Consider the following 72,089-nt stretch of genomic DNA (forward strand, 5'->3'; position numbering starts at 1 on the left):
TGTTCTCTTTGAAATATATAGGTACAGCAGTTACTTTAAAACAAACCAAAACCGCTGAGAGAATAAGCCAGGAGTTTGACGCTGCAAGTTTGATCTTTTATTATGAAACCAGCAAAGACAGACAATCTTGTGGTGATTTAAAAAAAACTAATTAAACCAAATTAACAATACAGCACTCAAATTAGTGATGCAACAATGTTAGTGGTTGAACTCATGTTTTTAAGCGAAGTTAACAATACAGTTAGCGTTCAAATAATGTCCCAATTCACATAATTAAGTGGTCAAGCTAAATTAGCAATTGAATAACAGTCAACCAAAAAAAAGAAATCATTCACAGAAATCATTGTACAGTTGTACAAGGCCTTGGTGAGACCACACCTGGAGTATTGTGTGCAGTTTTGGTCCCCTAATCTGAGGAAAGACATCCTTGCCATAGAGGGAGTACAAAGAAGGTTCACCAGATTGATTCCTGGGATGGCAGGACTTTCATATGAAGAAAGACTGGATGAACTAGGCTTGTACTCATTGGAATTTAGAAGATTGAGGGGGAATCTGATTGAAACGTATAAAATTCTAAAGGGATTGGACAGGCTAGATGCAGGAAGATTGTTCCCAATGTTGGGGAAGCCCAGAACGAGGGGTCACAGTTTGAGGATAAAGGGGAAGCCTTTTAGGACTGAGATGAGGAAAAACTTCTTCACACAGAGAGTGGTGAATCTGTGGAATTCTCTGCCACAGGAAACAGTTGAGGCCGGTTCATTGGCTATATTTAAGAGGGAGTTAGATATGGCCCTTGTGGCTACGGGGATCAGGGGGTATGGAGTGAAGGCTGGTGCAGGGATCTGAGTTGGATGATCAGCCATGATCATAATAAATGGCGGTGCAGGCTTGAAGGGCCGAATGGCCTACTCCTGCACCTATTTTCTATGTTTCTATTCTTTGTGACTCAACCTCTCTCCAGTAGACTAAACTAAACAACTAACTAACCTCAAATGTGAATACATAACTATAATAAATTACTTCTACCACACCCGACCCACTTGACAGATTACCAGAGTAAGTGTGCCACAAAATACAATACAAACAGAAAATTGGTACATGGCCCCAACAGACAGAAAAATAGATACATGGCTCCAAAATTCCAGCTCCTTAATTATTAGACTATAATAATTACAACTACATACTACTAAAATAGGAGACATGAATTCTTCAAGGGTATACATCCTAACATTTATAGAACTGTCCTCTTTCTTCTTTTTTCTTCCAGTTAATTCATATTATAGTCATCTAGGCCAGCTGTTACCAGCACATACTGTAACCCAGTACAGAGTGATTCTTGCCACCGCTCTCTCTCAAGTCAAAGTCATGAAGCTTCTAAAGCTGTAGCTCCTGTAGAAGACAGGTCTTGGTTGTAGGCCAGTCCAGACAACCTGTCATGGTCTTCATGCACACCTGCCACACAAATCCTCTTTTGTCTGGAGTGACTTGAATGACTTCCCACAACCCATGAGTTTCAAGGTGCTGTCTCCTGGGAGGAAATTGCGTTTTATACCTGACCACTTCTGACGTTCCTGCAACTGTGGTATATACTCTTAGGCCCACCATTTCCAAAACAAGATTGACATATATTTTTCTCCCCTCCCCCTTTTCTTTCTCCCTAGGCCTCCTGTCCCCTGATCCTCTCATAACCCTTTTGCCAATCAACTGTCTAGCTCTTGCCTGCATCCCTCCCTCTCCTGTCTTCTCCTATCATTTCAGATCTCCCCCTCCCCCTCCCCCTCTCAAATCTCTTACTAGCTCTTCTTTCAGTTAGTCCTGACAAAGGGTCTCAGCCCGAAACGTTGACTGTACGTCATCCTATAGATGCTGCCTGGCCTGCTGCATTCACCAGCAACTTTTATGTGTGTTGCTTGAAATTCCAGCATCTGCAGATTTCCTCATGTTGACATATATTGGATCTGTTTCCATCTACAATGAGCATAAATCTCTTCCTTCTGGAACTCTCCTGGTGGTAAGGATGGTAAAGTCAGATGGATGGGTGTTAATGCTTCCAAATCATTGGGAATGGAGGATGCTTTAGTAACTGGACAACCATTGATAACAAGCTCTACTTCACAAAGGACTGTGTGGAAAACCTCTGTCAAGATTCTGTGCTTTCATAATGGAATTGAGGATCTTTCTCACAGACCTGCTGTTCCTGTGCTGCTCCTCTAAGTATCATATGTAGCACACCATGTTTGTTGCTTATCCACCTTGTGAGTCAAAAGCTGTCTTTAGCACAAATGGATACAAGATCATGCCTTGAACTGCCATACAAAAGCTCATCCAAGTTCAAATCTGAGATCCTGCTGATCATCAAATCTGGCTGCGTGCTGTCTCTGCCATCACCATGGTCTCCTTTCAGTTGTCCATTCACAGTCCAACCCAACCGTGTTCGAATTGCACAGGGTCCATCATTAACACTGCGAATCTCTTGTAACGGCTCCAATGCTTTAGGCACATTTCTCCCTATCAGCAGCTCAGTTTCTGAATCCATCTCTGTCAAATGGACATGTTTAAGGTGAGACCAGCCCTGGAAATCCCTCTGTAGTGGGATGTTCCCTTTGTGGACAGGCATATTTTCCTGCATATAGACGTTAGGTAATTCACAATAGTTTTCACCATCTACGCTGGCCACTTCCAATCTTGAAACGAAGTAGCTACTCATGATCTTGATCCCCTTGTGCATAAGAGAACCTATGTACTTTTTCCTGCAAGGTTGAGTTCATTCATGAAGCCCACTGTACAGAACACTGCTGTACTTTCTTGATCTTTGAAATCACAAGTAAACACTGCCTTGTTGTTAGGCCTCACTGGTACTGGAACTATGGGAAGTTTACAATTATAATCGCCAGCCCCTGTAAGACCATTAGATACCAGAGCACCACTCACTGCTGTGTCTGATTCTTTCACAGCTTGTTTTGTTTCTGCTCCCTTTTTGTTAGAGCGAACATCAAGTATGCTGGAGTGCTTGCCACTGCATACTTTGCTGATCTGTCCTGTACACAAACAGCCAAAGCAGGCACCATTTTCTTTTAGGAAGTCAATCTTCTCACTGTGAGCCCTTTTCTCCAGCTGAGGGCACAAATCCAACGTATATTCACCTTTGCAGGACAGACAAGCCCTTATGGCTGACAAAACCATTTCTCTTCCATTAGTTCCAGGTTCAGTTTTAGCTTTACTTCTCACAGTGGCCCCGGTAGTGGCAAAGCTGCTTCCTTTAGCCTTGGATAAACTGTGACTTAGTTTTGTTTACACCTTTGTTTATTGAAGGTGGTGTGGCATCCTGTATATTCCCAAACACGGAGTGTGTAGTGATCATTACTTCCCTTTCAATAAAATTAACAATGTCCGTGAAAGTAATCTTCCAATTTTGCCTTCTTTGCAGTTCACAGACCACCATTCTCCATTTATCGCTAAGCATATAGGGCAATTTCTTTACAATTGTTGCACGGGGCGACTGAGGAGAACCCAAGTGCAGGACACCAGCATGTCGATTGAGTTGGGGATGCTGGCGTAGACGTGAACGTAGAACAGCAAACCGGGGGAATCTTGACAAGGAGACGGGATCTACAGGGACTATCTTGAAACTAGAGCAGAAATTGGAACTAAACTTAGAACTAATGGTTCTAAGCGGACGAGAGAACGAAGTATCACACAAGAATAAACCAACAAACTGGCAACCTGTGTAGTGACGCCATCGTACTTATTTCACAGTCTCTGGTGCAAACCAGGTGTACTGTAATTAAGTAAAATAGCAGCAATTGGAAATCTAATGGCTGAAATTAAGGCATAACCAGAGAGAAAGGAGCGTTAAAGGGGAACAACCAAATGGAACCATGACAACAATAATTTAGTCATACTAACAGGCATGTACAGCTCACGCATGTACTGCACTTCTTCCATGGCATTGTAATAGCCTCTAAGGGGAAGAGCTTCCATGTTTTCAGGTTTGATAGGTACCCAAGAAAGTCCCCTTTGCATGATTGCTGATGCAGTTTTTTGCTCTTTACTAGAATGTTCCTGTAGTAAAGCCTCAGCTTTTACATATCCTTTCTTAGCGTCAACATGCTGGCAACTTCTGACATTTTCTAGGGCGACCGCTAATGACTTTTCAAAGAAATAAAGGCTGTCACTATGGCTGTCAGTCTTGTCTTCAACACTGTTTTCAAAAGCCTTCATGAATACGTGATACTGCAATGGATCTCCAATGAAGATTTGAATCTCTTTTAGGCAAAGTTGAAATGCACTGTTGTTGTACCAAAAAGGGTGTTATTTCATTTTGCTTCCTCATAATAACAATAATACTGTTCTGACATTTATGGTCCAAAAAAAGAATGTTTCCATGCTGTAAGTAAATGTCTCCATGAGCCGTTCAAGCTGTTGGATATGACACATGTTCAGGGCACCTCCATAGTGCAGACAGAGAATAAACATCCTTAATGACTTCCTGAGGGACTTGTTCATGTTTCACAGACACTTGAGGAATGAATAAATCATCGTCGACATTAGGTGTTTTTGTATTTCTTTGTGCCTTTACAATATAGGAACTCACATCATAGAACTGTCCTGCTGGAACACCTAAACATTTGCTTCACTTGAAGCCCTTAACACATTAACTTTGGCCACGTGTGTCAGTTTCTTCCTTAAGCTGCACCTCCCTTTTCCACTGCTGTTCTTCTTGCTCTTCCAGCATATGTTTGTCCTTCAAAAATTGTTGCCATGTAAATAAGGCAGCCAAATCAGTTTCTGCTTCATGAGCCTTTAATTTTAATGCATGTAGAGGTTGTATCAGATACAGAGGAAACTCCTTCTGCAGCAGAACTTTGAGTACTGACATTAGTCACACTGTTGCTCAGGTCTACTTCATCCTGTGGGTGCTCTGCTATGCTATATGCATAGTCAAAATATGCCTTGGAATTTGAGAAACATTGATTGATGGAAAGTGAGACACATTTTCACTTGTAGCCACATGACCTTTAATGGAACTGGTCTTTCACATCCCCTATGAATGCACTACAATATCGATCAATATTTGAAAAACATCTTTTTTGTGTTTCCTGCTTGAGCTTGAGAAGTAATGAGATTAGCACGAGATATTGCTTAGCAACAGCTTCATGGAGATTAGTCAAGTCCTCAAGAAGAGACTGTACTTGTAAGGCATTTTCTTTAATTTTCATAAGATCATTAATTGATGGTATTAATTTTGCTCACATTTGTTTCGTACTCTTTTTGAAATCTTTTGTTTGGATTAGTCTTAACTTTAGCTTTAATTTCTCTTTTGTAAGCCCCAACTGCAGGGTCCTTGGCATCAGTTCCATACTTTGATACACTCATGTTACTTTCTCTAGTTACACAACTTGCAATTAGTTCTTTGATTGCCCGCAGCACCTGTGATATTCAATACAATAAACATACCGGCAGTCAACAAACAAACTCTCCACGCATCTACAGCATTTAAACCAGACCAAACAGTCTTCAATTTAAATGTTGGCAACCAGAATATTTCAGCACTTCACTAAAACAAAGTAACAAACCCTCAGACAAATGCCACATGATTAAGCAATGGCCGAGCAGGGGCTTGTGGACAGCCAATGTAATTCTTATCAGAAGAATTCTTTGACCAATTAACTTAATGTTGTAGGTGCAGAAGATAGTTGAATCTTTACTCATGTGTAAAAAGTAAAATATAGGGAAACAGAAAAATCTACAGAATAAGTCAACATTGATATTGTATCATCCTTGGAAACTTTTGAACAGTACTCTACAGCAAAAGAACAGACCTATTGCCCATGATGTTTGTGCTCATTTAAAACTGCATGCACATGGCCTCATCCTGCCAAACCTATGCCCTCTAGTATTTGACATTTTAACCTTGGGAAAAAGGCTGTGACTGTCCACTCTATCTACACTTCTAACAATTTTGTATGCTCTTATCGGGCTGCCCCTCAGCCTTTTATGATCCAGCGAAAACAATCCAAGTTTGTTGAAACTTTCCTTATTGCTAATACTCTCTATATCTTGGTGAATCTCTTCTGCTCCTTCTCCGTAATTTTTGTCAGTACCTTCAGTTGAACTGTCTTTTTGTGTGTTTCCCCCAGCTGTCATTCTGTGATTTTGTATTGCCATGTGCTCTTGTTTGTTTTCATGCCCCCTGTTCTCTTGTCCCCGCTTCTGCTCTACTCTGGCCCCTGTATTACTGAGTACTCCGCCTCGCATCTGTTTCTCATTATTACCTGTTTTTCTGCTTGCTCTATAAAGCTGTCTTCTTTTTAAACTCTTCTCACTGTTCTAACCGGCTGATGTCCACGCGCTTGCACAGTCGTGCTTCAATCAAACCGCTGAAGAATAACCGTCTGAGAAAATTAATGGTAGATAACCCAAACTGGAATTTAGCAGGATTGATCATCAATTTGTGTTGGCTTAAGCTCTTGAAAAGTGTTCGGACATGTGATACATGGTTGGATTTGGATGCACTGGCAACAAGTATGTCATCCAGGTAAACAAAAAGACCTCAGTCTTTTGATACAAAATCCAACAGCTGTTGGAATGTCTGTGCTGCTTTTTTCAGCCCACCTGGCATGTGCAGAAACTCAGAGGCCAAATGGGGTTATCACAGCCATTTTGGGAATGTCCTCTGAGCACACAGGCACCTGATGTTAGCCCCTAACTAAGTCAACTTGAGAAAAAAATTAACTTTATGGCTAAATGTGCCGAAAAGTCTTGGATGTGTGGGACTGGGTAATGATCGGATGTGGTGACCTCATTAAGGAAGGCATCAGTAATCACCACATAGGCAGCAATCATCATCAGACTTAGGGACCATACGGAGGAGTGAAGCCCAGGGGCTATTCGACCGGCGTACAATACCAAGCTTTTCCATGTTGGCAAACTCAGCCCTTATGGTTGCCAGTTTTCTGGGTCCAGTCTATGCATATGGGCATGGACCTGCGGGCCAGTTGTGGAAGTGAGGTGCTCGACCCCATGTTTTGCGACTGTAGTGGAGAATGTGGGCTTGGTGAGGTTTGGGAATTTAGGCTTGAGAGAGTCATTGTGGGGAACTTACTGGAGGAGCAGGATAACCATCCAAGGTCCTTGACATCCACAAGCCATTCTTAAGATCAACTAACAGTCCTTTGGTACATGGGAAATCTGCATTGAGCAGAAGTCTAGCCACTTTAGCTAGGACGAAATCCCCTGTGTAGCGTTGCCCACTGAAGTGGAGCACTGTAGTGTTCATGGACCTCTGATATCCCAATACGCTGTCATTGTCGAAGCTGCAAGGCAGTTGCCAATTGTACTAAAGTCAGTGTGGTAAAGGCACAGACTTGGAGTTGTCTGCTTTGCAGCCGTGGGATTACATGGGTTAAAAATGGCTGATCGAGCTTATTGAGGCCGGGAAAGGAGGAGGAGTTATGTATCTCTGCCTGGCTGAGTATAGATTCTCTGCCATTTAGCAAAGTTGCGATAGTCATTCACGGGTGTATTAGCGAGGGCTATGCAAACTTGCTCAGGCATTTGCTGCATAAAGGGTTCTTTAAAAATAAAACAAAGATGGTGATTTCCCAGGAGAGACAGCATGAGGTCCATTAGTTCTGAAGGCCTAGTATCCTCCAGGCCGGGCAAGGGGAGAAACTGTTTGTTGTGCTCAGGCTCCGATAGTCCAAAAGTCTGTAATGGGTGAGTTCTCAGCATGCTGTATTCATTGTGTTCAGGCGGGTGTTCTAGCAGAATCACCACTCTCACTGCCTGGAACTACTGGGTAATAATATCTGGTGTCGTCAGTGGAGATTTCTTACAGCACAAATTGGACCTCGGCTTGTACAAACCAAGCAATGGCATTTTGCTCCCAAAACTCCGGCAGTTTCAAAGTGACTGTATTGCCTGATATGCTGAATATCTCTAGAATTGTTCTAGAGCATCAGGGCCACCGATGTAGGTTTTCATAAATAAAATGGCAGAGGCACTTTAAGTTTAAGAGGAACCATAACAACTTTATTGTCAGCCAAACGTGGAACATAAAAATGCGGTAAAAAACTTCATGTCATTACATCATCATGTCAGCCCAGCCTCTCAGAGTGAACCACAACTCAATGTCACAGTCAGTCAGTCAGTCAGTCAGCCAGTCAGTGGGTGCCGTCCCGAATCCCAGGTTGGCGGCTATGCACCTCCACCTTCTTCGACCTTGCGCTCTTTTTCTGGCCTCAGCATAACTCAACCCAGTCCATTGCCTCACATTATCGTACCAAGTGGTTCGCTGTCTTCCTCTTTCCCTCTCTTCTCCTATCATTCCTTGCAATAACAATTTCTGCAGTCCACCACCTCTTACCAAGTGCCCAGCATATTCCAGCTTCCTTTTCTGCACATTCTTCAGCAACTCCTTTTCTCTCTTCGCTCTCTTCAACACTTCCATATTACTGACCTTCATCATCCATCTAATTTTCTGCATTCTCCTTAAACACCACATTTCAAATGCCTCCAGTCGTTGTTGTGCCTCCTTGCATAAGGTCCATGATTCGACTCCATACAACAGACTGCTCCAGACGTAGCATTTCCAAACTCTACAACGCAGCCCAAAGTCCAAACTCTTGCCACACAGCATGTCACTCAGGCTCAAGAACTTTGATCTTGCAATCTCAATTCTTCGTCTAACTTCTGTATCACATTTCCCATCCTCTGTGACCATCTGTCCCGGTACACAAACTTCTTGACTTGCTCTATGGCTACGCCATTAATTTTGATATTGATTTTGGAGACTTCTTTCTTCTGTGATACTACCATCATCTTCATCTTTGCAGTATTTATTTTCATTCCAAATCGTTCTCCTTCAGCATTTATCTTATCTACTATTCTGAGTAACTTGTCCTCAGTCTCGGCTAACAACACTGAATCGTCTGCATACCTTAAGTTGTTCACCGTCACTCCACCATTTTGGACACCAGTTTCATCGTTCAACACCCTGAAGATTACCTCTGAGTAAATATTAAATAATAAAGGTGAGATAATGCAGCCCTAGCGAACCACTTTTTAGATCTCAACTTCTGGTGAATTCCCACCACTAGTTCTTATTACTGCCTTCTGATGCCAGTACAGACGCGCAATCAGTCGAACATCTTGCCCATCCAGCCTCAATGAGTTCAGGCAATTGACCAGCTGTTCATGGTTGATTCAGTCAAAAGCTTTTTCGAATTCCAGGAAGCACATGTAAATGTCTTTTTTTTTTTCTAGACCTCGTTCTACAATCATTCGCAAATTGAAAATCCCTTCACCGGTACCCTTACCCAGTATAAATCCGCTCTGGCACTCATTAATTTCATTAAGAACTGTCCTTTTTATTCTGCTTAGAATTATTAATAACAAGATCTTGGAGGCATGACTTATAAGACTTATCGTTCTAAAGTCCGAGCATTTCGTGCTCTTACTTTTCTTTGGGATCATGACAAACTCTGACACCACAAAATCTGTTGGCCACTTTCCTGTTGAGTAGATTGTATTGCAAAGCCTCGTGATCTCCTCAACCTCCCAGTCACCAAGGCATTTCAACATTTCGGCTGTAATACCATCTAGCCCACAAGCTTTACCAGTTTTTAACTTTCCAATGGCTGCTCTTACTTCCACTACCAAAATTTCCGGACCTTCTGTGTTCTTCTCACTCACTTGATCATTTCTAGCATTGTAGTACAATTCCCTAATGTATTCCATCCATCTACTTTCCACCTTGTCATTCTGAAAGGGTATGTTTCTGTCCTTGTCTTGAATAATGCCAGTCCTTAATTGTTTCTTGTTCCTGTTGGTCATCTCTGCAATCTCCCTGTGCATATCCCTTGAATGATGCAACATGTCCATGGTCTTGATCTTTTCACACCGTTTGATAAACCATTGTTCTTTAGCTTTTGCACATTCCGCTCTTATTTGTTGGTCCAATTCCTTGTACTTAGATATGTCCTTCTTGTGCTTCCTTCTCTCTTTCATGAGCTTCAGAATGTGATCCATCATCCAGGCTTGTTTAGCTACACGCCTTCTTTTGGGGAGACATTCTTCAGCTGCCATTTGCATACAGTCCTTCAGGATTGACCACATGTTGTCTGGTGTCTGCTCCATGTCTTCTACTCTCAGTCCTTTAAACCTATTTTGTACCGCAGCAGAAAATCTTTCACTATACTCGCTCTTCTTCAGTAAGTCCATATCAATGTCACAAGCAAGAGAAAATCTGCAGATGCTGGAAATCTGAGCAACACCCACAAAATGCTGGAGGAACTCAGCAGGCCAGGCAGCATCTATGGAAAAATGCACAGTTGATGTTTCGGGCCAAAATGTCGACTGTGCTTTTCTCCATAGATGTTTTTCCACAGAAAAGTGACTTCCAGGTTTTTATACTCAACATCATAATTTATGAAGACAAGCGTGCCTATCTCTTTATCTCTTGCGTTGCCATTGTTGGTAACCTATGGACTTGGATCCTGATCCTTTTGTATATCAGTTCTCCTGCCACTTACTGTATATTGTCTGATTGCTTGTGATCTCCCAAAGTGCAACATCTCACCTTTATTAAATTCTCTGAAAAAGTAACAAAAAAGTAGTGCAAAAGTATAATTTCCAAAAGTCCTTTGATGACATGTCACATAGTTAAGTCATTATTAAGCTCAGAGCATCTGTAGTCAGTGGACAATAGAAACCTGGCCTTAAATCAAAAAAACAATGGATTATTGAAGTCAGCCTCCAGCATGATCAAATAATGTATGCACCATTGCCACTTGCATCACAAAAGTGCAAATTTCATATCTGTAGACAATATTAAATGGGACTTAGAGTTAAAACAAGAGGAAGAATGCAACAAATTGGGGGAAACAATATTAACATTTTATTGGCAAGTGAATTTCATTAAGGACAGATGTGAGACGATGCACTTGCATGGAAGCAAATCAGAAGGTCCCATTCTGTTTTGGGTAATAAATCTAAATATTGGACAATGGATCTAGGAACTCTGGCTTACCAGTCACTGAATGTAGCGACATTGGTAAATAAAATTTTTTAAAAAATAGCAAACCAGGCATTGTTTACAGAGAGACGAAGTTGAAAAAACAGGAAAGTGATGTACACTACAATTGATTGGTTAGACCAGGAGAAATTTGAACAATTCTGGTTTCATAGAACATAGAACATAGAAAATCTACAGCACATTACAGGCCATTCGGTCAACAATGTTTTGCTGACCATGTAACCTACTCTAGACACGCCCAGAATTTCCCTACTGCATAGCCCTCTATTTTTCTAAGCTCCATGTACCTATCTAAGAGTCTTTTAAAAGACCCTATTGTATCCGCCTCTACACTTCGCTGGCAGTGTATTCCATGCACCCACTACTCTCTGTGTGAGAAACTTACCTCTGACATCCACTTTGTACCTGCTTCCAAGAACCTTAAAACTATGCCCCCTTGTGTTAGCCATTTCAGCCCTGCGAAAAAGCCTCTGGCTGTCCATGCAATCAATGCCTCTCATGATCTTATACACCTCTATCAGGTCACTTCTCATCCTTTGTTGCACCAAGGAGAAAAGGCCAAGTTCACTCAACCTATTCTCATAAGTTATGCTCTCCGATCCAGACAACATCCTTGTAAATCTTTTCTGCATTCTCTCTATAGCATCCTAAAATGAGGTGACCAGAACCAAACACAGTACTCCAAGTGGGGTCTAACTAAGGTTTTATATAGCTGTAACGTTACCTTACTGCTCTTGAAGGCCAACACACTATAGGCCTTCTTAACAACACTGTCAACCTGCCCAGCAGCTTTGAGTGTCCTGTAGACACGGATCCCAAGATCCCTCTGATCCTTCACACTGCCAAGAGTCTTACCATTAATATCATATTCTGTCTTCAAACTGGACCTACCAAAATGAACCACTTCACACTTATCTGGGTTGATGACCATCTGCCACTTCTCAGCCCAGTTCTGCAGCCTATTGATGTCCTGCTGTAACCTCTGACAACCCTCCAGAGTATCCTCAACATCCCCGAATTTTGTGTCATCAGCATCCTTCTATTTCCTCATCCAGGTCGTTTATAAAAGAGGAGGGGTCCCAGAGCAGATCCCTGTGGAACACCAATGATCACAATTCTCTATGCAGAATACGGACCATCTGCAACCACCCTTTGCCTTCTATGGTCAAGCCAATTCTGGATCCACAAAGCAAGGTCTCCTTAGATCCCATGCCGCATTACTTTCTGAATGAGCCACGCATGGGGAGCATTATCAAATGCCTTACTGAAGTTCATATAGACTACATCCACGGCTCTACCTTCATCAATGTGTTTTGTTACATCCTCAAGGAATTCAACCAGGGTCATAAGGCATGACCTGCCCTTGACAAAGCCGTGCTGACTATTCCTAATCAGATTATGTCTCTCCAAATGCTCATAAATCCTGCCTGTCAGGATCTTCTGCAACAACCTGACCACCACTGAAGTAAGACTCAATGGTCTATAATGTCCTGGGTTATCTCCCTTTCCTGAACAAGGGAACAACGCTTGCAACCTTCCAATCTTCTGGTACTTCTCCTGTCCCTATTGATTATACAAAGATCATCGCCAGAGGTTCAGCAATCTCCTCCCTCACTTCCCACAATAGCCTGGGGTACATCTTGTCCGGTCCCGGCAACTTACTTAATACCTTTCAAATCTCCAGCACACCCTCTTTAATGTCTATACATTCAAGCATTTCAGTTCATTTTAAGTCATCCCCACAACTGCCAAGGTCTTTTTCACTGGTGAATATTGACTTAAAGTATTTATTAAGTACCTCTGCTACCTCCTCCAGCTCCATGCACATGTTTCTACTCTCACTCCGGATTGGTCCTATTCTCACACGGTTCATTCTCTTGCTCATCACATACTTGTAGAATCTCCTGGGGTTTTCCTTAATCCTGCTCACCAAGGCCTTTTCATGGCCCCTTCTAGCTCTCTTAATTTCATTCTTGAGCTCCTTCCTAGAAACCTTGTAATTTTCTAGAGCTCTAACAGTACCTAGTTCCTTGAACTTTTCGTAAGCTTTTATTTTCTTCTTACCTCAATTTTTTACATCCTTTGTACACCATGGTTCTTTTACCCAACCATCCTTTCCCTGGTTTGATGTTACATACCCATCCAGAATGCCATGCAAGTGTTCCCTGAACATTTGTCACATTTCTGCCATGCATTTCCCTGAGAACATCTGCTCCCAATTTATGTTTCCAAGTTCCTGTCTAATAGCATCATATTTCCCCCTACTCCAATTAAATGTTTTCCCAAATTTTCTGCTCCTATCCCTCTCCAGTGCTATGGTAAAGGAGATAGAGTTGTGATCATTACCTCCAAAATGCTCTCCCACTGAGAGATCTGACACCTGTCCAGGTTCATTTCCCAATACCAGATCAAGTACAGCCTCTCCTCCAGTTGGTTTATCTACATATTGCACCAGCAAACCTTCCTGAACACACCTAACAAACTCCACCTAAACCCCTCGCTCTAAGGAGATGCCAGTCAAATCAAGTCAAGTCATTGTCATTTCGACCATAACTGCTGGTACAATGCACAGTAAAAACGAGACAACGTTTTTCAGGACCATGGTGCTACATGAACAATACAAAAACTACACTGAACTATGTAAAAAACAACACAAAACTACTACTAGACTACAGACCTACCCAGGACTGCATAAAGTGCACAAAACAGTGCAGGCATTACAATAAATAGTAAACAAGACAATAGGCACAGTAGAGGGCAGTAGGTTGATGTCAGTCCAGGCTCTGGGTATTGAGGAGTCTGATGACTTGGGGAAAGAAACTGCTATATAGTCTGGTCGTGACAGCCTGCATACTTTGGTGCCTTTTGCCAGATGGCAGGAGGGAGAAGAGTTCGTATGAAGGGTGTGTGGGGTCCTTCATAATGCTGTTTGCTTTATGGATGCAGCGTGTGGTGTAAATGTCTCTAATGGCGGGAAGAGAGACCCTGATGATCTTCTCAGCTGACCTCACTATCAGCTGCAGGGTCTTGTGATCCAAGATGGTGCAATTTCCGAACCAGGCAGTGATGCAGCTGCTCAGGATGCTCTCAATACAACCTCTGTAGAATGTAGTGAGCATGGTGGGTGGGAGATAGACTTTTCTCAGCCTTCGCAGAAAGTAGAGATGCTGCTGGGCCTTCTTTGCTATGGAGCTGGTGTTGAGGGACCAGGTGAGATTCTCTGCCAGGTGAACACCAAGAAATTTGGTGCTCTTAACGATCTCTACAGAGGAGCCGTCGATGTTCAGTGGAGAGTGGTCATTGTGTGTCCTCCTGAAGTCAACAACCATCTCTTTTGTTTTGTTCACATTCAGAGACAGGTTGTTGGCTCTGCACCAGTCCGTTAGCCGCTGCACCTCCTCTCTGTATGCTGACTCATCGTTCTTGCTGATGAGACCCACCACGGTCGTGTCATCAGTGAACTTGATGATGTGGTTCGAGCTGTGTGTTGCAGCACAGTCGTGGGTCAGCAGAGTGAACAGCAGTGGACTGAGCACACAGCCCTGGGGGGCCCCCATGCTCAGTGTGATAGTGTTGGAGATGCTGCTTCCAATCCGGACTGACTGAGGTCGCCCAGTGAGGAAGTCTAGGATTCAGTTGCAGAGGGAGAAAGTTAAAACAAGCCATCACAGCAACTCTATTATTATTGCACCATTCCAGAATCTGCCTCTCTATCTGCTCCTCGATTTCCCTGTTGCTATTGGCGGGGGGCGGGGGGGGTGGATATATAAAAACACCTAGTGGAGGTATTGTCCCCTTCACATTTCTGACTTCCCTCTACAATGATTCAGAAGACAATCCTCCATGGCTTCCTTCTTTTCTGCAGCCGTGATACTATCCCTGATTAGCAGAGCCACTACCCCTCCTCTTTTGCCTCCCCCCCATCCTTCTTGAATCATCTAAAGCCCGGCACACTCAGCAGCCATTCCTGCCCCTGAGTCACCCAAGTCTCTGTAATGGCCACAGCATCATAGTTCCATGGATTGATCCACACTCTAAGTTCACCTGCCTTGCTCATGATACTCCTTGCATTAAAAAAGACACATCTCAAACCATCTGGCTGAGTGCTTCTTTGCTCTATCATCTGCCTATCCTTCCTCATAAACTCCCTACATGCTGTCTCTACTTGTGCACCATCTGCCCCATCCTCTGCCCCTTCACTTCGGTTCCCACCCCACTGCAAATCTAGTTTAATCCCTCCCCAACAGCATTTGCAAACCCCCCTCCCAGGATATTGGCTCCCATCCCGTTCAGGTGCAACCGGCCCATTTGTACAGGTCACCCCTTCCCCAGAAAAGGTTCCAATGATCTAAGAACTTGAAACATTGCTCTTGCACCATCTCCTCAGCCACTCATTCACCTGCGCGATCTTCCTATTCTGACCTTCACTTGCTCGTGGCACTGAGAGTAACCTGGAGATTACCATCTTAGAGGTCCTGCTCTTCAGCCTCCTTCCTAACTCCCTGAATTTACTGTGCAGGACCTCTACCCCTCTCCTGCCTATGTCATTGATACCAACATGTACCACAACCTCCAGCTGCTCACCCTCCCCTTCAAGAATATTCTGCAACCGCTCAGAGACATCCTGGACCCGGGCACCTGGGAGACAACACAATCTCCTGGCATCTCTTTTGCTGCCGCAGAATCTCCTATCTGTCCCCCTAACTATCGAGTCCCCTATAACTATTGCTCTGCCTGACTTCATCCCTTCTGAGGCTCAGGGCCGACCACAATGCTATTGGTCTGGTTGCTGCTGCCTTACCCAGATAGGTCATCCCACTCAGCAGTATCCAAAGGGGTATACCTGTTGCTGAGGGGAATGGCCACTGGGGGACCCTGTACTGACTTCTTTCTCCCTTTCTGTCTCTGGGTGTTTACCCATCTACTCCCTGAATTCTGCACTCTGAGTGTAACCACCTGTTCAGAGGTCATATTTATCAATTGCTCTGCCTCCCAGATGATCCTAAGTTCATCCAACTCCAGCTCCAGCTCCTTAATGCGGTCTTTCATGAGCTGGAGTTGGCTGTACATCCTGCTAATGTAGTCATCAGGGAGACTATCCGGTTCCACGAATTCCCACATCCTACAGGAGGAGCTTTCCACTGCCATGTCTGCTATCCTGCCTGCACTGTATAATGGGCAACCAAGACCAAATCTTCTGTTTCTTTGACCTCAGCCTCTTCTCATTGCTCTTGAGTCAATGTCTGATGCTCTACTTTCACTGCTGGCCTACTCCCAACAATGGCCGCCCCACTTACCTCTTCTGTACTGTTATTTAATTCGCAGTGCTCTGCTCCCAGTGCTGATTGGGCCTCTGGAATGTCCGAACGCCTGCGAAGATCTCCTGTTGTACAAGCTTTGCCAACCTGTGAGTAAACTCTTTGAAGTGCTCTGCTACCAATGCTGATTGTACCTCTGGAACTGTATTTCCTGCTAATCAGGAACCTTGACATTATTTCTCACACTGTCATGGTAAATTAACAATGTACTGAGACCAGTTAGAGAAGCTGCACATGCAAAAATTACACCTTTCTCTTTTTCATCTGCATCAGGGATGCAGGGACAGAGAAAGCAGAAATTCTGACCTCAGGCTTTCATTTATTTGGAACTTACACCAGTGACTGGAAACATGAAAATGTAGCAATCTTGTTGAAATAAGGGTCGCGAAATAAATGTGGTCATTCAAGAAAATGGTGGAAAAATGTACAAAGATCAATGGCAAGAATGCAATTAACTCTAACTTGGAGAAACATGGATGATAAAGGGGTATCCAATGCAGATTTGTTAAAGATAAAACATATCTGATGAATCAGATACAGATTTTGATAAAAGAAAGGGAGTACTAATGAAAATGGTACAGTAGATCCATAGAGGGAGCTTTTATAATGTATTCAGAAAATGAAGCAATTAAGTATTAAAGGGATGGTGGTCCCTTAAGTACAAAAGTGGCCAAAGATAGAGGGCTAAGAATAATGAAGGTTAGATGATTTTCTGATTACGAGATATATGCAAATGTAAGTTACCTGGTACTGGTTATAGAAAGCACATTTTCCAAGGTGGCATTGGTAAAAAAGTAAAAAGTAGGCAGGGTGTGAACAAACTTTAGAACATAGATCAGCAAGTGGACAGACACATAGAAAATGCGATTGCATATGTATTAAATAATGGACTTGGGGAGAAACTAAACAGAGAGGTAGTATGAAACAGAAATAGCAAATGTTAGGGCTATTTGACACATCATGCAGTGTACCAGCCTGAAGTAGTACGTTATGTTGGTGTGCTGAGGTCCTGGGAAACAAGCTGGGGTCTGAAGCCACCCCTGCAAGTGCTCAAAATGTGAAACCACAGTTTAGCTATTGCACACCAAGAGGGTGGAACCAGTATAAACTTGAGCTGAAAATATTAAATATGACATGTAACTGCGGTTTGCATTCTAAATGGAAAATGACATCCTGTAGTGCCATGTACTGCAATAAATCTAAATGATCTGTATTATACCTGTATTAGCTCTTTTTAATTATACTGAATCTTTACGCTTTTCTGAACAAAGTGTATTTTTGATTAAACTAATTAGGAAGGGGTTGCTTATATAGGTCAATTCTGTCAAGAAGTTGACTCTTGCATAATGCCTCGGGTGGCTTCCTTCTGTATTGTAAGGTAGCACTATTTTGGTTTGAATATAGTGTAGTAGAAAAAGGTAGAGGAATAGAATTGTATATGTGGCTGAAGAACTGTACTTTTGGAAAGCATTATATATATTAACTTTCACACATTGTCCATACAATTGTGTTTCAATATGTCTGCAAGTGACAATACCATGGCAGTGCGACACTAATCAGCTTGAGGCGTCAGAGTTCAGAGTTCAGTTCTGATGCTGTCTGTAAGGAGTTTGTACGTTCTCCTCGTGAATGCATAGGTTTCCTCCGGGTGCTACGGTTTCCCCCCACATTCCAAAGACATATGGCTCGGTAGATAAATTAGTCTTTGTAAATTGTCCTGCGTTTAGGTGAGGGCGAAATAGGTGAGTTGTTTTAATGTGCCACTTATTGGACTGGAAAGGCCTGTTCCGCAAACTGTCTCTAAATGAATACAATAGAGACTTCTTTAACAGGTTAAACAAGGTGACCTGACTGGGAAGCAGAAGTTGGAAAAGAACATGGTGCGATTGAATAGTATATACCACATGCTGTTTACAATCAAATTTAACAGTTGACTGACCAGTTGATATGCACTTCTGCAGTCAAACTATATTGTTCTCTGAAAGACGTTCTAGCGGAGCTATCACTGAATTATCAAATTTACAGATATAGTGATCTTTTCTCTACTCTGGCTATACACTTATTGTAGTTAATGTAATGTTGGTTGTGAACAATAATAGTTGCTTTACGATAAATATTTTAATAATTGTGTCAAAAGGGCCTCAGCATTATTTGCAAAAAGGCAAGCAACAAAGAGCTTTGAAATAAAAACAGGCTTTATTTTGAGCTTCTCGAGTTCAATGCGCATTTCATTTATCTGTACCCTTTGAAAGTGGACATTGTTAAATGCTGGAAATCGATTGTTAGTGATCCATTAGAGTGGAGATTCTCTCTTGTGAACTTTTAAATATTTAGACCAAGTCACTCCTTAAGAAGCAGACACGTAGCTGGATGTGAAGATGTTGTTAGCAGGATACATATTTTGAGACAGTTGCGTGTCGTTTCTTGGGAATCCACAGAGAATATAGGTTCCATCCACGTATACCACCTGATTATTAATAAGAAAAATTAGGGAAAGTAAAACAAAATATTACTGAAAAATTGCTTCTTTCTTTTTGGTAAGATTTCAGTGGGTATATTTTATAAATATGATTAACTCATTTACATTCATCTGTAGAACTGTATAATCAAAACAGATTATTTAAACTGCTCACAGAACATTAACCGGCACGGATCACTCCGCGCATGTAAACACGAAGGCTGGTGCAATCGCTGTCTTTCTTGCACAAAGCTGCTCCGATCACGCGGGATCCTGGCGCTTGAGGAGCTGCAGCTATCCAATTGGACAACACGGGAGTTTGGGAAGAACCAATTGGAAAGCGCTAAAAACAAGCGGCTTGTGGAAGTGCCCAATCAGAAGTGCAAAGTGTTACAGTGGCCGCGGAGATTGTTTTGTGTCAAAAGGAGGGTTCTGTGCTGAATCTTATACGCGGTCCCAATGGAAGACAGTCAGAAGCAAGTAATTAATTTTGCTGCTGGCCCTTCCAAGCTCCCACGACCGGTGAGTTGCTTTTTGTGTGCATATGTGTCTCCCTCTATACTTCCCGTGCGTTTGAAGCTGAAACGTAGTTTTTAAACGAATTGAAACAGGCAGTGGAAAACTGCGCTGGAAGTCGTGGAAATAAGAAGTTTTTGAATGGGGTGATGCGTCTGCACCAGTTTTCAACTGCACATTGAGGATTATGCTTTAAAATTGCATTTCGCTTCGTGACTATATTTACTACTATGGCCTCTTTGACCCTACTTGTTTAAGAGCTCTGGTCTATTTCCCCTATAGTAAAGGTATAGAGACTTCTGAATGGCTGCTAATTGGTTACGCTTTACACACTACTGTATGCTGCTGAGCGCATTAAGAATAAAGTTATGTAAGAATTCTCTAGTCTAATTTGCAAGGAGAATAATAATGAGACTGTCAATGCCCACCATACAATAGGGGTACTTATAACTAACTGCAATTCCTGAAGTTCTCACTAGTAGCTGAATAGTATAAATTGCTAATGGTTTCTCCAGCACCGGATGTTTGTTGTATGTAGTCTCCTCTGAATCAACTTTATGACTGTCTTATTTGATATGAGCTTCAAATTTTATGAGCTTTTTCTGCTATTATGAGCAATTGGACACGTTTTCTTAATTTTAAACTATTATCGTTGAGCAATGGCTTGGCTAATAATTGTTTTTTAATGATTATACTATATAACACAATTTCTCTGGCCTTTCTTTTAAAGATTGTTTCCTGATTTGATGTCTAATTGAACAATTCTGTCATATTTTCTCTCTGGATTTTTAAAAATTGCTGCAGATTGCTGGTCTGACCAGCAGCAAGGAGAAAAGCCATGCCACAGATCCAGCACAGGCTCTGTCATCTGGTGTCTTTTGAAATCAACTTTGGGTATATGACTAACTGAAGCTTTTGATATGTGTTTCCATTTTTTAAAATTAACTGGACAAAATTATCTGTAACTTCCTTTTGATGTAGGCTTATGCACATCTATTAAACAAGAGATCACTGGCCCCTTGAGCTGTGCCTGGCATTTGATATGATTGTAACTGATCTATGCTGACCTCAAAGCCTTTTCTGTGTCAGTTTCCTGTAACCCTCAATTAGAACACAAAACAGAACAGTACAGCACAGGAACTGGCCCTTTGGCTTACAATATTGTGCCAAACCAATTAAATTAGTAGTCTAATAGCAAATCCAACTAATCTCCTCTGCATACAAATGTTCATACACTTCCATTTTCCTCCCATTTGTGTGCCCATCTAAATGTCCCTCATGTATCTGTCTCTACCAGACCCCAGACAGTGCATTCCAGGCATCCACGATTCTGGTTTTAAATAAAACTTTGCTGCTCACCTTAAATGCATACCCTCTGGTACTAGACATTTCAATCTCGAGATGCCATCTGTCTGTGCCCCTCAGAATCTTGTAGCTCTCTATCAGATCTCCCCTCAGCCACATCTGTTCCAGAGAAGACAACCCAAATCTGTCCAACCACTCACTATAGCATACGCTCTGTAACCCAAATGGCATTCTGGTGAGCCTTTCCTGCACCCTCTTCAAAATCTCAACATACTACTTATAATGGGGCAACCAGAACTGTACTTAATATTTGAGTAATATGTAAATGTATTGTTTACATAATTCATTGTGGGTTGTGTGTAAGAAGTACTGCATGTGAATGGCATACGTTGTTACATCACAACATCAAGAGTGAGCACGTCACTAAAGAAAGCTGAGTACTCGAGTATCCCTGGCTCCCATGTTTTTCTTTGGATTAGTTCCTGAAATTAGAAAATATAACAATGGCGACGAGAAAGGTTTAAAAACTAACCCAAGATGACTAATTATCTGTTCTTTGCTGGGGGCTGGGGTCTTAGATGTTCAAGTTCCATTTCTTTGGAAGGGGAGAAAGGGGTTGAGTTTTCTGGGGGGGAAAAAGGGGGGCAGGAAGGGGACGAATTCATGGGGTCAGAAACGGTGACTTCTGGATGATTTAGAAAAAAATAGCAGAACTGGCTGGCTATATTGGAAAGATAGACATGTTCGACAGCACAACAGATAACTGGATGGTGTATACTGAACAAATTAAGCTGTATTTTGAAGCAAATGAAAAGCAAGTGCCAATGTTGCTGAGTGCAATAGGTGGAAAAGCCTACAGTTTGCTTAGAAGTTTGACTGCTCCAACCAAACCAGCTGAAATGAGTTTTGCTGATATCGTGAATGTAATGCAGCAACATTTAGAACAGGGATTGGCATCCTTTTTGCCTTTGCGGGCCGGATCACGTATTAATGAGCGGACGGTGGGCTAGATAAATAACATAAAATAACATATTTCATGGGAATTATCCATTTAAATACATCTAGTTATGTTTTGCCTCAAATTAATGAATAACACATGCTAGAAAATCATTTGTGCTTAACCAAGGATGCCAGTTAGTAATCAAAGAACTCAGTTTAGTTTTTCTGTCCCACCATTGCTGGTGCCCCATCAGTTGTGATGCCAATTAGCTTCGACATATTAAGTTTCATTTCTGACATCATTTTCAGCAAAGCTTCAAAAATGTCTGCTCCAGTAACCGTGTCCTTCATGGGAATTAATTGAATAAACTCTTCAAAAATTTGAAAAGTTGAGGTCACTCCTCGCACAAACACTACAAGTTGAGCAGTGTCTCTCAAGTCTGTACTCTCATTAAGTGCAATTGGAAAAACTTAGGTTGGAGGAACAACACCTTGTATTCTGTCTGGGTAGCCTCCAACCTGATGGCATGGACATTGACTTCTCTAACTTCCGTTAATGCCCCACCACCCCATCCGTTATTTATTTCTTCTTTATTATTATATGTCTTTATCTTTTCTTCAATACGTTTTGAGACTTTGTAGCTGGCACAGGTATTTCCTTCATTTTCACTGCTTTTTTGGCACTCAGCGTCTGCCTTCCTGTGTTTTGTATTCATTGCCATTGAAATTTTTTTCTTTGATTTTTATTTCGAAACAGGAGTTATTCAACAAGTATCGTAGCACATGTAAATATCTGGATATTTAGCGTGGATTTCTTGTTAAAACACAGTGACGCTGTTTCTGTTTACAAATTTGAACGATCCCATCGGAAAACCTGCGCGTGCTCGGAGAGTATCTCATACATATTAATAAGGTAGTCTGCCTTCCCGTCATTCGTATATGCCAGTGTTTGGTCTGGAACAAAATGGAACCTGGGGCTAGTGTAACAAGACGCCATGCATGTCCATCAGTGTGGTTGCGGGAAACACTCAGAATAAGGAAAAATCGCTCACAGGCCGGATAAGCATAGTATCTCAATATTTGCTCACGGGCCGGTCAGAATACCTTCGTTGGCCGGATCTGGCCTGCGGGCCGTAGGTTGCCTACCCCTGATTTAGAACTTAAACCATTGTTGATTGCAGAATATTTTAGGTTTCATAAGCAGACTCTCAAGGAAGGGGAGTCCAGTTCAGTATACTTGGCTGAACTGAAGAAATCCATGCGTTGTGATTTCAGTGATGGGCTTAATGATGCACTGAGAGATTGTTTAATTTGTGGAACCTTATGATAAAACATTCAAAAACTGCTCCTAATTGAAGTGAAACTTACAATTAACAGAGCAGTTAAATTGCTGTATGAATGGAAACAGTTGCTAGAGCTGCAATTGAATTACTCACAGGAATGAAAGTGAATGTGAACAAAATTGCAACTTTTAAACAGAAACATACCTGGCTGAGCAGATTGTGTTACTGCTGTGGCAGTGGCAGGGACTTGCATACACCAGACCAATGCAAGTTTTAAAGGTGAAATGTGCAGAAAATGTAACAAAATGCAACGCATACAAAGAGCATGTCAGCCAGACAGACAAATAAACAGGGAAGAGAAGATTTTAAAAAGTCAAGTTGCAGTGTGCAATACCCCAGATGCAGCCTAACTGGAGTTTTATAAAGCTGCAACTTAACTTCCTGATGTATGAACTCAATGCCTCAAATAATAAAGGCAAGTATGCCTTCCTGACCACCCTATTAATCTGTGTAGCTGCTTTCAGAGAGCTATGAACTTGGACCCCCAAGATCCCCTGCTCATCAACACTAAGGTTCTTGCCCTTAACAGTGTACTGTCTCTTTACATTTAGTGACCAAGATGCAACACTTCATGTTTGGCTGGGTTAAACTCCACCTGCCATTTCTCTGCCCATGTCTGCAACAGTATATCTTGCTGTATTCTTTGCCAGTCAACAACACCACCAATTTTTGTATCATCTGGAAACTTAATAACCCACCCATATATGTTTTAAATCCATGATAAACAGCAGAGGACCCAGTACAGGTCCTTGCGGATCACCACCAATCACAGATCTCCAACTGGAATAACTCCCTTTAACCACTACTCTGTCTTCTATACGTAATCAAATTTTGAATCCAAGTAACCCATTGACCATGCATCTTCTGCATGAGCCTCCCATGAGGGACCTTGCAAATGCTTTACTAAATTTCATGTAGACAATGTGCACAGCTCTATCTTCAATCATCCTTATCACCTCGTCATGAAACTCAATCCGTTTTGTAAGAGACAACTTGCTCTACACACAGCCATGCTAGTTTTCCCTACTTAGGCCATGGTTTAACCAAATGCTCATAAATCCTATCTCTAAGAATTCTCTCCACTGATAGGAGACTCGCTGGTCTGTAGTTTCCGGGAGTATCCTTAATTCCCTCCTTGAATAATGGAAAAACAGTAGCTACTTGCCAGTCCTGTGACCTCACCTGTGGCTAGAGAGGGCACGAAGGTATTGGTCAAGGCACCAGCAATCCCTTTGGCCTCTCTCAATAATCTGGTGCATATCCCATCAGGCCCTGGAGAACCTTAAGAGACCCAACACTACCTCCACCTTTGCCTCAATGCTTTGGCACATCAATACACTCAGCACCCGATCTCCCTGTCCTCCATGCTCTTCTTGGTAAATACTAATGTAAAGTACTCATATAGGACATCACTCACCACCTCTGCATCCAAGCAAATGTCTCCCCCACCCCCTCTTATTCTTGAGTGGTCCTACCCTCTCCCAATTTATCCACTTGCTCTTGATGTATGTACAGAATGCATTAGGATTCTCTTTATTCCTACTTTTTTCATGGCCCTTCCTTGCTTTCCTAATTCCCTCCTTCAAAGATTCGAGGGATACTTGTTATCAAAAAATGTAAAAACTATACAACCTTGCAATTTCTTTGCTTATTAGTCTGATGAATCTCCTTGGATTCCCCTCCGATGTTACCATACCCTTTTAGTGAGGGGGTCAAAAATGTGTATGGTATTTCAGGTGTGGTCCTGCCAACACTCAGTACAACCAACCATAAACAAAACCTTTCTGTTCTTAAATCCCACCCCCTTTGCAAAGAAGACCAACTGCTTGCTGGAACTACCTGTTAAGTTTTGTGATTGATGCACCAAAACACCCAAGTACCTCCTGAATTTTATTCATTTGCAATCCTGCCCATTTAGATTTTAATTGGTTTCCTTTTGCCCAATATGTCCCCACATTAAACTCCATTTACCAGGTTTTTCAATCACTGAATCTACCTATAACTTGTGGGGGTGGGAGGGATGTTTAAAAACAAGCTGCAGCTGGAAATTTAAAACAAAACTTATAGATTAGGCTGCTTTTGTCTGCATCCCACTTCTGATAAAGGGTCATCAAGTTGAAACATTAACTGTTTCTTTTCTCACAGATGCTGGCTGACTTGCTGAGTTTTTATTATTTTTTTTATTTTCTATCGGTTGCAGGGTACCAATGTCCCTCATTACAACATGCCCATCCACTTTATTTTTGTATAATTTGGAAATCTTGCATTTTTTTTCCTTACCTCTGGAACATTAATATAATTGGTAAATAACGGAGGGCCGAGAATTGATTTCTAGTATACTCCACTAGATGCATTCCTCTAGCCTGATAAAGACCATTTATTCAGCACTTATTCTCTGTGTGATAGACAATTTTCAGTTAGTGTTAATCACCTTTTATCTAATGTTTGTTACTCTTAATTTGTGTAGCGGCCTTGTGTGTACAACCTTGTCAAATGTCCTTTGAGATCTAAATACATCTACAGGTTCCCCTCAATCAACTCCACCTGTCACATCCTCAAAGAATTTGAGTAAATTTGTTAAGTGTTATTTGCCTTTCATAAAACCATGTTCGTTAGGACTGGTAATATTCAGCTTGCCCAATTGATTATTGACTGGTACCTTGCTGCCAACAATAGATGTTAAACTAACTGATCTATAGTTCTTCACCTCCTGTCTTTTTATTTAAACAAGTCACATTGGTAATGCCAGAAAACTGAAAAATAACCAGAGCTAGAATATTTTGTGCTTCATCTGAATATTATAGTTCTTATAATGCTATTGAATTATTACAATTGGATGCCAAATTTAGTCTGAGCCATCTTTCATTTGTATGATCTCTATAGAAGCAACTGTGGCTAATGTGTAACTTCAGATCTTTCTAATCCATGATTATAAAAGTAATTGAATGTATAGCCTGTTTAATGACCGGGTAAGTAGATAGCAGTTAGTTATAATAAGGCCTATATATTTCCTTTTTTTTTCTTCCTGGTACTTTTACAGTGGGATGACCATGTACATTGAATACATTGTTTTGTAAAACCTTTATTCACTGACAAATGCATTTTGATGAATTGCCATTCATATGCCTTCATTTTTTACCTTTACAACTGCCTTTTGTTTGTCTTTTAAACTCTAGCATGAGCTGATGCTGCCAGATGTGTCTATTCAATTTTCTGAGCCATTCCTTCAGAATTGACAATGACTATCTCTCACTCTAGTTTTGTGATTCTAAAGTGGCAAATGGGGTTGATGGGGTGTGTAGTGGTTAGTTCTGTACACGCTGGACTTGAAGCCCTCAATGCCAAATGCTCCTCTCTACTTCATGTATCCATGGGCTAGATATTCCCAGAAGCTGGTGAGGACGATGAATTTGAGCACATCCTCGAATCTTTTCCTCTGTCTGGCCTGGTTATCTCTTCCTAGTTTCTCAGTGTACCATGCTCTGGTGTCAATCAGAGAACAGACAATTTGACTTGGTACTGTGCTACACAGAAACATGATGACGATTCATCTGTCTACCTCAAAGGACAATGGAGTAAGTGGCACTGGAGGGTCCTTTCCAGGGTACAAGCCTGGGCGGAAGGTATGGAGATCCTGGGATACCCAGTCATGAAAGTCCTCTCCCGGCCTCACTGCTGTAGTCCACAGGAAAGCTAAGCATTATGTTTGGCACCAGCTTGGCTGCAGGAGGAGGTGGGAGGACTCCACCTAAGATTTTCTGTCTGGGTTCGCTGCTATATGCTTCGTCACTCCTGAGGCTGCCCACAAGGTAGTGGGGCTATTTACCTATAGCTGGGGATCTGTTTCACGAGCACCAGGGAGTGTCCACACACCAGTTGGCCTGCGTGCCTTATTGTGGTGATGCAAAACCTAGATTATATTTGGTGCGGATTTTTAAGTGGCTTGTAATGTTTTTGCCACAAGTCTTGGCGTCCAGCAAGAATGAATCTATCCACTTAGTCTTGATATTTGTTAACACTCCAATCACTGGGTCCTTTGCATCAATATCCTGACCTCATTAACCACAAACAATGCCAGCAGCAAATAAATACTAATTAATATAACCTCACTATTAAATGAGGTTGTTAATTAGTATAACCTCATTAACAGTGTTTACAAGAGCAAGTCAGAAGTTGGACATGTGGAGCACAGGTGTTCCTTGTTTAATCGGATGAATTCCTGTGCTTTTTGTACATGTGCAGAATGTTTAATTAATTGTATGAATCTTTCCTCTTTTGAAGCATGAGTTTAACTCCAACAGCTTACCAGAAGCTCGGCACCATCCAGGACAAAGCAGCCAGATTTATTTGGAGTTCCAATAAAACCGTCTGAACATGTTCATTCCCTCATGTTATATAATTGCAGCCATCTGAGCCACCTCCAAAATGCACTGCAGTTGCTCGCCCTGGCTAATCTAAGAGCATCTCTCTTGCCCATGACCTCCTGCACCAAGAAGGACAAAAGCTGCAGGCACAAAGACCACCACCACCTGTTGGTTCCCTTCCAAGTCTGGCATTACCTTTATTTTGCTGTTTCTTCATTGTTACTGTGTTAAGCCCTTGAGCTTACTGCCCAACAGTACTGTGGACATATCTCCAGGGCACTTAGAAATAAATGCTATTACTCACTCCTTAAAAATAAAGCTTAAAAGAATTTGGGGGTGAGGGGGTGATGTTGTCCTAATTCGCATTCATATTCACTCAATTTTTAAGGGAATGAAGGAATCAGTCAAATTACAGGGTGCTTAATTTGTGTTTTGTTTTGTGGGTACTTGTAGGAATCCAACTATAGGATCAAAAATATCTTCTTTAAAAGTGGGACAGTTGGTATGGACACCCCTCTATTCTGAGGCTGTCCTCTGGTCTTAGACCCTCCCACCAGAGGAAACGTCCTCTCCACATTCACTCTATCAAGACCTTTCACCACTCGATAGGGTTCAATGAGATTCCCCCCTCATTCTTCTGAATAGTAAATACAGGCCCAGAGCCATCACATGCTTTTCATACGACAAACTATTCAATCCTGGAATCATTTTTGCGATCCTCCTTTGAACTGTCTCCAGTTTCAGCCCATTCTTCCTAAGATAAGGGGCCCAAATCTGCTCACAATACTCGGTGAGGCCTCATCAGTGCTTTATAAATTCTCAACATTACATCCTTGCTTTTAATATCCTAGTCCTATTCAAAGGAACGCTAACATTGCATTTTCTTTCCTCACTGCAAATTTAACCTGCAAATTGATCTTTAGGGAATCCTGCACAAGGACTCCCAAGTCCCTTTGTGCCTCAGGATTTTGAATTTTCTCTCCATTTAGAAAATAGTCAACTTTTTCATTACTTCTACCAAAGTACATGACCATATACTTACGGACACTGTATTCGTTTGCCGTTTCTTAGCCCATTCTCCTAATCTGTCTAATTCCTTCTATAGCACCTCTGCTTCCTCAAAACTACCTGTCCTTACACCTATCTTCGCATTGTCCTCAAATTTGGCCACAAAGCCATCAATTCCATCATCCAAATCATTGACGTATAATGTAAAAAGAATCGGTCCCAGCACAGACCCCTGTGGAACACCACTAGTCACTGTTAGCCAACTAGAAAAGGCTCTATTTATTCTCACTCTTTACTGCCTGCCAATCGGCCACTGCTTTATCCATGCTAGAATCTTTTCTGTAATATCGTGGACTCATAGTTTGTTAAGCAGCCTCGTGTGGCACCTTGTCAAAGGCCTTCTGCAATTCCAAGAGCAGAACATCAACCAGTTCTCCTTTGTCTATCCTGCTTGTTATTTCTTCAAAGAATTCCAGTGTATGGGGAAAGATGGAACTCACTGGTGCTAATATACTTTTTTTGTGTTGGCACTATTGGACTAGATATTCCTTGTGTAGCGAGGAAGTGGCAAAATGGAATTCTGGAAATATTGGTAGAAGTCATTACTTTTATAATTCACTTTGGTTTTGTGTTGATGACGATGGTACTCAGAAGGGTTCTTGTACCTTTTCAGGTCTTGCTTCAAGCACAAAAAGAGCTGCTGGATTACAATGGACTGGGAATTAGTGTTCTAGGTAAGACCTAAAGCATTTGATTTATCTTAATGCAATTTGGCAATTACCTTCTAACTCCATTCTCATCTTTAAACAGAAATGAGCCACAGATCAGCAGACTTCCTCAAAATTGTCAACGCTGCAGAAAATGACTTGCGAGAACTACTGTAAGGAGCAAGTGTATTTTATCCTCTTGGTGCAGTTAATTTTTTACAATGTACTCTGCACTCCATAGTTTAGCATGCAGATGTATTTGAATTTTGTTGGATGTAGTTGGTAAATTAATACAGATCTTTACACTTGTGGGGGGAAAAGGCAGTAGGCACCAGTGCTTAAATACTTCCTTGTATTGGCATTATTGCATGAAGTCACATGTGCTGCTTTCAGAGTTGCCTGCTACATCTTACTTAAAAATATGTTTCTGATTTCACACATGCTTATTGTAAGGTGGTTCAAGGTGGTGAGCAGAAGATAGTGCATCTGCTGTTCATCCTTGTGGGGCACATACTGTCCAGCAGGCATGCGTCTGGTCTTTTGAGCTTAAGCCATTTGTGGCTAGATATGTTAACCTAACAATTTTAATGAGATGGCTAATCTTGAGTTGAAAACCTATGTGAGGCTGAGTTAACATAAGAACCTAAGAAATGGGAACGGGAGTAGGCCATCTGGCCCATCGAGCCTGTTCCACCATGCAATTAGATCATGGCTGATCTGGCCATGGATTCCTCTTCACCTACCTGCTTTTTCCCCATAACTCTTAATTTCCCCTACTATGGAAAAATCTATCCAAACTTGTCTTGAAGATATTTACTGAAGTAGCCTCCACTGCTTCATTGGGCAGAGAATTACAGATTCAATATTCTCTGAGGGGGAAGCAGTTCCTCCTTATCTGTCCCAAATCTACTCCCCTGAATCTTGAGGCTGTGTCTCCTAGCTCTAGTCTCACCTACCAGTGGAAACAACTTTCCTGCCTCTGTCTTATCAATTGTTTTCATAATTTCATATGTTTCTATCAGATATCCTCTCGTTCTTCTGAATTCCAGCGAATACAGTCCCCTGCAGCTCAATCTCTCCTTATAGTCTAACCCCTCATCTCTGGAATCAACCTGGTGAGCCTCCTCTGCACCACCTCCAAAACCAGAATATCCTCCTTCAAGGAAGGAGACCAGAACTGCACACAGTACTCCAGGTGCAGCCTCACCAGTACCCTGTACTGTTGCAGCATGACCTACCTGCTCTTGAATTCAATCCCTCTAGCAATGAAGGGCAATATTCCATTTGCCGCCTTGATGGCCTGCTGCACTTGCAAACCAATCTTTTGATTCATGCACAAGCACTTCCAAGTCCCTGTGTACAGCAGCATGCTGCAATTTTTTTTAACGATTTAAATAATGATCTGCTCTTTTATTTTTCCTTCCGAAGTGGATAACCTTACATTTACCAACATTGTACTCCATCTGCCAGACCCTTGCCCACTCACTTAACATATATAATATCTAATATATATGTAATATCTGCAGACTCTCTGTATCTTCTGCACTTTGCTTTTCCACTCAATTTAGTATCATCAGCAAACTTAGATACACTACACTGGGCCCCTTCTTCCAGATCGTTAATGTATACCGTGAACAGTTGCGGGCCCAGCACTGACTCCTGTGGCACACCACTCACACTGATTGCCAACCAGAGTAACAGAGTGGTTTGTTTTTTTAAAATTTCAATACTTTAAATCTGTCTCTGATACTAATTTTTTTTAATTAAAACTATTTTTAAAATATTTTAATCCCTTGGTGAGCTTTTTTAAAAACAGTTCCAAGGCCTTTGGTCACAACAAGCTGTCAGATGGGCCAGCAAGGCATTGCAGGCGTAGGCCTTAGCATCTCTCAAGCAAGGCCTCATTACGACTTGTGGTGTTCTCCATTTCACTGGAAGGGTTTTGGATGTGCATAGTCAATGTGTTTGGTCCTCTGCTCCTGTGCCATCTTTGTGGTGGTGACTAGTTCGGGTGCTGGACTCCACTGGCATTTCACCTTTTCTACAATATTCACCTGTAGAATTGAGTTCAACTTGTATACTGGTTATAAGAAAAAATACTTACTGGAATCATAATGATAATGCAGTCTGATGGATACACTTTTCAACTTGTGTGTCCTTGGTAACAATTTTATCGGTTAGGTTATTTACATACTTACTATCATTTGTATTATTTAAGGGATGAATGTCTTTTTCCCCTTTCCCCCCCCCCCACTCCAAGAATAAACCAAGGCTCTGTCTCTCAGTGTGGATGTAAAACATTAAAATAACGAATTGTTCAAAGAAGGGAAGTTGCCCAAATGAACACCTTTCCTTGTGACTTCCTCTTATTTTTGCATTGCTGCTTGTGGGATCTGAGACTTGGTTTGTACCTTGTACTGAAAGAGCAGCCATACTTCAATTGTAGCTATTGGTTGTACAAGCTATTAATGATGCTGTTGGTGGAACACTTGTATCTTTTGAACTGGTTTTCTGCAAACCTGTGAAGATTATTTTCTTTGTTTTGAAAATTACATTGAAACAATCACTTGGGGTAAAGTACTGACTTTTTGTATGAAAGAGAAGCTTTATCTTCAGCCTCTGTCTTGTGTCTTAATGTAGAAAAATCCCAGAAAACTACAAGGTGATTTTCCTCCAGGGAGGTGGAACTGGCCAGTTCAGTGCTGTACCTCTAAATCTTATTGGATTGAAAGAAGAAAGGTGTGCAGATTACGTAGTTACGGGAGCCTGGTCTGCTAATGCAGCCAAAGAAGCAGAGAGATATGGAAAGGTGAACATTGTCCATCCCAAGCTTGATGCATACAGAAGTAAGGACTTGTATTTTCTCTGTGGAATTCTGGCTGATCTATTACAGCTATCGTGGTATATAGACCAAAGGTTTATTCTCTTGTTCTGCAGGTATCCCTGATCCACAGTGTTGGAATTTGAACCCAAATGCCTCTTATGTCTATTATTGTGCCAATGAGACTGTTCATGGTGTGGAATTCCCCTTTATCCCTGACACAAAGGGAACAGTGCTAGTCTGTGACATGTCATCAAGTTTTCTTTCAAAGCCAGTGGATGTCAGCAAGGTAAGTCCTAACCTTCTATTCTCATCTACTGTTGCCTCTATACTACCACTGGGGTGGGGTGGTGGGGGGAACAAGTGTTTGGCGCACTTCTTCTGTTGCATAGACAGAACATGGAACAACTTTGGGTTTTATATAGGAAAGATGTATTCAAGTCAAATTAGATGGGTGCCAAAAAATTGTAAGTGGCCACTGAGTGTATGTTTAAGGTCTTCTGTAGCCCAAACACTTCAAGGTTTTTTATTGAGAGTTCAGACATGTGCTTCTACACACCACTGTTCTAGCACATGGTTATTTGAGTTACTGTCTCTCTCCTGTCAGCTTGAACCAGTCTGGCCATTCTCCTCTGATCTCTCTCATTAACTAGGCACTTTTGCCCACAGAACTGCAGCTTACTGGATGTTTTTTGCTTTCCGCACCATTCTCTGTAAACTCCAAAATTTAATGAAGAGGATTAGATGGGCAAAAGTTCTTCAGTGTATCCAAGAGGGATTCCTGAAATGGCCCTTAGAGAGGGAGAAAACAAACTAGAACTGTTTTTGGGAAATGGTTCGGGCCAGGTGACAAACCTGATAATGGGTCAACATTTTGGGGATAGTGACCATAACTCCTTTTTAAGGTAGCTATGAGCAAGGATAAAATTGGATCGTGTGGGAAAGAACTAAATTGGGGAAGGTCAGATTGTGACTGGAGCTTAAGGGGTGTTGATTAGGAGGCGCTGCTATCAGACGAGTCCCTGTCTGACGTGTGAGTCGTTTAGAGACCAGCTGATCAGAGTTCAGGATCGGCGCATTCTGGTGAGGACACGGATGGTAAGAGAACCTTGGATGACTCTGTCCTAAATTTAGTCAAGAAGAAAAAGGGACATAGAATATGGAGAACAAGACAGGTACAGACCCATAGGCACTAAATGCTGTGATGAATTTAATAACTTCCCAACCAGACTAATTCTTTCTGCTGACATGGTCCACATCCTTCCATTTCCTGCTCATTCATGAGCCATTTGAATACCTTGGCTGTTGCTGGAAGCAAAACCAAAGGCAGCACAGGCCAGGCACCCACACTTCTGTGTATCTGAAATAAAAACTTGCCTCTCACATCTCCTATGAATTTTCCCCCTCTCATCTTAAATGTATGCCCTCTAGTATTAGACCTTTTTAACCATAAGGAAGCTGGTCATGCTGTCTACTTATCAATAATACCTCAATCTTATAAACCATTTTCAGATCTCCGTTCAGCCTCCACCACTTCAGAGAAAATAATTCAAGTTTGTCCAAATTCTCCTTGCAGCACATGCCCTCTAATTCTGACAGCATCCTGGTAAAACCCTTCTGCACCCTCTGAAACCTTGACTGACTTCTTGTAATGGGGTGACCAGAATTGAATGTAATACTCTAGATGTGGTCTAACTTGAGTCTAATAAAGCTGCAACGTTATTTCCCGACTCTTGAACTTAGTTCTCAAATAATAAAGGTGAGCTTGCCATACGCCTTTACCTTCCTGTCATCCTGAAGCATCTCTCCTTATGTTTGTATTCCATTCCTTAGCAATAAACTATAGTATTCTGTTACATCAGCTATTTGTGGTTCGTACACTACAACTCCCAGATGACTCTGTTTGAAAGCTCTTGCCATCTAGATAGGACAAAATTTAAACTTTCTTTCCCATTCATTCTAGTATTCTATCAAGTTTCTAAAACTACTTCAATTTCTGGGCTTCTCTTTCTGGAAATCTACCACTTTGAATACAATAGTATTGACAATGTTTTTACTTCTGTTCTTCTATGGAAGGATTTCAATCCCCACTTTTATTTGGCTGCATTATAATAGTTGTCTCATTGAGGAGATCTGCTTTTAATGTTTGCTTTGTACTGACATTTGAGCCAGATACCCAATCCAAGTGTTACAAAAATCACCCCTTGAAATAATGATCAGAAATCTGTATTTACCAACAAGTACCTTTATTGTCTTAATGACGTTGTTGTCTTTATTGACCTTGTACAACCAATACATGTGTGCACTTCAACTAAGTTTTCCTGACCTTGCATGAGCAGTCAGACCAGAAAAGATTTTACCAGTTAAAAAGGAGTTTCTGCTGCTGGCCACATCATCTTCGTAGTTCCATTTCGAATCTCCACATATCTGTGGGGCACCTCATATCTGCGATAGTTGTTCTACAACTATAAAAGTGTCTGTTTTTTACATTCATTTCTTACCAATTCAAATATTGCATTCCACTGTCATTAACCGTTAACACCTTTATATTGGCTCTGTTCCATCTTCCAGGCTAGCATCCATTTATTCCCTCTTCCCAGCAAATGACAGTTGGTAATTTATCACTCTTTGTTCTCAATCAACTTGAATCACACAGGCTGACATTCACAAACCTGCATGTTAAAATCCTGAAGCACCTACAATAACTCCAAAAGACTGAGGTTTGGTAAAATACTGAAAGGCTTTTATTCGCTGTACAATACGACCTCCATGGTGAGTGTCTGCCCCGGACTGAGGGGGAGGGGCAAGGCAAACACCTTTATACAGGACTGTGTGGGAGGAGCCACAGGGGCAGTCAGCAGAGGGGCGTGTCCAGACAGTTAACCCAGTTACTATATATATATATATATATATATAGTTTACCACAAATCCAGCCAAAGAACAACTCACAAATAATGCCTTATTTGGAAATAGTCCCTAGTTCAGATTACCCGAGGCATCATTGTCTCTTCTTTAAACCACTGATCAAGTTAAGTGAGTGATTCACAAAATGGAGAACAGAATGTGTTCATAAAATGGCAGCCTCCATCCCCAAGCACACAGCAAGAACAAAGACAATTGGGCTGCCTGCTTCCACTGCCCTGAATTCATTCAAATTTACTGATTTGTAGACAATAGTTCTTTCTGGCCAACACAGGGCTGACAGGGCCTGACTGTTTTGGGTTCCAGTTGTATAGTGGGCTGGTCTGGATCTTAAAGGTCATGTGCAAACTACGTTGAGAGCAAGGTGTCTCCCTACATTGAGGTGCTGGGGTGGGGGAGGGGGTGGAACCAAGAACTTGGTTAACTGGTTACCTTGAGATGGACAGATGGAAGTGAACTAGGGTTGGCTCTCCAATGGTAATTCCAGCAGTGAGGCTCACTGAAAGCTGTTGAATTGTTAGAGACATGAGCCAGCAGCCCTTCAGCAGAATGACTGGATGTGGTTGTCCTCCTACTTGCATCACTGACGCCAACACATTAAAGTCTTTAGGCTCTTTTTGTAGTAGAAAATGAGTGCTATGTGGCAAGTATTTTGCTTTCAAGACAATTAAAATTTGTGTATTGTCAGTCTCTCAACAAAATGTACATTTCATGGCAGGATCTGATATGGAGTCATACAACACGGAAATGGACTCTTTGGCTCATAATCTATACTAATCCTATCTGTCCACATTAGCTCTCTCTCATCAATGGCTTGCCTACTTAAGCAACTATCTAGATGCTTCTTAAATGTAATGACTATATTTGATTCTACTTTCCTTGGGGAGTGCATTCCCTGATATAAGCTACTTTTTGTTTTGTAATGTAACCACTTGCCCTAGAATCTATGCCCTTTTGTTTTTGATAACTCAACCATGAGGTAGCTACCCTGACTGTACCTTTCTTAGAATATGAAATTTATATAATATACACACACTCATATATAAAAAAATTAAAGTGCATGTATGCTGTAGACTTGTTTACTATAGTAACGATTGTGCTTTTCTTTTGTTGCTAACTCTGTTTACTCCACCTTAGTATCCTTCTATTGTTTCTAGTTAAAGCTAGAAAGGTATGGTAAATAGAGCTCAACTTTTGGTATTCCTCAACTTTTTTTTAAACAACCTGATAGAATGTGGCAATAAGTAGAAGAGTAAGATTTGTGTTTAGTTTAAGAGCTTCCTATAATTGTATTTGGGGTGGGGGGGGGAACGAATTCAATTCAACAGGATCTTGTAGAAATATCCCAGACCTTTTTCTCCAGATGTTGCATTTAACTCTGCAACAAAGACTGCTGTTGATCCAGACAACCTTTGCTCCAGGTCTGGGCTACGTGGCCTGCTATTTGGAAAATGTGCCAAGTACCTGGGCAGAGTTTTGCCCAGTGAGGATCAATACTGTTCAGCATATTCGTTATTGAGAGTGTTTGTAGAGCCTAGCAACAGAACCCAACTGTATGGAATGCATTTTTTTAAACCAGTACAGTTCTCTATACTGATACTTCAAAAGTTGTTTATATATACACACTCATTTAGTATGGAATTTGTTTCCTTACACTAATAACTTGCTGAATATTTCTGAATATTTGGACTTTCTAGACTTTGGTATAGCAGAAAACCAATCTGTGTCTGGGCAGCTGATAGCTGCTTATGTTTTTTAACAGTTCGTGGAAAATTGCAATGAATTTAAAACTAAACCTTGTATTAATCCACTCAGTAAAACTCTGAAAATCCACCCTGTGATTTCAGAGGTCAAGTGGCTCAGCATTTACCTTCCCTGGTGGTATTTGCTACAATCCTCCTTTACTGAAAAAATAATCTGCTGTGTTATGTCTTGAAACAAAGTGGTTTGGTTTATTAGTAAACTAGAACATCTGTAAGTCTATTGAAATGCCAAAACATTCCATCTGATGGTCTGGAACCACTGAAGTATTAAATGTACTGTATTAATGGAGTTTTACTGTTGTCTGTTGTTAGTAATTGGGTGCAAGGATAAAAGGCAATGAAACAGTAAATTTATTCCCTTCTGCAGTTTGGTTTAATTTTTGCTGGTGCACAGAAGAATATTGGCTGTGCTGGGGTGACTGTGATAATAATCAGAGAGGATCTTCTGGGATATGCACTGAAAGAATGTCCAGTAATTTTTGACTATAAAATACAAGTGAGCTGCAATTCCCTGTACAATACGCCAGCAAGCTACAGGTAAGTGGCTTGATTTTTGGATTAGTTGTTCTTTGTACCAATGCATGCCAGTCTCCATACAAAAATAGGATAGCGGCTTCTATATGGTTTATTTGTAATGAATAGTGTTTGATGTCAAATTAATGTTGAGGAAAATGTAGTTCATGGCTACTTAAATAGTGGTAATGACTCTGGGCAAGGAGTTAACATTCTTAACTGCAGTACCCAAAAGTTCTACCACCTCAGCTTCAGTTTCACTAAAATGACACCTCTATCTTACTCTTGTACAATACATTAATAATTTGAATTGCTGTGACCCTGTATTCATGCAAAGCTAAAACTCAGAATAATAAGATTTAACTTGGTGGCAAGTTAGGTACCCCATTAACAATTGATGATGCGTTGTTGCTAATGACTTCCTGGTACTGATATTAATATCATTGTGTGCATACAGTAAAATCCCACCAAGAACTTAGTTCTTTTTGACATTTTCATGAAAGCCTTTACCTGCTCTCAGTCCAATCTTCCTCCTTTTTGTTTCTCCTGTTCCTGACTTGCTATTTTAGATTCATAAAGTCACGGAAAAGTTCAGCACAAAACAGGCCCTTTGGCTCATCCACTCTGTGCAGAGCCACTTCAACTGCCTACTCCAGTTGACCTACACCAGGATCATATCCCTCCGTACCCCTACCATCCTTGTGCCTGTCTCGTCTCTTTTAAATGTTGAAATGGAGCTCGCATGCACCACTTGGACTAGCAGCTCATTCCCCACTCTCAACCCTCTGAGTGGAAAAAGTTTCCATCCATGCTTCCCTTAAACCTTTCACCCTTCACCCATGACCTCTAGTTGTAGTCCCACCTAACCTCAGTGGAAAAAGCCTGCTTGGACTTGCCCTATCTATACCCCTCATTTTGTATATCTCAGTCAAATATCTTCTCAATCTCTTATGTTCCAAGGAATAAAGTCCTAAGCTATTCAGTCTTTCCATATATCTTGGGTCCTCCAGACCCGGCAACATCCTTGTAAATTTCTCTGTAATCTTTCAGCCTTATTTATATCTTTCCCGTAGGTAGGTAATCAAAACAATACTCCATATTAGGTCCCCCCCCCCCCCAATGCCTTGTACACCTCCAGCATAGCATCCCATCTCCTGTACTCGTACTCTGATTTATTAAGGCCAATGTGCCAAAATCTTTCTCTATGACCCTATCTACCTGTACCACTTTCCACAAATTATGGACCTGTATTCCTAGATCCCTTTGTTCTACCACACTCCTCGGAGCTCTACCGTTCACTGTGTAAGATCTATCCTGGTTGTGTAACTACTGAAATGCAACACCTCACATTTGTCTGCATTAAATTCTATTTACTGTTTTTCAGCCCTCTCTTTTTTTTTCCCCCCAGTTGATCCAGAACCTGCTGCAACCCATGATGTTCTTTCTTGTTGTCCACTACACACCCGATCTTGTCATCCACAAGTTTGCTGTCCAGTTAACCACGTTATCATCCTGATCGTTGATATTTGACAAACAGCAATGGACACTGATCCCTCCACTAATCACAGGCCTCCAGTCTGAGAGGCAATCATCTACTACCATGCTCTGGCTTCTCCCACAAAGCCAGTCTCTATCCAATTTGCTCCCTCATCTTGATTTTGCTTCATTTTACTTCATCTCTTCTAATTCCTGGTCTTTTTTTTTTAATAAACCTTCAGTCTGATGAGTATCCAGTTGCTAGCCCAGTTTCCCTTTTCTGTTTGAAAGGACATGCCACACAAAAGTAATTACAGAAACAAAAGAATCCTTTTACAATTAATTTACAAATGCCATTTGGATGCTTGGATACTTGAAGTGATGGGTACTTGAACTGTTTTGTAAATGATGTGCCTCTAGAATGCCCAACAGTTGGGCAAGTTGCCCTATTTATTTGTCTGTGGTATAAAGTATTAAGTCAACAGATGGCACTTGTGATGTGCAGCGATGTTGCCCATAAATCTATTAGATGTACTTCTTCTGGACTACGATCACTGTAATCTTGGGAGTCCTTGTGCAGAACACCCTAAAGGTTAACTTGCAAGTTGAGTTAGTGGTGAGGAAGGCCATGTTAGCATTCATTTTCGAGAGGTCGAGAATACAAGAACAAGGATGTGATGTTGAGGCTTTAAAAGGCACCGGTGAGGCCTCGCTTTGAGTATTGTGAACAGTTTTGGGCCCCTCATTTTTAAAAAAAATGTGCTGGCATTGGAGAGGTTCCAGAGGAGGTTCACAAGTATGATTCCAGGAATGAAAGGGTTATCATATGAGTAACATTTGATGGCCGTGGGTCTGTACTTGCTGGAACTCAGAAGGATGGGGTGGGGATCTCTTTGAAACCTTTTGAATATTGAAAGGCCTAGACAGAGTAGATATGGAAAGGATGTTTTCCATGGTGGGGGGAGTCTAGGACAAGAGGGCACAGCCTCAGGATAGAGGGGTGCCCTTTCAAAACAGAGATGCAGAGACATTTCCTTAGCCAAAGGGTAGTATATTTGTGGAATTTGTTGCCACATGCAACTGTGGAGGTCAGGTCGTTGTGTGTATTGAATGCAGAGATTGATAGGTTTTTGATTGGACATGGCATCAAAGGTTATGGGGAGAAGGCTGGGAACTGGGGTTGAGGAGGGGGGTGGAAAAGGATCGGCCATGATTGAATGACTCGATGGACCAGATGGCCTAATTCTGCTCCTATGTCTTATGGTCTAATCTGCAGCCTATGATTTTCCCCTTAAGAAATGTACTTTTGAACAGTCTTAAACCAACGGTTCCCAATGTGGGTGATATTGCCCCTGGGGATGCTGGGAATTTCTAAGGGGGCAATAAAGATGACGGGGGGGTTAGGTTTGGTGGGGGGGGGAGAGAGACACTCGGTAACAATGGGGGCAGCTGAGGGATTACATGCTTAATTTAAGAAATGAATTACTTATTATAAGCATTTGATCCTCAGTGCCTCATTGATTATAATCACCTCTTGCTAATCCACAGTTCTCATCGACAATACTTGAAGTATGTTATAGTTGTTGAAAGGTAATGTGACGCTTCTGTATTTGACCTCATGAGAAATCTGACCTGAAGCAACTGTGTTATTTCTGGGCCTGGCCTGGGCTTTATAGGCATTCGCTACTAAAGTATAGTGTTAGTTGGTATGATTCCCATACTCTGTGTAGTGACACAATTCCTGTGAATTAGGGTATGTTGTTCAACAGGGTAACGTTCAGAATCTGTCCTTTTGACCACATTTTTCTATCCCATTGCCCAATCAAGATAGCAATGCCTCACTTCATGTATCTTGAGGCAGAGAGTCAGGTTTTGTCTGCGCTATTATGATGTCATAACTTCCCCTATATTGATCGCAGCACTTGAGGTTGGATGTAAATAAAGGTGACTGACTGTGGACAAAAATGGTAGAAGCAGACTGAATGGAAAAAGTGTAGACAGTATATTGTGGAGTATCTGAAATATGGACTTGTACCAGCACACTGCGTCTGACAGCAGCCAATGTTTTGTTTTAAATGGGACAATGAATCCATCCAGGCTCCTTGGGCATTCGAAGAGAATACACTCTGGTAAAGCAAACAAGAACCTGGCTGATTTTTTTTCAATCACTTCATGAAAACTTTCAGACAAGGAAAACATGTCAAAACTTGTTTGCCAGCACTTCTCAACAAAACAGTGATGGTTGGGGTGTAAACGTAACTTTGCTGAAACAAATAACGGCAGCACTTATCTCTTCACCCGTTTATTTCTTCGAGCTCAGCCAGCGAGTGAACTTGGACCCGACATCAGGGAGAGAACCTTTCTCATCTCCCCGGCGGTTCTACAAGTTCGCTGCCTGATGTCAGAAGTTATAAGGCCACCGATACAAAAGAACAATCAGTTTGATAACCATTTTGGCCAAGTCAATGGTCTATTGATACAGAAGTACAATCAATTTGTTAGACACTCCAGCCACCTTAATTAAAGAAAGGAATGTCCTACCTGGTTTGCTGGAGCCACAACTTAATGACAAAGATAAGAACATCCGTCAAATTTATGCTTTAATTAAGAAAGGAATGTTCTGTCTAATTTCCATCAGGTCCTGCTTTTTGTCAAAATCAAAAGGTGTGAAAAGCCCAGAGACATCTTACGTGGATCTGGGTGAACTTCAACCCTATCTTGCTCCAAAGAAAGCAGCTGTGAGACATTATTCAAACACACTGCAGTCACAGACATAGTCAGTACTTAATTCATTGTTTACAGGGATCTGAGAATCCCCCATTCCCTTAAACTTTATCAAGGTGCTTCAAACAGCATTTCATTGCTAAATCTGGAAAGCCCCACAATTGAAGAGCTGGTTCTGCTGCAAGCAAGGGAAGTTTGTGTAAGGTTTTGCATGAGTCACCAGACCCAATAATTAAAGGGATTCTTCTCAGCGAATACTCTGTTCAAAGACGAATAGATGAAATGCCAGTGGATGTGGATCAACGGCAGGCTGCCACCCTTGGGTTACATCCTTGGAAAAAGTTGTTCCTAAACATATTTACTATTTATTGTGTAATTCAGACATCATCTGCTACAAACAAATACAAGTGATCGGCTGCAAAAATCATGACATTTTATCAGTTAAAAATGTTATCAGAGTGGTAAATAAAATCAAGTCGTATGCTTTGAATTCTTGACTATTTTGAGAGCTTTGTATTGAGAATGATGAACAGTTTGAATGCTTGCTGTTGCACACAGAAATCAGATGGCTCTCAAAAGGAAGCTGCCTGAGATGGTTTTGTGCACTCTTTTTGAAACTGATAAAGGTCTCTGAAGACTCAAATGCTTTGTTCAGTAATTGATTCAAGAATATTAGTCATGACATTGCGTACTTGTCAGAATTGTTTAAAGTTTAATGAAATCAATCTTCAGCTACAGGGATACCTATGTGAGTCTTATCAAAGTCAAATCAGTTGTCTCTGTATCTCTGTCCAAGTTTACCCTATTTAAGTGCAAAATTGCCGTCACACCCTTTTCCAATTTCTGAGCCCCTCTGTCTTGGAAGAGAAGGAAAGGATAACGGATGATCAAATAAACTGTGCCCACCTGGGTGAGCTGCATTAAGATGTGTCAGAGAGATTTTAGAATCTTCTCTCAATCCAAATTCTAGATTGGTTGTTAATTCCTCATTACAAGTGTTCAGGAATTGAATTATCAGGAAGGATGAAGGAAGAGCTGATCTTGCTATGAAATAACTGAGCTGAAGCTTGGGCTTTTAATAATAAAAAAAAATCATATCAAGACTTTTTGTTGCAGAAAGAAATCTGAGTGCTATCCTGCAATGAGGAAATAAGGTCAGGATGTTCCTTATTGCCTTTAGAACATCATATTTAGTGGAGCGTAGTTTCAGTGCAGATGTCCAACTTCTTTCAAAGCAATGGAATGGACTGCAAGTTACTGAATGTAGGAATCAGTCTCCTGAGTGACATTCAAATGTTGAGAAGCTGATACCACTGCACCAAGCTTATTAATCTCATTAAAAGGTGAAGAAGCAATGAAGTTCTAAATAATTGGACTACTGATGTACACTCTAAAATTGATAAATTGTTTTTACTTTAATTTTATTTGTGGCTTTGAATAATCTTTGCAATTACTTGTCATTGCTTTGAATTTACAGTTTCCATTTTCTTTCACTGCATTTGTAAATAGAAGCTTTTAATAGTTGTGTAATGGCTGGAAAGGGAAAGGTTTGGTATGTGGTCTTAGAGCTGACAAGCACAAAAGTTTAGGAACCACTGGAGTAAATGAACTAGGTTTTGTTTTACATTCTCCTGAAGGATTCAGCAAACCTGACTCTTGGGAATGCAGTTATAGCATCTTGAAGACGAAGGTCAGCCTTCGCTTGGGCAGACTTTAGGCCAGATTAAAGTGTTGAAGCTGTAGATAGGAAAGTGAACTGGTGTTCAGCCCCACTATTCCATGCCAGCCAAGATCTCCTACCTGAGCCTGTTTTTCCAGCCCCCCCCTTTCTCACTATCACTATTGGATGGGAGGTGCTGGATTCTCAGGTTCCCTACCACCAGCTTCAGGAGCAGTTGTCCTGCAACTATTGGACTACTGGACTGGCTTTGCTGACCTCAGTGCTGAACTGACTCTGCAGCCTGTACACTCACTTTTGGGAACTCACCAGTTCATGTTCCATATATTTATTGATTTAAAAAAATTATTTACAGTATTTGCCCTTTTGCATTTTGAATGATCGTCATTCTTTGTGTGTGGGTGTGTTTTTTTTTGTGGATTCTACTGTTTAATTGTTAACGCCTGCAAGATGATGAATCTGAAGGTTGTACATGGTACACATACTTTGAAAATCAAGTTCAAACTAACATACTTCTAAGATGTTATAATTACAAAAATTGGTATTTCTGACAGGTGACTTCCTGTCTATGCTTTCTCACAAGGCTGAGGGATTCAATACACCTGAAAATATTACATTCACTTTAAAGCAAAATATCTGGACCTGCCTCTCAGTTTTTTTGCACTACCCTACTTCCCATTTTTCTATTTATGATTTATAATTTAAATTTTTAATATTTACTAATTTTAACTACTTTAATATTTAATATTTGTAATCCAGGGAGTGGGAAGTGCAGAATCAAATATCACTGTGATGATTGTATGTTCCAGTACCAATTGTTTGACGACAATAAAGAATAAAGTACCCAGTCCTTCTTTGCTTATCTTTAATGCTACCAATATTGAGTGGATTTCCAAGTGTCGTGATTAGATAATGAATGAACGTGGTAGTAGATGGGGAATGTATCTTGAAATCAAAAATCACTACATTAACAATGATAACATTTATGTTTGTTGGGATGCAGTCTGTAGCAGACTAGAATGATTCCTTAAGCTGTTGGTTGTGTTTTATCCACATGGTCAAAAGACAAAAAAAAATTTTATTTTCTGTTTACGTCTAAATGAATGATGCACATAGGCATGATTTCTATCTTTTCACAGACGAGGCAAATGAAGCTTGAGGTACAATTAAGGTTTTTTCTTTTCAGTTTTTACATTATGGGATTGGTCTTGCAGTGGATTAAGAGTTCTGGGGGTGCTGAAGCAATGGAAGAGAACAGTGCTACCAAATCAAAGCTGATTTATGACATCATTGATGGATCCAGTGGATTCTATGTGTAAGTGTGTGGATTTTATTCATTTCTGTTTACTTATGCATGTTGCATGTATGATTTTGAGGTATACTAAGTTTTAAGTTGTCACCATGATTTTGCGAGTAGCTGGTGAGTAAGTGAGTGGAATATGAAGATTCAGAGGTAATCTTTAAACCAGATTGTAGAACTTGGCAGCTAATAATTTGGATAATGCAAAATGATTGGAAGTAGCTTTTCAGAGTATTTCAGCAAAATGCTTATTTTTGTTAATGGTGTACCGCAGGTGACATTAGGTTGCCTATAAAAGATATTTCCTAATTTGTCTTTGTCTTCCAAACTCTAAGTAATACAGTGCCAGTCTCTCCTCATACAGTATATAAACTTGGCTATTTCTGGAACCCTTTATGGGAGATGGGTCATTTGTTAAGTAAAGAAGCCAAAACTGCACATTATACTCCAGTTGTAAACCCACCAAGGTCCTGATAAAGTTTCCTAGCTCTATTCACTAAGGTTCACATCATTTTTTCCCTCCTCGTCATTTGCTACACTGGCATGTTGGCTTTCCAGTGACCTTGGTGCAATTACACTAAGGACATCAACATTACCTAATATGCCTGCATTTAACAAATAGTGTGCTTTATTGTTACACTTATCAATAATTATCTCACATTTTACTTTATCTACATGTTCTCACACACTTGCTCAGCCTGTCAATATTCCCTGGAAGCCTTTTTATATCCTGCTCTCTATTCGCAGTTTCATTTTGTATCAGCAAACTTGGATATTTGTATTTCGTCCCTTTCTAGCTCTATTGCTGATGATTGTAGGGTAGGGAGGGGGTTATTTTGCCAGAATACTGAGCCCTCTAGAAACTACCTGCTGCTCTTCAAATGGTCCATTTATTCCTACTCTTCGATTACTGTCCAATGATGGTACTCTGTCCACACCAGTACCCCCAGTTCCTCATACCTCAAACTCCTACAAATTAATCAAGCAAGAGTTTTTCCTTCATAAATCCCATGTTGACTTTGCTTAGCCCTAATATTCTTTATCAAGGTGTTCTATTATTGTGTCCTTTCGCGCAAATTCCAGCATTTTTCGTTTTAGTTGTTATGGTAATAAGTTTGTTTTCTCTCTTGTATAGGGCTTCTAATCCTCAATTTCTGGTAAATGGAAACCAAAGCATCTCTAAAGCCACCTCCCTCAAATCTCTGCGTTGCACATTGTCAGATTCTCGGGATTTATCAACTTGTTAAATTTGCCAATTTTTCTATTGCTTTATTTTTTGACTAATACTTAGCTCTCTAGCAAATCTTGCATGTCATTTTCCATGAAGATAGATGCACAGCACAGTAAAACTTAATACAGTGCACGAGACTGGATGTTATTTCTGAGTAGCACTGCTCATTTTTAACTGACTTTTTAAAACATTGCACAGTATTATGACAAATTTTCATTTGAGCCAGTCCAAGTTTAAAGGGAGAATCTGGACCAGGTTTCTGGTGAGTGGGAAGGAGGAATGGCAGATATTACTATGTGAGTCAGATACTAAATCATCAGGGAGAATAATTCAGAAGAGGTGTGTTTAGAAATTTCCCAGCCTGGAACGTTCAACGATTAAGCGCTGACCATTCTGCTTGCCAAGAGTTCTCCTCTGTGATCCTGACTGCAGTTTACATACTGCCAAAAGCCGACACTAATCAGGCACTGGAAATATTGAATGCTGCCATAACTAAACAAGAAACGGCCCACTCCTATGCATTTCATATCATAGTCGGGGACTTCAATCAGGCTTGTTTGAAGAAATCTCTGTCCAATTATCAGCATATAATCTGCAGCACCAGGGGTCCCAACACAGTAGACCACTGCTATACTACAATGAGGAACGCCTACTGTTTCATGCCTAGACTGAATTTTGGTAAATCTGATCACTTGGCTGCATACAGGCAGAGGCTAAAGACAAAGTCTCCAGATATAAGAACACTAAAGGGGTGGGTGACCGGCCTGAGGGGATGGAGCTGCTATGGGATTGCCTTGAGTTGGTGAATTGGCCATGTTAAAGGACTCATCTGTGGATCTCTGAATTAACACACCAAAGTTGTCACAGACTTCATTAAAGCTGTTGTAGATGAGTGTGTCCCCATAAAGTCATTGAGTCTTTCCCAACCAGAAGCTGTGGATGAACAGGGAGATCTGCAATCTGCTGAGGGCCAGATCACTGACTTTCAGATCTGGCAACAAAGTAAAGATGCCAGTGGTCCAGGTGCAATCTTTGGAAAGCCATCTCATGTGCAAAGCGGCAATGCGGAACCAAATTTGAATCACTGAAGGATGCTGAACACCTCTGGCGGGGCTTGAATGCTATTACCTCTTACAAAGTGAAACCAAGCCGCACTGGTGAGGACAGGGCTTCCTACCCTGATGAGCTCAATAACTTCTATGCTCACATCCACAGTCAAAACATGGGAGTATCATGAACTCCCACAGCCCCCGATGACCCTGTCATTTCAGCCTTTGAGGCCGATATTTGAACATCCTTCAGGAGGGTGAACACAAAGAACCCAGCCCAGGTGGGGTACCCGCCGAGTCCTAAGGACCTTTGCTGGTCAACTGTTTAGAGTGTTCACTGAGATCTTTAACCTCTCGCTTCAACAGTCTGAGGTACCCACTTGCTCAAGCAGGCTTCAGTGATATCTGTGCCTAAGAAAAAGGAGGTACCCTGCCTCAATGACTGTTGTTTAGTAGCACGCACATCTACTGTGATGAAGTGCTGGAGGCGATTGGAACATATCAACCTCTGCCTGAGAAACTAATTGGATCTACTCCAATTTGCCTACTGGCACAACAGTTCCACAGCAGTTTCCATCTCATTGGATCTCTATTCAACCCTTGAACATCTGGACAGCAAAGGTGCATACATTAGGATGCTGTAGCTTAGTGTTTAATACTATTCTCCCCTCAAAACTAATCAATCAGCTTCAAGACTTTGGCCTCATGCCTCCTTGTGCAATTGGCTCCTCTTTTTCCTAACTTGCAGATCCCAGTGAGTTCAGATTGGCAACAATATCCCCTCCACAATCTCCACCAGTACAGGTACACCACAAGACTGTGTGCTTAACCTCCTGCTGTACTCACTTCACACTTATGACTGTGAGGCTAAGCACAGCTCCAATGCCATTTTCAAGTTTTCAGATGAAACCACTGTTGTGGGCTGAATCAAAGCTGGTGATGAATCAGCATGTAGGAGGAAGTCTGAAATTCTGGCCGAGCCGCTCCACAGCAACAACCTCTCACTTGGTGTCAGCAAGACCAAGGAGCTGATTATTGCCTACTGGAGGAGGAAACCACAGGTCCATGAGCCAGTCCTCATCGGGGCATCAGAGGTGCAGCGGGTCAGTGATTTAAAATTCCTCAGTGTTATCATTTGGGCGGATCTGTCCTGGGAGCATGTAAATGCATTCATGAAGAAAGCACGGCACCACCTCTACTTCCTTTGAAGTTTGTAAAGATTGGCATGACATCTGAAACTTTGACACACTTTGATAGATGTGTGCTGGAGAGTAACTGGTTGGAAAGACCAATGCCCTTGTTCAGAAAAGCCTACAAAATCTAATGGATATGGCTCAGTCCATCACAGTTAAAGCTCTCCCCACCGTTGAGCACAGCAATACGGAGCATTGTTGCAGGAAAACAGCATCCATCATCAAGTCCTCGACACCCAGGCCGTTCTATCATCTCACTGCTGCCATCAGGAAGAAGGTACAGGAGTCTCAAGACCCATGCCACCAGGTACAGGAACATTTATTACCCCTCAACCATCAGGCTCTTGAACCAGCGGGGATAACTTCACTCACCCCATCACTGAACTGCTCCCACAAAATATGGACTCACTTTCAAGCATTCTTTATCTCATGTACCTGATTGTTGTTGCTTGTTTATTTATTATTTTTTCCCTTTGTATTTGCACAGTTTCTTTTGCAATTTGTTTGTCTATCCTGTCGGGCATGGTCTTTCATTGATTCCATTGTGTTACTTGGATTTACTGTGTATGCGCACAAGAAAATGAATCTCAAGGTTATATATGCTAAAGTGTATGTATTTTGATAATTTACCTTGAATCTTGAAACCATCAGGATTTTGGAAGCATTATGTAGCAGATTATCGAGGTGTTTATTGTAATCGTATAATCCCCCTACCATTTCCTTTTTCTGTATTTATAGAACTTCATACCTCTGTCTATGAAGAGGTATGAAGTTCTATAAATGCTTATATGCTGACGTTAGTCATTTATCTTCAACTCCTACAATCTTTTTAATGCTTCTATTTTGCCTATTTAAAAAAAATAATTTTGGCCTCCAGTTCTTAAATGCTGCCAATCCTCAGGGCTTCTGCTATTACGATCAACTTTTTACAAATTATTAGTTTTGCTTTGAAGCTACATTAGAACTCTGATTTTAATTTTGTTTCCAATGATTCTGTATTTGGTCCACCTGATTTTTTTTTTTGTTTCCAGCACTCCCTTTATATCTGCAAAACTGCATAACATTTTTCAAAGATAAATTACCTGGAGAGTTAATGGGAATAATATTGAATAATCCGGAGAATATTGAGATTTAGTGCATGTTTAATTTCTTTGAGCAGCCAGAGATAAATGATTTTCAGGTTTGGATTTCTGTTTATTAAAACAAATGTTTTTGTTTGTGTTGTATTTTAATTGCTAACCATTACCTGTCCACTGTTATATCTCAATGTTTTCTTTTTCTAGTCAGTCCAGGCCAGTCATCCACTTGTGCGTTTATGGTTACCTCTGATGTGTGAGTGAGGATGTTAGAAGCTCTAGTATTAATGGGAAAAGTCATTTGTAACTCCATTACTTTTAGGTGTCTGACTGATTCAATGTGCAGAAGCAGAATGAACATCCCATTACGCATTGGGAATGCAAATGGAGATGGTATCCTTGAAACAGAGTTTCTTGACCAAGCTGCTAAAAATAATATGCTATCATTAAAAGGCCACAGGTAAGTAATTCAATCAACTCTCTTCTAAATCCCTCTTTGTAAATCTGGCATTCTCAAAAAAGGCTGAAGTTGTAGGGAAATCATTTTATCAAGTACTCCTTTATATACATAGTGATATTAAACTCTGTTTCTCTGCCTGTATTAGGTCTGTTGGTGGAATTCGAGTTTCCCTGTATAATGCTGTGACAGTGGAAGAAACTCAAAGACTGGCTGACTTTATGATCAACTTTATGAAGGAACATTGTACTTAAAACATTTCCTTCAGGTGCCACGCACCAGTTTTAGTTTGACCATTGAACAACCTTCATTTCTATAATGCAGACATGTAGCTTTTTGTTCTTTTGAGATACTTGAATGAATCTTTAATGTAGTGACTGAACTGCCCGGAAGTAACATAGGTTTTCTAAGCTCTTTCTGTTGGATCATCAATTCATTGTATTTAACTTCTCTTATACCCAACAGTGAACTTTGATTCATGGCAGAATTACTAATGCATTATCCCATAATTAGGATCTTGATCTGTAGCTAATCTTTTTTTTAATTTTCTCAAATTCTGTCCTTTTTTTGGCAACTTCATTTCAAGCTGAATTGTGCCTTTGAAACTCGATGAAAATGTTAAATGTGACATTGAGCAACAATACAAAAGCTGGACATGGACCATAATGTCACTAATTTTATGTAGAGAAAATAAGGAAAGAAAAATATAAAATCGTCAGAGCTGAATATAACAATATTATAATAAAAATAAAGATGAACTGAATTTGTTGGTCAACTTTTTCTTAAAATCATAATATCCTAATAATTTAGCATTACTAGGTGTGAACTGTTATGGTTTCAAAGGTACATTTAATGTGAGAAATGTATACAATATACATCCTGAAATGCTTTTTCTTCGCAACCATCCACGAAAACAGAGGAGTGCCCCCCAAAACGAATGACAGTTAAATGGTAGAACCCCAAAGTCCCCTCTAGCTTTCTCCCACGCGTAAGCGACAGCAAGCAATGATCTCCCCTTACTCCCCCCCCCCCACCCCACAGGCAAAAAAAAAAGCATTGGCACTTGTCACCGAGCACTCAAGCATGGGTAAGGCAACAGCAAAGACACAAACTTGCAGTTCTCCGAAGACTACTTGTTCACCTGGTATTCGACATCTCTCTGTCTCTCTCTCATAAGGGAGAAAGAAATGTCTTCGTTTCACATCAACATTTCTAATTTGCTGGGGAGTAAAGTTTCATTGTAATAGAATTGAGCAGAAAGGAACTCCAGTTATAAATTAGAATATATATCTAGAAGATAAAATCTAGCATCGTATGGCCACTAAGGTGATTCCCTTAATTTTATCACTGGTCACGTGTGCAGGAAGTACAATATTACTATAGTAGTGCATTGTGATTTGACTGAAGCTAACGGAATATCATGTCTTGGTAATAAACCCTGGTGACAAAATACAGTGGACTTTCACAAACCAGTGTGTTTAGCTGCACTGTAACGGTGGAGAATTGCTCAGCACTTTTTTGAGGCAAAACTTGAGATTGCATTGTTGCTGCATGCCACAACCTTGGCAAGTTTCATGTCCAAGATTCTCTTCCACTGCATTTCCACACTGCTGTTTGTTGCCTTGCATGGTCTTAAGTCAACCAAATGCGAGCATGCAGTTATTCCTCTTAGAAATGCACAAGATAGTTTCGGGTTGAGGGTCTGTGATACATTTAGTTGTTTTTAACCTGTTTAGGTAGTTGCTTTTTTTAAAATAGTTTTTGAATATATTTTTGTGGTCACTAACCATCTGTCAAATTGTCACCCCAGCCCTTTGGAAAGCATAGTCATACAGCCTGAAATCACATTATTCAGTGTACTAGTCTGCACTTATCAAGCACCTGCTTGCACTCATCCTACAGAAATCCCATTTTATTCTCTCCATATTCCCATTAACTTTCCCCAGATTCCCCCACAGTAGAGACAAATTACAGTGGCCAATTGCTTACAAATATGCTTGCCCATAATGCTTGGCAAAACAACGCAGATCTCAACATAAGCAACAAAACGACGACATAACCAGCCCTTTTCTTTCCTCTCGATCACACAGACACAGTCCTCCAACCTGAGGCTCCAGTCTCCAGGTTTTGGCTTCTGGTTTTCTGAATGGCTTTTTTGCTTAATCTTTTGGTATAGTCACCTGGATTAGCCAATAATGGGATCTTCAACTTGGAATCACCAGCCCTCTTGTCTCCAGCTTGCATAGACATCTGATCCTGGAGCCCACTGACCTGGGACAATCTGATATCCACAGATGTCCCTTATCACTCATCAACATCACTGGCTTTTCAGTGTGAAGCGGAGGCCTAGACTTGGGGTGTCCTTCATCACCCGTCCATGTCACTGGCCTTCAAATGCAGAGTGCGGAGTTTACAAGTTGCTGGCCTTTGAGTGCAGAGCGGAGGCCTAGATTCTGCTCTGACTGCTAACTCCCTGTCCTTCCACCCTAATCTGACACCTAACTCTCCTGCTTTGCCCTAACCATCCCTACAAACCTGGAGGGAGGGGGGGAGCAGAACTAAGTCAGAGCCACGACCTTGATGTAGTCTGCAGCTCAGTGCCACCTTGACCAGAAGCTTTAACTGGAGTAGAAGTGTTAAGGAACCAGCTACTGTATAGGGAAATTTACTAACCTAACAAAAAATTCTTTCTGGAAAATATTGAGCTGGTATTGCATTTTGCTTTTAATTTAGCTTTGGTATCCATAGGTGGCAGAAGTATGTTATTTGGCTTTTTCTTTTCACAAGCATGCTTTGACATCCAATCTTAGCTGTTTATCTCAGCACAATACTCCCACACTCTTGATGCATTTTGTGTCAGGAAATCAGTTAAATTAAATAAAATATATTAAATGACTTGCCCTTATTGTTTTCTGTGGTAGAGCATCCTGCACATTCATCCTCCTGAAGAAATTTCAACTCGTCCCATTCTTAAGTATCTTGTTCCCTACCCTGGGGTGAATCCTTGACATAGAAGCTGAGTCAGGAGAGCATCAGCACTACATCTGGCCTTTCAAACTATTAAGACTTTATCATGCTGCCTTACTTGTGATGTAACTGGAATTTAGTTAAAGGGGAAAGGGGAGGGTTGGGAAAAGAGAAACTAACTCCTTTGGATGTATAGGTAGCAGAATGCTGAGTTATATACTGTAGTAGAACTACACCTTGGGCACCTCAATCCTTGAAGTCATTATTTGCCTAAATATCTACTAGATAAGGGGTGTACATCTGAATGCAACGTGTACAAAACAAGCCCTGATGAAGGGTCTTGGCCCGAAGTGTTGCGTGTTTATAGATACTGCCTGATCTGTTGAGTTCCTTGAGCAGTTAATGTGCTTTGCTCAAAATCTGCAGCGTGTGCAGAATCTCTTGTGCACTGATCTGTGTGCTCCCTTTCACAGCAGATAACCCAAATACTTAGTATTTCTTTATGTGACTTTGCCATAGGAAATGCACAATTCTTTTTGAGTTGGGAAAATTTCAACTTATTGCAGACTTTATTGCTTCAAAGGAGCAGGAACAAATTTGGACAACACACGCAAAATGCTGGTGGAACACAGCAGGCCAGGCAGCATCTATGGGAAGAAGTACAGTCAATGTTTTGGGGCCCAAAACATCAACTGTACTTCCCATAGATGCTGTCTGGCCTGCTGTATTCCACCAGCATTTTGTGTGTGTGTGTTGCTTGAATTTCCAGCATCTGCAGAGTTTCTTATGTTTGTGGAGCAAATTTGGGATTGGTTTATTATTATCACGTACTGAAGTACAGTGAAAAGCTGTTCATACAGATCAAATCACTGCTCACTGCATTGACGTAGTACAAGGTAAAACAATAACTGCAAGTAGCATAAAGTGTAACAGCTACAGAGAAAATACAGTGCAGGTAGACAAGAGTACAAAGTGATAATGAGGTAGATTGAGGTCGAGCTCATCTTATAGTAAGCTTACAATTCAATATTTTTACTACAGCAGGGTAGAAGCTGTTCTTGAGCCCTGATGTATTTGTGCCTTTTTTTCTATTCTGCCTGATGGAACGGGGTGAAGAGGGGTCCAGGTAGTTTGGCATCTTTGGTTATGTTGGTTGCTGCACTGTGCCGGCGGGTATAGACAGTGTCCATGGAAGTTTATGTGATGTGTTGGGCTCTGTCCACAACACTGTAAAGGGAAAGGTTGTTAACATGACACTTTACTAAGCTCTGTCTCCATACTATACCCTGACTCATTGTTATTCAGGTGACCAAAATTGCTGTACTGAAATCAGATCACTGGAGAGGAACCTGTAGCAAATAAAAATAGGACAGTTATTGCTTTTGTAAGTGTTGTTACATATGAGTTGTGAATAACACAGCTTGTCAATGGCCACTTGTGTGCCCGCTTTCCTTTCCAGTAGCATCCTATATCTAATAGATCTAGCTAGTCGTCTTGAATTGATGGGACCCTAGTTGCTTTGTGCATTTCCTCATTTAACAAATTCAACACAAAGTCCCATTTTGGCACCCAACTATAAGAGCTGTGACAGTTTAGGTCACCCTTTTCAGATTTTCCTTTTAATAGGCATTGTTAATGAACATCTGTTGGTTCTATGCTACCTTAAATCTATCATTTATCCTGTATGGCAGTAATATGAGAAATGAAGATGGTAAGCTTGCTGAGATTTTTATGTGCCTTTTAAATGTACTTCAGCAAACTCTTAATCTTAAAAATGTTTTCATGATAGAACACAAGTTTTTTTTTAATGTGTACAGGGATTATTGCACTTCTGTTTCTGCACAGAAGGACATATTACACTCCATCTCATATACTGACCATGGAATTAAATGATCAACTTGTATTTACTTAAAATCCATTCCAAGCTATCTTATTGTTGTGTTTTGATTTAGAATTTTCTATGTTTATTAAATTCAGATGCAAGTATCTTGTAGTTATTTAAGCAGACACAGGAGGGAGACAAAGACCTGCTAGTTCTTTGAAAACTTGCATGGCAATATTCAACAATCAGGACCCGTCCTGACGAAGGGTCTCGGCCTGAAACGTTGACTGTACCTCTTCCTAGAGATGCTGCCTGACCTGCTGCGTTCACCAGCAACTTTGATGTGTGTTGCTTGAATTTCCAGCATCCGCAGAATTCCTCCTGTTTGCATTCAACAATCTTGTTCGTTTATTAATCAATGCAAACTTAATGTTATTTTATGAATTTCTTTAAGCCAAGGAGGCCATTTTATGTATTGATACACTCCCCCTTGCATCCTGATGACTTTAATGCCTTGGGCTTGCTGTTGCACTGTTTTGTATTCACCATCGGGATTCCACAATGGAAATACATTTATTTTGATGTTATGAAAAGGAAAATAAATAAATAAAATGGAGCACCCATCCAAAATACACATCAATTTCTCCCCCCTCTGTAGGAGGCCTAGACCAAATCAAGCAGGCAAGAAGATGTCTTGAACTACTTTCCATGATTCTGGTTGTGATATTTGTGGCCACTGGATGGCATAAGACTCAAGTCAAAGCAGCCCTTTGGATGTCTGCTTTATTGTTAAAAGCTAGTTGTCTGTGCTGGACACTGATTTTTTTTTTGGGTTTCCTTCCAGTACTAAGCTTTACCTTTTATGTATTCACTAGCAACATGGCGGAGTGTGTAGCTAAGGCAGAGAAGAAACTGGTTGGCAGGTGCAAAGTGTTTCTGGTGCTACCTGCTTGATGTAAGTCTTGTTCCTGTGCATCAGCTGTCATCAGAGTGTGGATAATCCAGTAAATTATAGATAGGTGAGCTTTATATTAATAGTAAGGAAATTGTTAGAGTAGATTCACAAGGAGAGGATTTAGTCATATTTGGAAACTTATTAACTTATTTGTGATAATCAGCATGATTTGTGTGGGGGAGATGATGGTCTACTAAATTGATTGAGTTTTTTGAGGAAGTGAAGAAGTTGATTGATGAGGGTCAGGGCAGTGGATATTGTCTACATAAATTTAGGGAGGCATCGGACAAAGTCTCTGACAATAAGGTAATGGTTTAGTCATTGAAGAAAACAAGGAGTGGTGTTATTCAGACTGGTCATCTGTGACCAGTGATACTCTGCAAGCATCAGTCAGTACTGGGACCTCTTTTGTTGATGCAGACAGAAAATATTTTTGACAAAATTCTGGTTGGTAAGTCTGAAGATGACAGAGTTGTGAATAGTGAGGAAGATTACCGAAGGGTTGTGAAAGCATTTCCCACATAAAGCAGCATGATTTGTTCGGGAGCTCATGTCCTACGAAGTTGATTGAGTTTTTTAAGGAAGTGAAGAAGATGATTGATGGAGGGTCAGGGCAGTAGATGTTGGAATTGTGGGTGGAGAGATGGCAGATGGCATTTACTCCAGACAAATGTAAAGCTGCATTTTGTGACATTGAGTGCAAAAGGAAATATAGTTACCAAAATTAAACTAACAAGTTTGTGTTAACTTGATTTTTAACTTCTCTTTTAAAATAATACCAGCTGTCTTCATAAAATGCTTGTAGAGCCTGAAAGGAGTGAGCACCTGTTGTAAGGATGTCTATAATTTCTATCTTGGTTCTTTCAGCAGTCAGGATATATTTCATTTAACATTGAATTTCTTTATCTTCAAAGATGATAACCCTTTTAATAGTAATTCCCTTCAAAGTTCAAAGTACATGTATGTCACCATAGAGATTAATTTTCATGCAGGCATACTCAATAATTCCTTAATAGAATAATAACCATATTAGAATCAATGAGAGACTGCATTGACTTGTGTGGCCAACCAGTGTGCAAAAGTTAACAAACAGTGCAAATACAAAAATAAATAAATAATAGAAATAGATAAGCAATAAATATTGGGAACATGAGATGAAGACTCCTTGAAAGTGAGTCCTTAGGTTGTGGGAACATTTCAATGATGGGGCAAGTGAAGCTGAGTGAAGTTATATCCTTTGCTTCAAGAGACTGATGCTTGAGGAGTAATAACTGTTCCTGAACCTGGATGTGAGAGTCCTGAGATTCCTGTACTTTCTACCTGATGGCAGTAGCGAGAGCATGAACTGGGTGGTGGGGATTCCTGATGGTACATGCTGGTTTCCTGCGACAAAGCTCTGTGTAGATGTGCTCAATGGTAGGGAGATCTTTACCTGCGATGGACTGGGCCTTATCTGCACCTTTTTGTAGGATTTTCTGTCCAAGGGCATCGATGTTTCCATACTGGACTGTGATGCACCAGACTTCTATAGAAGCATGTCAAAGTTTTGGATGTTATGCCGAATCTTCGCAAACTCCTAAGAAAGTAGAGGCGCCGCTGTGCTTACTTTGTAATTGCAGTTGTGTGCTGGGCCAAAGACAGGTCCTCCGAAATGACAACAGCAAGGAACTTAAAGTTGCTGACACCCTCTGCCTCTGATCCCCTGATGAGGACCTGGCTCATGGACCTCTGGTTTCCTCCTCCTAAGATTGATAATCAGATCCTTGGTCTTGCTGACATTGAGTAAGAGGTTGTCGTTGTGGCACCACTCAGTTAGATTTTCAATCTCCCTCCCACATGCTGATTCATCACCACCTTTGAATTGGTCCACAACAGTGGTGTCATCAGCAAACTCGAATATGGCATTGGAGCTGTGCTTAGCCACACAGTCATAAGTGTAAAGTGAGTAGAGCAGGGGGTTAAACACTCAGTCTTGTGGTGCACCTGTGTTGATGGAGGTCTTGGAGGAGATGTTTTGCCAATCTGAACCAACTGGGGTCTGCAAATGAGGAAATCAAGGATCCAATTGCACAAGGAGGTATTAAGGCTGTGGTCTTGCAGCTTATTGATTAGTATTGAGGGGATGATAATATTCAATGCTAAACTGTAGTTGATGAAGGGCATCCTAATGTGCGCATCTTTGCTGTCCAGATGATCCAGGGTTGAGTGAAGAGCCAATGAGATGGCATCTGCTGTGGACCTGTTGTGCCTGTAGGCAAAATGGAGTAGATCCAAGACGCTCCTCAGGCAGGAGTTGATGTGTTTCGTGACCAACCTCTCAAAAGCATTTCATCACAGTGAACATAAGTGCTACGAGATGATAGCCATTGGAGCAGGTTACCAAGTTCTTCTTAGGCACTGGTAGAACTGAAGCATGCTTGAAGAAGGTAGGTACATCAGACTGCTGAAGTGATAGGTTAAAGATCTCAGTGATCACTCCAGGCAGTTGATCAGCACAGGTCTTTAGAACTTGGCCAGATACACCGTCTGGGGTTAACCTCTCTCAAATCTGCTTGCATGCCGGCCTTGGAGACTGGAATCAGAGGATCATTTGGGGTTGTGAGGGCTCCTCCATGTTTTGACACTCACAGTGAGCATAGAAGGCAGTGAGCTCATTTGGAAGCGAAGCTTGCTTTTACTTGATAAGAGGTGATAGCATTCAGGGCTGTCACAACTGTCGAGCATCCTTCATTGATTCAGGTTTAGTTCAGAATTGCCACTTCATCCATGAGATGGCTTTCCAGGGATCGGACCTGGACCTCTTGTAACTTCCTTGGTCATCAGACTTGAATGCCTCTGACTTGGGCTTCAGCAGATTGTGGATTTCATGGTTTATCCAGGGGTTCTGGTTGGGGAAGACTGCATAACTTAGTGAGAACACACTTGTCTACCGCTGTTTTAATAATGTCCGTGATAACCATGGTGTATTCATTCAGATCCACAGAAGAGTCCTTGAACACGGCCCAGTCTACCAACTCGAAGCAATCACATAGCTGCTCCTCTGCCTCTGCAATCACCTCATTGTTGGTCTAATCTCTAGAGTTTAGCTCTTTAGCCTCTGCCTGTATGCAGGTCGGAGAAGAACAGCCTTTTCTTCTTTTTGTGGCTGTTTGCATTAATTGTTTCTCTGTGTTAACTTTTTTGGTATTTACCGCTGTCCCAAATACCACTTTTGCAGGAACCCCCTGACCTTCCACCCAAAGCATGGTGAGCACTTCTAACTAATTGATTGAGGATTAATGACAACTGGCAGTAGGAAGGTCCCCAGAGATCAATCACTTTTTTCAGCTGACAGGCTGATGATTATTTGCCCATTCTTGGTTGATTACTTTTAGAAATGGTAGCTTCCGAAGCCTTTAGATTTTAATTTCAAATGAGGCAATGCAGCCTTTAAGTGTTTTAATTTTTGACAAAATAATAGATAAAAATCTGTTTCCAGTTTAACAAAATCTAGCTGGATATTAGTAATTCGCTCATGTATTTTGGTCCCTTTACTATAAATGGATAATTAATTCAAAGTGTTCAGTGCTGAGTGTGAGTTAATTTGATCAAGTGGATGTTTTGTTGTTTGCTCTTAAAATGTGATGACCCATGATGTTGCAGTGGTCAGCTATGATATGACAAAGTTGTACAATAAAGTGCCTTTCATGCCCTATTCAAGATATCCCAAAACACTTAACAATTATTTGAGCACAGACACCATTGTATTGTGGGAAACAAGAAACTCTATTTGTACATGGTAAGATCCCACAATTGGCAAAGCCCGAATAACCTTATGGTATTTGTTCATTAATGTTGATTAAGGTATAATTATTGTATCAGCGCAACTTTGCTGACCTAATTTGAAAGGAGATGTCTTACAGTACCATTAGAGAATAAATCAAGTCATAAACATGAGATTTTGCAGATGCTGGAAATCTAAAACAATGCACACAGAATGCTGCAGGAAGTCAGTAAGTCGGGCAGCATCTGTGGAGGAGAAATAAACAGTTGGCTTTTTGGGCAGAAACTCTGTTTATTCCCCTCCATGGATGCTGCCTGACTTGCCGAGTTGCCCCATCGTTCTGTGTAGGTTGCTTGAGAGTAGTTGGCTTTCTTTCTCATGCAAGATACAGCACCTTGACACAGTGGCATTCTTTCAATATTGCACTTGTGCACCAGTGCAGATTTCAGGCCTCGCAACTTTCCTGTGGGACCAGCAGATGATACCTTCAAACTCATGATGAGACCAAACCAGATTCTAAATTTAATGCAAGATGTTTCTCTGTCCTGGAAAGTGGGATAAAATCAGACAGTAAAGCCTACAGTGCAGCTTAACGTCCAGATCCTTGTGTCTGCCTCTACCACTGCTGTTTTCTCAGCATTCTTAGGAAGATGTCATGTATTGGTGTTTTGCTGGAATTTTCTCTTCATCCTTTACTATTACCATCATAACTTGGAACCACAAGGGAAATCTAGTAACATTCTCTGGGGTATCGTAAAGTACCTGAGTGGATGGCAAAGGTCTAAGGGAAATTTTTCAGCTGATTTGGCCATCTCCATCCATGCTTCACCACAGTAACAACCCTCCGCACCATTGAGGATATCTTCAAGAGGTGATGACTCAAGAATGTAGCCTCTATCATTACGGACCCTCACCTTCCACAATGTGCCCTCTTCTCATTACTGCCATCAAGGAGAAAGTACAGAAGCCTCAAGAGCCTGTCAACCTAATGACTTAGAAATTCTTTCTTCCCCTCTGCGATCAGATTTCTGAATAGTTTATGAGCACTACCTTGTTATTCCTATATTTCAGTATTTATTTTTGTAATTTATAGACATTTATAGATATTTGTGTTTGTATTGTACTGTTGCCGCAAAACAACAAATTTCACATCATATGTCAGTGACAATAAATCAGATTCTGATGTTGAATACTTTGCTAGGACTCATATATTACTTTAAAATTTCTTCTGCCTTTGCTTCTGTTGCAGAGATGGTCACATTGCCAGGATTTTTTTTTTTGCAGGAATAGTTTCATTATTAACATGTAATTAGTTAATTTAATATGAAGTCTCACAGTACAGAAAGCTATAATGTCCATTATACCCATTCCTACTCCAGAAGGGGCTATGCAGTTACTTTTGTTTAGTCATGCAGTCATAGAAAACTTCCGTTTTGTCATTGTCATCAACTACAGCACAGAAACAGGCCATTTGGTCCAGATAGTGCATGCCAAACTATTAGTCTGCCAAGGTGTTATTAACCTGCACCTGGACCTTAGTCTTGCATACCCCTTCCATCTTTGTACGTATCCAAATTTCGCTTAAATGCTGATCTCGAACCAGCATCCACCACTTGGGCTGGTAGCTCATTCTACACTCTCACCACCCTCTGAGCGAGGAAGTTCCTTCTCATGTTCCCTTTAAACAAGTCCACCTTTCACCCTTAATTTAAAGGTAGCCTTTGTTCTCTTAAATACAAGTTAGATCATATTAGATGAATGTTACTTCTGGCATTTATCATTTAAAATGTGGAGTTGTTGATGCCAGGAATCCTGCTAGCTATCCTTCTTGCATGCCAAAGGAACCCCTGCCTTTGAAAATGTTTTGTGATCATTTTGGTTTGAAGTGGTGGGTTAATGACCTGTCTGTTCTATTTTGGCAGGAAGAGAAGAATCTAATCAGTGGTCTTACAAATACTATTATTTTTTTCCATCTAAAATTAGATCAATTTGTTACTAAACTGTTCATCTTCTAGAACTCTTGCTGCTGCAGTTGTAGATCTCTTTAAATCTTCAATTTCATCAGAGGATGTTCTGAAGCCACTGGCACAAGTTTTCAATTTACTAAGAAATTGGAAGAATTTTTATAATTTGTTTGTGTGATTGTGGAGTTTGGCAGGGAAACAATTTGCTTCAAATGAACATTGAACTTTGCTCAACCAACACACATAAAAGTTGCTGGTGAACACAGCAGGCCAGGCTGCTAGGAAGAGGTGCAGTCGACGTTTCGGGCTGAGCAACTTTTATGCGTGTTGCTTGAATTTCCAGCATCTGCAGAATTCCTGTTGTTTAATGAACTTTGCTGCAGTTTTTCATTTTCCAATTACTGTGTGTCAATTTCAGCAGTGTTTCATGAACTTAGTTACTTGGTCTGGCTGTCTCACTGATGGTACTGTAATAAATTTGTAATTTCACTACGTCTATATCTATTTCCACATTCCTGTCCTTCAGATGCCTCATCCTCTCTGGCTCATTCTCTGGACCCCTGGCATTATCTGATTCTTAGCTAATGTGGCCATTATTCAATTACAGTGCACCATGGAGACTTCCCCTATCCTGCATCTACTGCCTTAGTTGCCAAAATTATAAATAAAAATACCTTGAGTTAAATAGTAGTACATAATTATCTTCCTGTAAGTAAACAAGTGACAAAACATTTCATAGGAAGTCTTGCACAAAATGAAATCACTTTTGGAGCATTAGTAAAGAGTTAGGAAGAAACCCCCCATGCAACAGATTTTTTTTAATTTTCATGCTGCCATATTTCAGCGTGCACTCCACAATAAATGAGTCATTAGCACTTGCACAGGGGTGGCTGAGCCTCAGTGGTGTTCTGATGTATCATTGAGGCAATTTATGATAAAATTCCTTTGTAAACAATGGGTGTGCAAGCTTTAATTGGAGCTTGATTTAATTAAGCATAAAAAGAAATGGAATGAACCAAACCAACAGAAATACAAATTGAAGCTACCTGGTGCACTGCACATTGTTGAAGTCTGCAAATTAGCGTGACTGAGGATTTCTCTCTATCGTTCCTTATCATTGCATTTAACTGAGATCTAATTGTGACTGTTCTTTATGTTGGCAGATGCGACTGCTGCAGAACAACAGCCAGACAGAGTTCCTTGATTAATGCCTCCAGCTGTCATATGTCCCATTATTTGTACATTTGCATAACTTAATGCTTTAGGACACGGCAGAGTGGATACTTAATTTAATGTTTAGCAGACTCCTGATAGCCGAATAATTCAAAACTGTCATGTGAGGTCAGTAAAACAATAATATGGCAATGCATTTATGATTCTGCATCTCATTAAAGTTCTAACACGGAATAAATAAAGAAACTGCTAAGAGCTGTTAGGTACTTAAGCTTTAATGCCCAATAAAAATAGGGTTGTGTGTTATTATTTTCTGCTCGATTTAAAAAGTTCTGGTAATCTCCCTAACATGCCTCAATGTTCTCAGGTCAATTAACATCTGAAAAAAAAAGAATGTGATCTCCTTTTTGGTAGGACTCTGCATCTAGATCCTGTGATGGCAATATTGTATCTTTCTGATTTATGTTTGATTTCAGTTTAACTGAATTAGTTGCATTCTACTAAGAATGTATTCTTTCTCTTTTCTTTCCAAAGGGCCAGAACCAGAGGTATATACTGAAATGTTCTAATATAAACACTGAGATTTTGAAAGTCTCTTGTTTAAATAGCTAATGCCCATGTGTATACTTTCATTGTGAATATTAGCTGAGTTTAATACAGATTTCACAGTCTTCTTGCTGAACATCTATACCTCTATAATTCCAGATGGGGCCGTTGAACAGGGATGAGAAATGAAATACTGGTTAATATTCTTCCCCTCCCTAATCTGAAGTTAGTGGTAAAACACATATTCAACTGATCTTATTTACTGTAGACCAGGCAAACTGCAGGTGGCCCTCTCATATGACACATGCACCGTCTCAATTCATTGAAATAATGCCCAGGAGTTTACCAGCAACTGCAAAAATGTGTTAATCTACGGCTACATGGCATGCAAAGCCTATTTAGTCATAGAGGTTGCTGACCATTGATGGTGGAGTTGCTAAATTGAGGGGAGAGTGGTGACTTTCCACTGACAAAGCAAACCCACCCATCAACAAGTCAGGGCGAGATGGTGTGATCACTCCCAGGGAAGGTTGATGAGTCTTTGGAAAGTCATTGATTTGGGATGAAGTCATTGGGGTCAGGGGAGGTTGGTGAGTCATAGAACATAGCACAGACCCAAACTTGAAGAGGGTCGTTTCCACAATATCTGGGAAGACTATGATGCCAATTCAAACTGCGCACTTACTTGCACGTGGTCTATATCCTTCAGTTTATGGGACTGTACGAATGCATCTTAAAAATTGTTAATAAAAAGTCAATATGACGAGTCTTGGGTGGTTAGTGAACCTGGGGAGGTTGTGAGTCAGGGGACATCAGTGAGATTGAGGGGGTAGTGAATTAGTGGGAGGTCAGTGAATTAGGAGACGTTTTTGAAGCAGTGGGAGGTCACTGAGGAGGAGTTTAGTGAGTTTGGGAGATTTATTAATTGGAGGAGCTTGTGAATTGGCAGATGTTTAGTGAATTGGGAGAGGCTGGAAATGTCAATTATACCTTTCCCTTCACAGCTACTACCTGGTCCACTGAATTTCTCCAGCAGCTTGTCTTTTGCTCCAGATTCCAGCATCTGCAGTCTTTTGTGTCTATACAAAATGCATCATCCATTTAAGCTTGAAGTGGCCAGTTGAACTTCTGAAGCGGCACAATTCGACTCAGAAACCAATGTTTTCCATTCCAGATAAGATTGATTTTCATGCAGTTACTGCTGGAAAAAGTGAGGCCAGATCAATTTTTTAAGCTATTTTTTGAAAAGATCTTTATTTATTGCATTACTATCTATAATACACCATTTATATGTCATGTGACTCTTTCACTACTCATTTTTCATTGCTACAGTAACATTTCCACATCAAGTTGTTTATATTTTTTGTTTGGGCTGTACGCTTTATGAAGTTCATATGCAACAAACACAGAAAATGTACTATCCAGAATGGCCTGTGAAAGACACAAAGAACATTTTCAGGCTCATCCATTCATTAATAAATGTTTTTGAGGCAATTTCTCTGTGTTATTAAATTTTGGGAAAAAAATCACCACATTATTTTTTTTTCTAAAAACATCCAAAAATGAACGAAAACTTTTCAGCAATCCCAGTTTCCATTGTGATGGTAAAATCCCTGTTCTAAGACTATAGGTGACTGGATTTCTGTAAAGATTGTCTCAGTATTCTGTTGCATTTTTGGTAGAAGCCTTTGTATCTGTACCTTAACAGTATCTTTGGTAGATCTATGTCTGTATAAAGAGGCACTCTTCCATTTATTATGATTGGTCACGTTTCTTTTCAGTTGAAGACACTAGTTGTGTCAGAAAGCAGAAGAGTTGAAAATTATTTAAGTATCCAGGTAGAACTGGTTTCTGAATGTCCTTGTTAAAACTGTGCCCTTTATTCAGATTGCAATAACTTTCTTACCTTTCACTTCATAGTGGATTAAATCTGTTAACATTTTTACTGGAGGGTTGGCAGATGTTTAGTGAATTGAGAGAGGTTGGAAATGTCAATTATACCTTTCCCTTCAAAGCTGCTACCTGGTCCACTGAATTTCTCCAGCAGCTTGTCTTTTGCTCCAGATTCCAGCATCTGCAGTCTTTTGTGTCTATACAAAATGCATCATCCATTTAAGGTCCTGAGAAAGTGAGAAAATTAATCTACGTGTGAACCTTACATAGGATATAAGTGCCTGTGCATGATTCTAACCCACTGTACATCAGTAGACATGGTATTACTGCCAGACTGCCTTTAAAATCCTTTTCCTTCATCCATCCACATTAAGAGATGGTAATCAGTTGATACCAAATGTGTATTTAAAAAAAACTGAAAATTGGTGGAGACAGAAGATCTTGAGTTACTGAGGGGAAAAAAAAACACAAAATAAGATTTTTTAACTTTCCTCTTCAATCTATTCAGACAAGTAAATTCATTTAAAAATGTTATCCAAGCTATAGTTGTCCTTGATGTCTCTTTTGCTATAATTCATTTAAACTCTGTTCTGGGGAAGTAATATGTGTGTGTGTGTGTGTGTGTGTGTGTGTGTGTGTGTGTGTGTGTGTGTGTATTTTTTCAACAAAAATCAGATTATGCATTTTTGTTTGAACCACCATATTTAAAAAAAATGACATTTCTAAATAGATAAGGTAGTCTCTATCAATTTGTTGCAGGGTCTGTTTGGACAATTCATATGCACCTTAAATTCCATCAAAATTACATTCTTAGAGCATTCCTGGCTTCCTGGTCCATTTTCCCATCTCTATCGCTTCCATCACTTTCCCATTCTTATGGCACCTTCCCATGCTCCTGTTGGCGATTCAATATTTGCCCCTTTACCTCTTCTCTTACCAACATCTAGGGTCCCTAGCAATCCTTTCAGGTGAAGTAGCAATTCTCTTGCACTTGCTCCAAATCTGACTGTATTTGGAGTCCATGTGATCTTCTTTATATTGGAAGTCAAAGACAAGTTTGGTGATATCCTGCGGGGATGTCACTTTAATTCTCTATTCCACTCTCCCTGTCTGTCTGTGACCTGCTGCACTGTTTTGTAATGATGTAAAATAAATGCTTGAGGGACAACATTTCATCATCTAGCTGAGCAAACTGACATTCCGGAGTTCTCTAGCTGCAGATAACCCACTTCCACAGTCTGCATTATAACTGGCCATTTCTGTTGAATGTGATCCACTTGTGTCCAAGTTTTCTCTCTAGCTTGAGTCGATCTTCTGGGCATACCCTACAGTTCTGCACTTCAAAACTTTTATATTCCTCTGTGTTCTTACTTTCCATTTGCCCTTATTTGAGAACTTTTATGTTAGGGGTTGCCAATCTATTTTATATCATGGAGCCCTACTAATAACAGATCCCAGGTTGGGAACCCATGCTTTATGTACTTTTGTTCAGTTCTCTCTCTCCAAATGCCTCTACTAACCATGACCTTGCTCACAGCTTCTCTGCATAGAAACCCTGGCCATGCCTTTTCAAGAATATTCCTTTTGTCCTGTCCGTCTCTCCACACCTTTTCTGTGACTGAAAACCCACTTGCTCTCTCTTTTTCCCAGATGTGACAAAGGGTCTACAGCCTGAAATGCTAACTCTATTTTTCCACAGGTGTCTCTTGAGCTGTGTATGTTTACCCATTTTCTATTGTTGGTAGGAGCCTGTGCTGCTCTTGGTGTTTACCCCTAACAAAAGCCTTGGTCAAAGTTACACTTTTGCTTTAAAGTATCATGCAATGTACTGTGATAACGCGGCATTCTCACAAAATGGCAGCTTATGTTATGAAGCCAGTAGGAAGGAGAGCAGGTAGAGTGCAAAATGACAGCAATTCCAGTTTGATTCTGCACAGAATTTGAAGCTTAATATCTAAAGAGTAGGTTTTAAGACCTGGTCCCCTTTTTCTTTCTCTTTTTTTCTTCTTCAATAGTTCCTCAAGATTGAGGAAACTTTCTGTAATGAGTTTTTCAAGCCTGTGTGGGGTGCTAGAGCGCATTGGGCTCCGAGGTTATTGGAGCACCTAAAATGGATAATTGTTGCTTAATGACAGTCATAAATCGTTTAGAGTTCACTGTGTTTTTCTTGAGTGACTTGCTCTTTGCAATGCGGTCTCCTGGTACCTTGTGTTTAAGCTTGTTAAGTTTATTTTGCCAGGGTCAAGGATTCTGTGTTACTTGTATTATTTAGGCAGATGCTCAATTAGCACTAATCACAGGGTCCTAGTTTTGAGAACGTTACTTATTGCAGTGTCAGTCGGCTGAGCCATTGATGGTCTTTTGGAATAATTATCACCATCTCTACATGAGAATCTGTCACTCCTCTGCACTTTGGATTCTGATATTGCCAGTGCACATTGTGACACATTCACTCCAGTTTTGGTCGAATGGATGTGCTGGTGGGGTTGGTGCTGAGGGGAGGTGGGGTGTAGATTGTGAAGTGATGTGCTTCTTACACTGTTCTTGCATTGTTTTGTGTGTGTTCCTGATAAATGGCCTCACAGTTCTCAATAACATCCCAAATGTTTTTTTTCACCTTGACTTGCACTGAGGTTACTGGAGTCGGAATGTTGCATTTCTTAAACAAACTGGAGCTCATCCTTAGCAACCCAAACAAGATGCTGGAGGAACGCAGTAGATCAGGCAGAATCTATGGAGGGGAATAAACAGTTGGCGTTTTGGGCCAAGACCCTTCTCAGGGCTGGAAAGGAAGGGGGCAGAAGCCAGAAGAAAAAAAGTAGGGGTAAGGGAAGATAATCGGTGAGATCAGGTGAAAGGATGACGTAACAAGCTGGGAGGTGATAGATGGAAGAGATAAAGTGATGACGAAGAAGGAATTTAATAGGAGAGGGCAGAGAACAATTGAAGAAAGGGAAGGAGGAGGGAAGACAGAGTGAGATGATGGGTTGGTGAGGAGAAGAGAAGGGATGAGAGGGTAATCATAATGGGGAAAGGAAAACGGGAGAGAGGGAGGAGGAAAAAGAGAGAGAGGGAGGAGGAAAAATTCCCAGAGTTTAGAGAAATTGATGTTCATACCATCAGGTTGGAGGCTACCCAGACAGAATATGAGGTGTTGCTCCTTCAACCTGAGTTTGGCCTTATAATGGTGTAGTTACAGCAATAAAATGGCAGAGATGTTTTATGTTTCAGAAAAGCTGTAGCAATTCATTTATTGAACACCAAAAACTGAACTCAAAGCACGTTAAAAGCCCTTTGTGCAATTATGTCATCACGTCAGACCAGCCTCTTAAGGTGAAACCCCAACTCAATGTCAGTGTTTGTGAATTATGCACATTTCCATCCACTGCGTTACCCTACACAGGCCCTCTCAGAACTCACTAAAACTGGCACCGTGAGCCTGTCTGGAGCTCGGAGGAATTGCCTGACTCAGGTCCTATGTTTCATGGATGGAGGAATAGCGGGTGCCTCTGGCTCGTCCAGATGTGTGTTGACACGGTTATGGGCACGGCAGCAGAATACGCCAAATCTTGGTGGGCTGAAATACATTCAGGTTTATCCCTCTTACCTATGATAAAAGTCTTTTCTCCCCATTGCAAAACATGGAATGAGCCAACGTAAGGGGGCCTGGGGGGATGTTAGCATGCATCATGGTGAACAGAAACAAGCGAGACAGAATGTAGGTCAACAGTGATCTGAAGTGCTGTATGCTGTGATAGGAGTTAGGAGTAGCTGAAAAGGATTTGAATTTGGTGAGGCGAGTGACCAGGCAGTTGTGGCATTGGGAATAAAATCACCTAGCGCTCATGTAGGCCATTGGACTGGGGTGATATACCTTGGTGTGATCTTTCCTGATGCCAAGGTTCTGCGCCATCGCAGCCTAGAAGTCTGATATGAATTTGGGACCATGGTCAGAGGAAATATCAGATGGGGTGCCAAACTGAGCAACCCAGGTTCTGATGAACGCTCGAGCCACATCTGCGGCCCTTGTCGATGCTGGGGGCTCAACCTCTGGCCACCTGGTGGTACGGTCTACCATAAGGCCGTATCTGTAAGCAGGTGAGTGAAACCATGGGGGGGGGTGGGGGTGGGGAAGAGATCCAAAAAGGTCCACATTAACATTATCGGACTGTCACACAGGCATCTCAAAAGGTGCCAATGGCGCCTGAACATGACTGTAAATTTTGCCTGCTGGCACTCCATATAGCCTGCAGTCCGATCATACACGCCTTTTCTGAGGCTGTGCCACACGAATTTTAGAGCAACCAGGTTCTGTGAGGCCTTCCGACCTGGATATGAAAGGCCAGATATGGAGTCAAAAACTGTCCACTTCCAGTTTGCGGGCAGGATGGGGCGAGAGTGACTGCTTGAGACATTACATAACAGAGAAACCTCAGCTTCACCAAATTTCATGTCAGCTGACTGCAGGCCTGTGACTATTGTTCGGTAAGCCTGGACCTCTGGGTCAATAGCTTGGTCGGCTGCCATGCCGGCATAGTTAATCCCGATGTGTACGGCCTCATTGTCTGGCCGTGAGAGGCAATCAGCCACTACATTACTTTTCCCCTTGATAAGTTGTATATCTGTTGTGAACTCGGATATGTAGGCCAGGTGGCATTGCTGATGTGTAGATATTTTGGCCACAGCATGCATAAGGAGTTTGTGGTCAACAAACGCTGCAAAATGCTGACCCTCTAGAAGTAAGTGAAAATGGTGGACAGCCAGATAGAGACCAAGAAACTCAAGGTCAAGCGTGCTGTATTTACTTTTGGGGGACAGAGCTGGCGGCTGAAGAAGGTGAGCAGCTGCCACATGCCTCCGACCAACTGTTCACGCGTGGTCCCCACAGCATAGTCTGAAGAATGGGCAGTAATGCTCCGGGTGCGTTGGGGAGCAGGTGCACTAGTAGGGTCATGTTTGGTGTCATCAAATGCCCTGGTCATGTCCACTGACCAATCAAGCACTTGATTTGCAGTATTGCCTTTAAGCACACTATTCAGGAGGAGCATAAATTCAGCAGCTCGTGGAATGAATGATTGAAATTCACCATGCCTAAAAACTTCTGTAGTTTTTTAGTGGTGTAGGCAGTGGGAAATCCATAATAGTGGCTACTTTTGGTGGGAGGGGTTTCAAACTTTCTGCAGAGATGCGATGGCCCAGAAAGTCAATGTTTGACAACCCAAACTAGCATTTAGCAGGGTGAATAATCAACCCTTGTTGGCTTAAGTGCCTGAAAAGCGTGCAGCGATGGGATATTTGTTCAGATTTGGAAGCACTGGTGACAAGTATGTAATCCAGGTAAAAAAAAAAGAAAATCGAATTAAAATTTTAATACAGAGCCCATTAGCCATTGGAAAGTCTGTGCTGCATTTTTCAGCCCAAATGGTTTGCACAGAAACTCAGAGGCCAAATGGGGCTTTAACAGTTGGTTTGGGAATGTCCTCCTAGCACATAGGCACCTGTTGGTAGCCCCAAACTAAATCGACTTGGAAAAAAAAAACTAGCTTTCCGGATAAACGTGCTGGAATGTCTTGGATGTGTGGGACTGAGTAACGATCAGGGGTAGTGACCGCACTAAGGCGTTGGTACATGGGCGTCAACGGCCATTAGACTTGGGGACCATATGGAGGGGCAAAGCCCAGGTGCTATTTAACCGGTGTACAACTCCAAGTATTTCTGTGTTTGCAAACTCTGCCTCCATGGTTTCCAGCTTTTCTGAGTCCAGTCTATGTGCACTGGCATAGACTGGTGGGCCAGCTGTGTAAATGTGGTGCTTGACCCCATGTTTTGTGACCGTAGTAGAGAATGTGGGCTTGGTGAGGTTTGTGAGTTCGCCCAGCAGTTGAGTAAACTCACATGTAGTGGTGAGTCTTTGTGAGGAACTTACTGAGGGAACAGGGTAAAGACCCAAGGTTGTTGACCTCTACAAGCTGGCATTTCTTAAGATCGACAAATAGTCCTTGGGCACACAGGAAATCAGCATAGAGCAGAGGTCTAACCACTTTAGTCACGATTAAGTTTCATGTATAATGTCGCCCACTGAAGCAGAGTGTCACCCATCGTATCCCATAGGTCTGGATCCTGCTGCTGTTGGTGGCCCCCAGCAAGGTATAGTTGCTCTTTACCTTCTCATCAATAGGTGATGCCGGCAGCACAAATCAGTTGAGCACCCATGTCACACAGGAAGTGTTGACCTGAAAGGGTGTCCGTAATGAACAGTAGACGGCCCCGGCAGTTGATACTGTTGTAACGTGGAGAGACAGAGTCACTGGTAAATACAAAGCAGCTTCTTTATTCAACACAACAAGGTAGAGCAGGCATCTATGGACGGAGATGCTTTCGGTAGAAAGGTCTGCTAGCCCAATGTGGGCTCGATATTTATATGCTAAACACAAAGGCAATCGCTACTTAAGAAGTTATAGACAATGCTTCCTATTGAAGGTGCATACAAAATATCACACCATCCTTTCCTTCCGACGCCAACATATCTGGGTTGGTATCCACAGCCTTTAGGAATGCAAGTTAAGTCTACGATACATTTATTTGGCATTTCCCGTGCTAACATAGAAGACAATTAATATTTATAATGTACAGATAATACTGTCTTCGAAACTACACCATCAGGTCAAACTGCGGCACCAGAAGCATCTGGTATTCACATCTTTTTAGGAAGCGCATTGTTGTGGACTTAATCCACAGTACTTTGTCAAATGGAAGTCTGGTGGCCAAAGTCATTTAAGTGTAAACAAATCATCTTCCCAAAAAACTTCACCCTAACAGATACCACGGTGTTCGCAGACATTTGATGTCCCGATGTGCTGGCACTGAAGAAGTTGCAAGGTGGTTGGCACTTCCTAGGTTCGTACCAAAGTGAGTGTGGTATAAACACAGACCTGGCGTTGTTTTATCTCGCAGCTGCGGGCATGCTTATGTTGGGGGCCTTGCTGACTGGGCTTATTGAGGTAGAGAAAGGAGGAGGAATGATACACCGCTGCCTAGCTATCAGCCATTTTAGCAAGCTCCCTGTGGACCTCTATGGGTATATTAGCAAGGACTATGAGAGCTTGATCAGCCACTTGCTGCAAGAAGAGTTCTTTAAAAGTGAAACAAGGATGGTGAGACAGCAAATGGTCCATTAACTCCAAAGGCTTACCCTTGCTGAGGGTGTGCAAGGAGAGCAACTGTTTGGCACACTCAGACTCTGACAGCCCAAAAGCCTGCAAAAGATGAGTTTTCAGCGATCAGTACTTATTGTGTTCAGGCGAGTGCTCAAACAGACTCACCGGTCTTGCAGTCATGGAATTGTTAAGTGACGCTAGTAAAATTTGGTGTCGTTGGTGGAGATTTCCTGAAGCTCAGCCTGTATAAACTAAGCAATGACATTTCACTCCCAAAACTCCAGCAGCTTCAAAGTGACTGCATTGGCCAACATGTTTAATAACTCTGGAATTGTCGGTTTTGAGCAATAAAATGTTGGAGACGTTTTATGTTTCAGAATAACCGTAGCCACTCATTTATTGAACACCAAAAACTGACTAATCCTTTAAGTAATTATGTCATTACATCAGATAAGACTCTTAAAGTGAAAATCCAACTAAATATTGGTGGTTGTGAATTATGTACATTTCTACCAGTTACATTACCCTACCATGGCAGTAAAGGAAACCATGGGCAGTCATGTCAGAGTGGGAATGGGAAGCTGAACTGAAAGTGCTGTTATGTACTCATGTATATTTTGACCCTTACAGGTGTGGTTGGGCTTCTCTAT

At 41.2% G+C, this 72,089-nt stretch overlaps 1 protein-coding gene across 1 annotated transcript; it reads left to right on the forward strand.

The window, feature by feature from the left end:
• The first annotated feature begins 19,207 nt into the window (after window positions 1–19,207).
• Window positions 19,208–49,954, forward strand: LOC140211392 (phosphoserine aminotransferase-like). The gene is made up of 9 exons (XM_072281080.1): window positions 19,208–19,336; window positions 28,963–29,023; window positions 29,100–29,169; window positions 31,637–31,842; window positions 31,934–32,106; window positions 36,870–37,039; window positions 44,080–44,208; window positions 49,065–49,202; window positions 49,348–49,954. The coding sequence occupies exons 1-9, from the start codon at window positions 19,274–19,276 to the stop codon at window positions 49,451–49,453; spliced, it is 1,116 nt and encodes a 371-aa protein (XP_072137181.1). The 5' UTR covers window positions 19,208–19,273; the 3' UTR covers window positions 49,454–49,954.
• The last annotated feature ends 22,135 nt before the right edge of the window (window positions 49,955–72,089 follow it).

Source organism: Mobula birostris, chromosome 17, assembly GCF_030028105.1.
Source record: "Mobula birostris isolate sMobBir1 chromosome 17, sMobBir1.hap1, whole genome shotgun sequence".
Taxonomy (NCBI): Eukaryota; Metazoa; Chordata; class Chondrichthyes; order Myliobatiformes; family Myliobatidae; genus Mobula; species Mobula birostris.

Coding starts and splice junctions, on each gene's coding strand:
- LOC140211392 (XM_072281080.1), top strand. CDS start 19,274: ATGGAAGACAGTCAGAAGCAAGTAATTAATTTTGCTGCTGGCCCTTCC. Junction 29,170..31,636: donor AATGACTTGCGAGAACTACT/GTAAGGAGCAAG, acceptor GTCTTAATGTAG/AAAAATCCCAGAAAACTACA. Junction 32,107..36,869: donor AGCCAGTGGATGTCAGCAAG/GTAAGTCCTAAC, acceptor TCCCTTCTGCAG/TTTGGTTTAATTTTTGCTGG.